Source organism: Scardinius erythrophthalmus (assembly GCF_964197995.2).
Source record: "Scardinius erythrophthalmus genome assembly, chromosome: 15".
Taxonomy (NCBI): Eukaryota; Metazoa; Chordata; class Actinopteri; order Cypriniformes; family Leuciscidae; genus Scardinius; species Scardinius erythrophthalmus.
The window spans coordinates 3762596-3832653 of NC_138235.1; the positions used below are offsets into that span (position 1 = coordinate 3762596).

At 46.6% G+C, this 70058-nt stretch overlaps 1 protein-coding gene across 1 annotated transcript; it reads left to right on the forward strand.

Moving 5' to 3' along the window:
• The first annotated feature begins 19273 nt into the window (after window positions 1-19273).
• Window positions 19274-50036, forward strand: col9a3 (collagen, type IX, alpha 3). Its single transcript, XM_081386351.1, has 32 exons — window positions 19274-19437; window positions 20174-20242; window positions 20847-20882; window positions 21215-21286; window positions 21423-21476; window positions 25358-25393; window positions 25668-25691; window positions 25864-25917; window positions 26045-26098; window positions 26188-26229; window positions 26487-26543; window positions 26655-26708; window positions 26850-26903; window positions 30962-31015; window positions 31134-31187; window positions 31302-31355; window positions 31459-31512; window positions 31590-31643; window positions 31717-31770; window positions 32003-32047; window positions 32953-33006; window positions 33203-33256; window positions 34255-34308; window positions 39336-39407; window positions 40547-40582; window positions 40678-40722; window positions 40814-40846; window positions 42275-42421; window positions 42506-42560; window positions 42652-42834; window positions 48761-48838; window positions 49210-50036. The coding sequence occupies exons 1-32, from the start codon at window positions 19372-19374 to the stop codon at window positions 49392-49394; spliced, it is 2037 nt and encodes a 678-aa protein (XP_081242477.1). The 5' UTR covers window positions 19274-19371; the 3' UTR covers window positions 49395-50036.
• The last annotated feature ends 20022 nt before the right edge of the window (window positions 50037-70058 follow it).

Genomic DNA, 70058 nt, shown 5'->3' on the forward strand with positions numbered 1-70058 from the left:
TCTGCACACATGATTATATGCTTTTTAAAGTCATAATTAAAGTGTACTTTCATTTGGCTTATACTTTCATTTCTGCATTTCATTAATAAGGGAAAGGTGTATGTTTTGTACATTTTCTGTTCTGTAAAACTGAGCACTAATCCTTTTCCAATTTAATAAGGTTTCAAATCTATCGGATCTCCTGAGGTCAAGCGAATCATGAGGAAAAGGAGACACAACTGTAGTTAGGAGTGTAGAAGTGTTTTGTAGCTCATGCAGAAAATGTGAACATCATGCTAGTGATTGTGAAGGATCACTGCCGTTTGGCTAATTTCCCAGCGCTCACCGTCTCTCTCTGAAACTAGATGTACCGCATTGCGGTACAAAATATGACCGCCGCTCAGGCCTGCACTGGCTTTCCACAAAAATAAATGACGTGGAGTAATTTGGCTGTATTGCGTGTTTATGTATATACCTAAAAAAAGTAATAGTATGTGCATGTGTGTGTGTGTGTGTGTGTGTGTGTGTGTGTGTGTATGTGTGTGTGTGTTTGTGTATGTGTGTGTCTGTGTGTGTGTGTGTGTGTGTGTGTGTGTCTGTGCGTGTATGTATGTGTGCGTACATGTGTGCACGTGTGTGTGTGTTTGTGTGTGTGTGTCTGTGCATGTGGATTTGTATGTGTGTGTATGGGTGTGTGTCTGTGCGTGTGGATGTCAGTGTGTGTGCATGCTTGCGTTTCTTTGTATTCCTGCATGTGTGTGTGTGACAGTATCATCCTAAACCAGCAACCCTTCGCTCAACAGCACCATCTACAGGCCGATGAGTGTACAGTCACTAAATGTGCACATAAATGAATTTATTTTATACCCCCCCATGGATGAAATTCTACAAAACTTAGCAGAGGATACCCCCAGAGGATGTCAAGTTAATCATACACATGAAATATGGTGCAGTTCTGAACATCTCCACTGAAGATAGGGGCGATTAAAGCAGAATAATATTGCATTTTCATTTTTTATGGGAGGGGCGCAAATCACAAATGAGTGATTATGGGCTAGGTTGATGTGGGCCCTTAAGAGCAACATACCATAAAAATTTCTTCATCCTCGTTGCCACGGTTCAGGTAGTTATTTAGGAAAAACTGCATTTTTCTGGGTTTGGGGGGCCCAGCCCGGGGGGGGAGTGGCCCCCGGGGACCAAACGAAATTTTTCCTTAGAAGTCTAGTGGGGCTAAATGCCCACCAAATTTCATGTTCCCCGGTGCTTCGGTGTCCCTGGTATCGTTGACGAAAAATTTACGGGGGCCCCAGCGCGGGGGGGGGAAGTGGCCCCCGGGGACCAAACGAAATTTTTCCGTAAAAGTCTAGTAGACCAACATACCATAAAAATTTCTTCATCCTCGGTGCCACGGTTCAGGTAGTTATTTAGGAAAAACTGCATTTTTTGGGGTTTGGGGGGGCCCAGCGCGGGGGGGGGAGTGGCCCCCGGGGACCAAACGAAATTTTTCCTTAGAAGTCTAGTGGGGCTACATGCCCACCAAATTTCATGTTCCCCGGTGCTTCGGTGTCCCTGGTATCGTTGACGAAAAATTTACGGGGGCCCCAGCGCGGGGGGGGGGGGAAGTGGCCCCCGGGGACCAAACGAAATTTTTCCCTAAAAGTCTAGTAGACCAACATACCATAAAAATTTCTTCATCCTCGGTGCCACGGTTCAGGTAGTTATTTAGGAAAAACTGCATTTTTTGGGGTTTGGGGGGGCCCAGCGCGGGGGGGGGAGTGGCCCCCGGGGACCAAACGAAATTTTTCCTTAGAAGTCTAGTGGGGCTACATGCCCACCAAATTTCATGTTCCCCGGTGCTTCGGTGTCCCTGGTATCGTTGACGAAAAATTTACGGGGGCCCCAGCGCGGGGGGGGGGGGAAGTGGCCCCCGGGGACCAAACGAAATTTTTCCCTAAAAGTCTAGTAGACCAACATACCATAAAAATTTCTTCATCCTCGGTGCCACGGTTCAGGTAGTTATTTAGGAAAAACTGCATTTTTTTGGGGTTTGGGGGGGCCCAGCGCGGGGGGGGAAGTGGCCCCCGGGGACCAAATGAAATTTTTCCCTAAAAGTCTAGTAGACCAACATACCATAAAAATTTCTTCATCCTCGGTGCCACGGTTCAGGTAGTTATTTAGGAAAAACTGCATTTTTTGGGGTTTGGGGGGGCCCAGCGCGGGGGGGGAGTGGCCCCCGGGGACCAAACGAAATTTTTCCTTAGAAGTCTAGTGGGGCTACATGCCCACCAAATTTCATGTTCCCCGGTGCTTCGGTGTCCCTGGTATCGTTGACGAAAAATTCAGTAAGGTGACGAAAAAAAAAAAAAAAAAAACTTTGACAATCCCTATATGACCGCTTTCGCTAGCTACGCTAGCGGCGGTCATAATAATAAGGTTTTGTTTTTCTTTGCCTATCAGCCTTTGGAAGTATAAGGTAATCTACATACAAAAGTATGATGTATGCAGTTTCTATGTATGTAGAAACTGACAATATGGTTTGATGACTGAAATTATTATTATCTTCGTTTATGGAACATGCATGATGGTAATGCCATCTTTGTATTAGTACATTACAATTATGGTAATAAATAGTGTGGTATATTAATATATTTAGTGCCATGGTATAATATAGGGCTGGACTGAGCCTTACCTACAGAATCCAGCTTTGCTCTGCAGAAGTGGCACAGAAGCTGCATCTAAAGTGGGATTTACATTTATTTTCACAAGTGCCATAAATGCATTTACACTGCAAGTATAATAATAAAATATTATTATTGTGTACATAAAGATTTACATTTTACATTTATTCATTTTTTTAGCTGACGCTTTTATCCAAAGCGACTTACAATTGCTATGTCAGAGGTCGCACGCCTCTGGAGCAACTAGGGGTTAAGTGTCTTGCTCAGGGACACATTGGTGTCTCACAGTGGATTCGAACCCAGGTCTCTCACACCAAAGGCATGTGTCTTATCCACTGCGCCACACCACCCCTAAAGATAAAGAGTTTAAGGGCATGTTTGATGGTAAGATCACCTTGCTCTCTAGAATACCCCCAGTTCATTGAGGTTTGCAGGCATCTGTTTATGCACAGCTCTCTTAAGGTCCCGCTGCAACATGTCAGTAGGGTTGAGGTCTGGACTTTGACTGGGCCGGGTGTAGATTTGCTGGTGTGCTTGGGATCATTGTCCTGTTGAATGGCCCAGTTTCAGCAAGCTTTAGCTGTCGAACAGACGGCCTCACGTTTGACTCTAGAATACATTGGTATGCAGAAGAGTTCATGGTCGACTCAATGACTGAAGGTGCCCGGGTCCTGTGGCTGCAGAACAAGCCCAAATCATCACCCCTCCATTAGCGTGATGGACACTGGTATGAGGTGTTTTTGCTGATATGCTGTGTTTAGTTTTCGCCTAACTTGACGCTATGCATTATGGCTAAACATCTCCACTTGGGTCTCATCTGTCCAAAGGACATTAATCCCAGAAGTGTTGTAGTTTGTTCAGATGCAACTTTGCAATTCTAAGCCGTGCTGCCATGTTCTTTCTAGAGAGAAGAGGCTTTCTTCTGGCAACCCTTCCAAACATGCCATACTTGTTCAGTCCTTTTCTAATTGTACTGTCGTGAACTTTAACTTTTAACATGTTAACTGAGGCCTGTAGAGTCTGAGATGTAGCTCTTGGCAGCGTACGGTCTGACCTTGGGGGGAAATTGCTGGGACGAAATGATTGACAGCTGTCTTTAATGTTTTCCACTTGTGACTTACAAATAAGTCAGATAGAATAAATGGTATGTGTATTTGTGTATTCTCTGTCTGAGAGGAGGGCTCCGAGCTATTTGAGGTATTTGGCCCGAACCCAGAGCATCCGCCCGTATTCCTGGCTTTTGTAGGAACAAGTCGAGAGTGAGGAGTCGGGGTGGTGGAGGGATGCTGAAAACTGTGTGTATATATATATAGGCTTCCTCTCATGCTGATAGGATAGACGTGGTAATTACTGATGATGAGTCGATTGGAAAGATCATTTAAACATAAAACATAATTTCACTGGATCAGGAGGGCTTCTTGTGTCATCGGATGAGAGTTTGATGGTCGTGGCACTGGTAGTCGGCTGTGGGAGGTTGCACATAGGTGAGCTCTTCCCGGAGCAGGAGAGGTGATGTCAGGGTTATACGGAGAAGCGAAGCTCTTGCGGGAGCGGAGATGACACTACTGCAGCAATCTTGCTTTCCGGCTTGCGTTTCCCAACTATCCAAAAGATAAGTTGGACGGAGAGCTGAGCTCCTGCTAGAGTGTTGGAGATAACACGGCTGCGGCAGTGGAGTAAGTTTGGATGGAGCAGTGCGGCTCGTCAGGGGAGGCACAGCCTACTCAAAATTATATGTCTCAGAATGTGTATTTCTTGTTTCTAATTTCACCTCTGTGAATGTAAACAGCGTGCGCTTCTTCACAGAATGTGCCGAATCTGCGAAACGCGAATCTGAGGGTATAGAGAAAGGGAGGGGGAGACAAATCCATAGCCGGAGACTTGTGCCTCCGTTGGAAAAAACATTAGCCAATCACCATCGAGTGACCTTCACTTTCACCACCACCTTCACTTTCATTGATTAGGAGTGTTGAGAAAAGTAACATGGCAGAGGAGGCTTGCTTCCTTTGGTGTATCAACCAATCATCGACAAGACGTAGATTACATGATATTAGTTTGAACTGCTTCCGCTGATGTAACTATGGAGAGTAATGATATTGAATATTTAATCGCAAACAAATTTACTAAACTATTATTCAAACAACAGCTACAAAGACCCCCTGCCTAAGTTGGATATAGGCTACAGCAATCAGCTTCACTAAACGTCTGAATGTGCTCTTTTAACACTCTTTTGACATTTAAAAGGACAGAAGGATGGCTATTTTGCTTCAAGTGATAGGGTAGGACTAGGTGAGGTAACTTATATTTGTTTTGTCTTGATTTCTGTGTTGTTTTCTGTAAATATTCAGGTATATAAGTGACCAAAAAAGCCATTTTAAAGTAGTAAAAATTCGACCGCTAAAATTTTGTGCCTCCTCTATTTTAAAACCCACGAGCTGCCACTGGGATGGAGTAACTGAGCTCCTGCGGGAGCGTGAGAGAACATCACTGCGGGAGCATGAGAGAACATCACTGCTGCGGAAGTGGAGAGATGTAGCCAGAGAAATTGAGCTCCTGCGGGAGAAGAGGTAGTACTGCTGTTTCCGCAGTCAATAGTGAAGTTGGTTCCTGCATGTGCGAGTGGGTGGATGAGCTGCGGCAGTGAGAATGGAAATATTTCTATTTAGTGGATTGATGAAGTAAAAGTGGGTCAGGTGCGCCTGTAGGTTTGGGTGTATGGGAACAAGCTGGTGTTAAAGAATTTAGCTGAGGAGTGTTGGCTGAGCTTCTTTGATGTGGGAGCAATTTGATCGAATCCTGAAAGCCTCCGATGACCAGGGTCCAACTACTTGGATCTGCGGCTGGGAAAGGCCTTTTTGGGCAGCTGGCTCTTTGAGGATTGTTCTCAGCTGAGATCTCTTCAAGCAAGATAGCAGGCAATCTATCCATGACATTGCAACATGCTACATGTCTGCAAGTTGCTGGAGCTCCCTTGATACACCATCATACATGTTTCGCTGCACTTCAAGCCATTTCTGATGGATCCAGACAAAAAGACACAAAGTCTTTCCAACAAAGAAAAGAGATTGCCAGCATCAGGCACACTTTTGATGGCATCTACTATGACCAGGTTAAGACGGTGTGCACTGCAGTGCACATAAAATGCATGCTTGGCCACTGCTTTTACTCTTGCTTGGACACCTGAACTGGCCCCACTCATTACAGCTGACCCAACACACCCCTGACCTACCAGATTTGTCTTGTACTCCAAACCATACTTTTCCAAACAGCCAATTATTTTCTCAGTTAACCATGCAGCATCCAGCTTTTCTGCCTCTTGACATTTTAGAAAGCTCTCACAAATCAGACCATTGAATTAGTATCTCAGGACAATTGACATTTGCTCTTTTAACAATGGGATCATGGTTGCCCAACAAATCTAACATGGCTAAAAAAACACCTCGCCTGTCTGAGTCTGGAGACTCGCAGTGACTCTGCTGAGCTCAATTTTCAGAAGCAGTTAGGACAGGATTTTCAGCCAGAGTTTTGATGTATTTCTGATGTATTCTCTGTTACCCTTTTCTGGTAATGTTCATCCATGACACCCAACAGTGAGGTATTTTTGTCTCGCATCTTTTTGTTCTCTGCTCATGCTACCATTGCTCAGATTTCTCAGATTTGGCATGAGAAGAAACCCCACTATTACTGTAACCCTCAAAGGAGGTAAAAACACACTTTGGAGCATCAGGGAGAGAAAAGTGTCTACAAGCACAACAGTAGCAGGCATCTCTTGTCTGTGAGTATTCAAGCCATGGATGATTTTTGTACCAGTCAGCACAGAAGCTCCGCTGGACTCCGCCTGGGAAGCTCTTTGGGAACTGTAGTTTTGGCTGGGTTGGGCCATCTGACCTAACTTTTGATATATCTAAAATACAAAATAAAAATGTTTCAAAGTCAAATAAAAATCACTAATTTTCAAATGCTACAATATGAAGCAAACATTAGACACTTAAAAGTTTATTAACAGCTACCTGAAATCTCTATTATTTTTAACATATAGTTTCTTTTAACATAGATCTCACCAGTATCTAATAACATAAGCACTGAATGTAACCATAAGCAAGGTAAACATATATTGAGCCTTTACATGATAAATTATAGGTTATTTAAATAAAATAGGTTTTGCCTATTTTATGACAATTTAAAAATATTTGAAAGGCACCATGAACACCACATACCATGGGCACCTGACACACTGATGTTTCAAGCTCTCTCTCTCTCTCTCTCTTCTCTTTCAGTGTCTGAGCTCTCTTCCTCTCTTAGCCCTCTCCCTTCCACTTCTTCTGTTCCTTCACTTCTTTCTAGCTTCGTCATCCATTCTATATTTCTTTTGTCCACCAGTCCATCTTCTCCTCTACCTAAGTTCCACAACTTCATGTGTCTTATCTGCACCTTCCACTCCCACAGCATCTGACTCTGATTTTCCTGTTCTTTTTGGTTTAAAAAAATGCCTTTAATAAATACAAATTAAAACATTAGGCTACACCATAACTGAGGGATGTCATATGCATGTGGAATATTTTGATTGCTGCGCTAACTAACTAGACATGATTGGTTCACATTGTGCGCTAACGTTAGCTCTAACTGCAGCTTCCACGAATCTGCTGTTTAGTTGACTACCTCAGGCAATACTAAGAAAATGCTATGTAATTAATAGTCGATTTTTATAGTATTTTTTTTAACCTAATTAATTTATCTGTAAAAATATGACAGTGATTCAGTACCTGGATTTGATGATGTGATCTTCGATTGTCTTCAGCATACTTGACGGAGAGTGCCAAATGAGTCGTTTGTCAAAAGAAAAAGATAGTCTACTGAACAACGTACTTTTGGAAATAGTTTAGCGTCAAACTGTTTGTCATTAATACACGCGAAGATAAAACTATTATAATATATAATATACTTACATGTATATTTATGAACCGGATAGAGTCCTCTCTTAGTGATCACGCTGGTTGCGTTGCGGACTTTGTTTGGACTGCACTATAATAGAAGGACGTGTTTTCTTGCCATTATTTCCGGGCACAATGTGGTCTTTTCATCTCATTACATTGAAGCATCGGTAGAGGAAACCATTTATATTTTACAAATTGGGATACCAGTGCTCAATGCTCTTTTGCCAACCTCTTGGTGTCGTGTTTCCTCAGTGGTGCTTTAAGGTTGAGGCTTGCAACTCACACGAGGGTACCGGCCTGGGGTTTTACCATTGTCCTGGAAGGCCTGTCAGTGGCTCCCTGTCTACAGCTCCCAAATTTCTAATTTTTTCTGGCTTTAACGTCTCTTTAGAGAATAGGAGAATTTCAGGCCTTGATGGTTGCCCCTTTGTTTAGAGTTTGCACTAGGTATTGTGAAAGCTTTTCTACACCCTAGACTGGATTATGTTTCTAAGTTCCCCTCTAATGTGGCACAATCAATAGTGTTGCAGGCCTTTAGTCCTTCCCCCTTTCAGATATCAGACCAAGAAAGACTGAATCTGCTATGTCCAGTCAGAGCTAGGTGCAACGACATTGCAAGAAGTCAAATTGCTGCATGCGAAAGGAGGAGAGAAGGAGAAGAAAGTTGGTAAATGTCAGTTCAATTGTAAGGTCATTCTTTTTATGCGTAGGTGTGTCTAAAATGTATTGTCTGTGTTGATATTGTAATTGTTTTAACGATGTACGAGGCACTTGAGCTGAAATCGCATTAGTCTCTCGTGCTTTCACTGCGTGATGTGTGCAGTTATACACTGTTAAAAAAAACTGTGAAATTTACGGTAAAAAACCGGCAGCTGTGGTTGCCAGTATTTAACCGTAAAAAATAAGGTAGCAACCTTTTATGTTTTACGGGATTTAAATTTACGGGCAAAAAAACACAATGAAAAAAAAAACTGTGAAATTTACGGTAAAAAACATCAGCTGTGGTTCCCAGTACTTTACCATAAAAAATACAGTAGGAACCTTTTAGTTTTCACAGGACAACTGTTATATTACCTAAACCGATAAATGTTATCATTAAATTTCACTGAAGTATTAAAGTCTGCTTTATATCTTTGTAATATACTGATAACCATCATAATAACACAAGTGGTAAAAAAGAAAAAAACACAATGATTTAAGTATACTATTAGTTTTCCACAAACTGTGGCACATGTTAATATTTAGAAGGTGCACAGTGTCATACACACAAACACAAAACACCATCATGGTGACACACACATGACTCCAAATAATGCCATAAACATTCATTAAACAATATATGATGTAATATAAACCCCAAATGTATAAAACTGATAACAAAAACCAAGAAGAAACATAATTATTTAAATGAAATAGCATCAAATGTGAAGTGTCACACAGGGAATTCTGGGAATGTCTATTTAGAGAAACAACAGGAACAGAAAAAAGAGACAAGCAGAAACACAAGAACTACAACTGACTTCAGCCACAGCCTTAGATGAAATCAACTGAAGATAAAAAACATTAATATATATATAACCACACAGTTAAGGCAGTCAGAGTAAATCTAAAGTTAAAAAGTCAAGGGTCAAGAGCCCAACTAAAGCAAACACTCATCTCCATAATGGTAACTTCAAACTTTATTATTTTCAATAAAACATCAACGTCTAAACCTCTGGTAATTCTCAATAATTAGATTACAGGAAACCACAGCTGGCAGGTTCTCTTACGAGAGGTTCTCTCGTATTGCGTAAGAAGCTTACGCATCGGGAAAGTCTTCTTTCTTCGAGATCTGAAGCAAAAAATGTATCCTTAATTTTGTATTCATTGTCAATGCAGTGCAGCAGCCGGCAGACCTGCTTCGCGCCCCCCACACCCTTCTAACCGTTAGAATGGGTGTGGCCAGCGTGTATATATTCAGCACTCACAGGCTAAAATTCTGATTTTCTTGTCTTCAGCGAAGCACTTCGCATCGCTGGATCTGGAGAAGCCGCCGCCGTTGAAACCAGCGACCAGCAAGCCTAGGACAGCGCCTGAAGAAGCCGGCCGCCTTCGCCACCTTCAGCCTTCCATGCCTGCTACGCTATCCGGCGTCATATCCTTTTTCACTGCTGTGTGTTCGCCTACTGCAACACACCCTCTCCTTCTAAAAGAGCACGGGCGTTTTTCTAAAAATGCCCCGTTTTTCGTGCGGCTCGTGCCACGCCCCGCTCAGCAACGGAGACCGCCATCCCATCTGCGCTCTCTGCCTGGGCCGCGATCACGCCACCACCGCACTCTCCACGGGCGGCTGCCCCGAGTGCGAGGAACTTTCAGTGTCGACCCTGCGGGCTCGGCTTGAAGTTTTCGACCAACATGTCTCCCCGCTCGTCCCTGCTGGGCCGCGCAAGAAGAAGCGCCGCTCACAGCGACCGCCGGAGACCAACGAGGCGCACAGAAGCTCGCCGGAGCCTTTCCCTCGAGCTTCTCCCTCGCCTTCCCCGCCCCCCCTCACGGCCGCGCAGCCGCCGGCTCTCGCCCGCGCCTCCGCCACTTCAGGGGATGAGGCGGATGAGTTTGGTGAACGCGCCGCGGACAGCTGTTCTCTCCTGGCCTCTGACAGCGAGGAATGGTCCACTGCCTCCTCTTCAGTCCAGGATTCAGGCCATTCTGCCCCTGGCTGCACACGCGAGAGCGTGGGAAGCTATTCCAGGCGCGTCAGAATGGGTGCTGAGCACAGTAAAACGAGGCTAAACTCTGCAGTTCGCTCGCCGCCCTCCGCGCTTTCAAGCGCGTATCGAGACCAGAGTGAATGGGGAAGTAGCACATCTACTTCGAGCAGAAATAGCCACACTTCTGTGCAAAAGGGCAATAGAACCGGTTTCCCCTTCCATGAGCGAGTCGGGCTTTTACAGCCGTTATTTCCTCGTTCCCAAGAAGGACGGAGCTCTCAGACCGATTCTGGATCTGAGACGTTTGAACAAGGCTCTTATGAAAAGACCGTTCAAAATGCTCACAACCAGACAAATCCTCGCGCAAATTTGCCCGAGGGACTGGTTTATATCTCTCGATCTAAAAGACGCGTACTTTCAGATCCAGATAATATAGTCACAGGCCATTCTTGAGATTCGCCTTCGACGGTCAGGTATATCAGTACACCGTCCTGCCGTTCGGCCTGTCTTTGGCACCCCGCACATTCACGAAGTGCATGGACACGGCTCTCGCTCCCCTGAGGGGTCGGGGAATGCGAATTTTGAACTACTTGGACGATTGGCTGATCCTAGCACAGTCAGAGGCCGAACTCATCGCCCACAGAACAGTGCTTTTAAGCCATTTGGACAGCCTGGGGCTTACGGTCAACTGGACCAAGAGCTCGCTCGTGCCCAGTCAATCAACCTCTTTTCTGGGTTTGGATCTGGACACTGTAGCGATGACGGCCTGCCTGTCGACACAGCGCGCGCGCTGCATTCGACGCCTGGCCGCATCCCTCCGGCCGGGCAGCACCGTACCTCTCAAAACATTTCAGAGGTTACTGGGTTGTATGGCCTCAGCTGCAGCAGTGCTTCGGCTGGGTATTTTACGAATGCGCCCGCTACAACGCTGGCTGAATGCCCGAGTGCCTCACAGAGCATGGGCTTCCGGCGGTATTCGCATCAGAGTGACTCAGAGCTGCGTTTCAGCTCTGAAGCCCTGGTTAGCGGCCGATTGGTACCAGCGGGGAGTGACAATGGGAGCTATCTCACACCGCAAAATTATCTCGACGGACGCTTCCACCTCAGGCTGGGGCGCTCTGTTCGAGGGCAAACCGGCTTTTGGCCTATGGTCAGACCGGGAAAAATGCCTCCACATAAACTGTTTGGAGATGATAGCGGTCGAGAACGCGCTCAGGCGCTTCCTCCCATTCATACGGGATCACCATGTGCTAGTCCGCTCGGACAACATGTCCGTGGTATCCTATGTGAACCGACAGGGCGGTGTCAGATCCAGGAATCTGTGCAGGCTGACAGAACGCCTTCTCGTGTGGGCTTACCGCTCGCTTGCCACAGGTCATTTCGAGGATCAGAGAAACGCACCACTCAGTGCTGCTTATAGCCCCGCGATGGGAAAACCAAACTTGGTACCCAGAGCTAGTGAGGCTGTCGCACTCACCCCCATGGCCGATCCAGGTGAGAAAGGATCTCCTCTCCCAAGCCGCTGGATCGATCTGGCTTCCCCATCCAGAGCGCTGGTCGCTGCATGCATGGGTGATCAACGGATACCCGTTGACCTGTCAGAAGGGGTCGTGAACACGATCACACAGTCGAGAGCCCCCTCCACGAGGCGGCTCTACGCGTCTAAATGGTTGGTGTTTTCTAAATGGTGTGCTACTAAAAACTTGGATCCGCGCGCATGCGGGGTCCCGCGGGTGCTCTCCTTCTTACAAGAGCTGTTGGAAAAGGGCAGATCCCCTTCCACGCTCAAAGTATATGTGGCCGCTATTGCAGCGTTCGCTGAGACGACGCGCGGCCGGGCAATGGGAAGGAATGAGCTCATTATCCGCTTCCTCAGAGGAGCTAGACGGATGAATCCCCCGCGGCCCCCCTCGGTTCCCTCGTGGGATCTGTCCTTGGTCCTGGAGGCCCTAAAGGCTTTTCCCTTTGAACCGCTTGAATCCGCGGATCTAAAGTATCTGTCGCTTAAAACCGTTTTTCTGATAGCTCTGTCTTCAGTCAAACAAGTGGGTGATTTGCAGGCGCTATCTGTTAGCCCTGCATGTCTTGAGTTCGGGCCGAATGACTCGAAAGTCATTCTCAGACCGAGACACGGTTACATCCCCAAAGCGATTGGAACCCCGTTTAGGGCACAAGTTATTTCCCTCTCGGCTCTGCCAGCATCCGATAGTGGGGACAGTGATAACCTCCTATGCCCTGTCTTTGATGATTTGTATGGCGGCGGGCTGGGCCTCCCCGTCAACATTCGTGAGGTTTTATAACCTGGAAGTTCCTGCCCTACAGGCAAAAATATTGTCAGTATAAGTGACATGTATGCTGATCCGGCTGATCCGCTCTGTTTCCTATTTCCCGTTACGCGCTGTTATCGGTGCTGGCCCGCGCTGCTGGCCGCCCGTATTATTCTCTGTCGCGCGGGAATTTTTCTCTTCATGTGAGACAGACTATGTCGTTTTTCTCCTACCCTTATGAGTGCTTATGTACTGTATGGGCTCGCTCTGCCGGCCCTACTGTTTGTACTGTTTTATGTTTATAGACCGGCCGCGCCGCTCTATTTCATATGCTGCATGAGGTGCACGTACTGCGCTGGCCCGTCTCTCCGACCGGCCACATTTCCCAGCAGAGTGTTTTCCCCGGTTCCCTGGGATTCATGGGCTGGATGCTCGGCGCACACGGCGTTGACAAAGGGTTTCCGATGCGTAAGCTTCTTACGCAATACGAGAGAACCTCTCGTAAGAGAACGTACTCGGTTACTAATGTAACCTCGGTTCTCTCTAGAAGAGGGAACGAGTATTGCGTAACCTGCCGTGTCGCGCCACGAGCTTTTGCGCTTCAGACTGCGAAAACCAGAATTTTAGCCTGTGAGCGCTGAATATATACACGCTGGCCACACCCATTCTTACGGTTAGAAGGGTGTGGAGGGCGCGAAGCGCCCTCATTGGTTGCCGCGTTCAGAGCGCTCACCGATAGGCTTAAGCAGTTGCCGCCGAGCAGCCAATGAACACGCTTATACAGCCTGCCTAGGTCTGTCGGCTGCTGCACTGCGTTGACAATGAATACAAAATTAAGGATAATTTTTTGGCTTCAGATCTCGAAGAAAGAAGACTTTCCCGATGCGTAAGCTTCTTACGCAATACTCGTTCCCTCTTCTAGAGAGAACCGAGGTTACATTAGTAACCGAGTACGTTTTTATTTTTTATTTTTTATATAAAAGTTCAGTTCAATGTTTAATGCCATAAAACCTAAAATATTACTACCGTATTTTTAACGGTAAAGCACTTGCAAGCTGCTAGTTTTTTACCGTAAACTTTAGTTCAGTGCCGTAAAAGCAAAAAAAATTATACCGTATTTTTTACGGTAAAGTACTGGCAACCACAGCTGCCAGTTTTTTTCCGTAATATTTAGATCACTGCCGTAAAACCTAAAATATTACTACCGTATTTTTTACGGTAAATCGCTTTCAACCAGCTGCCAGTTTTTTACCGTAAACTTTAGTTCAATGCCGTAAAACATAAATATTTATACCGTATTTTTTACGGTAAAGTACTGGCAACCAGCTGGCAGTTTTTCACCGTAATTTTTAGTTTGATGATGTAAAACTTTGTAAAATTAGTAAACATTTGCTACCGTATTTTTTACGGTAAGGTACGGTAAATGCAACAGTAAGTTTTTTTTTTACAGTGTACTTCCAAAATCCGTACATTTAACAGTATATTAATGTAAAATTACATGAAATGTGCCGTGAGAGCTATTACAACTATTATTAGTTTTTCACTGTAGAGAGTAAGGGTACATGCCGTTAAGGAATTAACATTTTTTTTCCGTTGCTTTTTTACAGTTTTTTACTGTTAAAATTACGAACATTTTTAACAGTGTAGGTATGTCCCCAAATGAGTTTTTGTCTTATATTTATATCATATTATGTTGTTATATTACAATATCACATGAGCAAGAGTGCCGTTTTCCCGTGCACAATTGCAAATGTGATATTTATTTTATACAACAGTTAAAGGTATAGCGGAGGATCTTTCCGAATTTTAGATAAGAACCGCCCTCTCCACTTTTTGAAAAAATGCACATGCGCACAACACTCTACCTGCTCCCGAGAGGGAACGCCTATTAACGTGTGCGAGGTTCTCCTCGTGCACGCTCTGTTTACAAATTGCTGTCGGCATCGCTCATACAAGATTACTTTCCAAAAGAAGATTTGCACTTTTTCTCCAAATAGCATGCCAAACTTTACCTGTCGAGTAGAAACTTCGCGACTGAGGCATCAGTAGGAAGCCCAACATGTGTTATCAGCGCACGCCATCGTGTGAAACAATCTCCCAAAAACACTCTGATCTTGTTTCTCTCTTCTGAGGCCTTTCTCTTCTTCTCATACAGTTCGTACAAACTTTTTCTCTTGCGACCCTCAGACATTTTCAAAGGACCCGGTGAAACGGCGAGCTTCAATGAATGGCTTAGCTCTAGCTCACCACACATAAACACCTGAAAGTGCGCATGCGCAGAAAGCGAAAACTAAGGGACGAGCCAGGGACGAGCACGTACGACGGCCTTACGTAAACATATCACCAGAATGATTGACACTTAGGTGGACCAATAGTTTACACTACCCACCCGGAAAAAGAAAATCCTCCGCTATACCTTTAAATGAACAATAAGTGAATATTGTGAGTTACATTTTATACACAATATTGTCAATAATGCTTATTTTCTCTTTATTTCGCCGACGAGAATTTCAAAATGAAACCGTAGCAGAGTCTCTATACAACAGACATCAATGATTTTTTTCTGACTGAAATCCACGTTTTGAACAAATTCAATGGCCTATCATTGGCTTCTTTCCCGAATGAATCAGCCGTTTGAACTAATCAGTTGAAAGAATGACTCCCTCAACTCACTTATTAAGACAGTGACTTGCCGCCACCTACTGGCGGATTTAGTTTCATTTTTAAGGTACTCTATAATTAAAATGTTAAAATCAGAAATCATTTCAAAATTTAAATATTGAATAAAAAAACAATCTCATAGCTTTGTTTATGCAATTGTAAATGCAGTGTAAATATATTACAATCTGTTTAATCTTGTAATCGGAATGGAAGAGCGGTGCGTCTACCGCGACTACAGCGTCTCACCATCACCCAGTTGCCCTGCTGCACGGGCTCTACAGCCAGAACCGAAATATGTACACTACAGAGTTCACTAAGCTACACTGTTAACCCTTGCTGTAAAAAAAGGCCAAATTCTGACAATGTCATACCATTTTCCATTAAAACAGTAATATACTGTAGAAAACAAAAATAGCCTACAGGAATATACTGTAAATGAACAGTGCTCAAAATCGACACTCAGAGGCTGTTTTCACAATCACACCCTATACTCTCATTCACTATTCCCTACATTAGTTCACTAATATAGTCCCCTTGACAGTGAATGAAAAGAAGTGAGTGAATTGAGACACTGATGAACACCTGATAAGCAGAATCACTGAAGGACAGAGAAACAAGAACAGAAAAAAGAGAAATACAAAAACTACAACTAACTTCCAGCAACACTGAGTGTGAAACCAGTTTACGATTATTTCTTTCATACATGTATAAAAGTTCTTGTTGAAAATTAACAGAGATATAGTTAATAATAAAGTTTGTTGTCACCATGATGGAGATCAGTATTTGCTTTAGTTGGTCTCTCGACCCGTGACATCTTACCATTTGTTTCTCTCTGACTGCTGTAACAGTGAGTTTATAAAACACATTTGTTTTTGGCAAGAAAGAGCCAAAAGGAAAATGATCAGGTGTTTTTGGCTTTTGTGATGATGTCACAATCATCCTGGACATGTCTGATTCTCTGATCTTTCCTGTATATATTCTGTGAATTTATGGGTATTTCATATTTAGCATGTATCTGTGAATCTACAACATAAAATCAATATTTCTGTAATAAGGTCTTCTGAAGAATATTGTAAGCATATAGTGCATTAAAACATTTTGAACTCCTGCTTGTCTTAGGCACACACAGACATCAACAATCAGCACATGAATCTCAAAAGTGTCATGTCGCAATGCATGCTGGGTTCCAGGATAATATAAAACTCCCAGCATGCACTGCAGCATGAATAAAAAATATATATTGCCACCATTGTTGAGATTCATGTGCTAAATTGCTAAAGTGATATCTCTGTGTTTCTAAACGATAGTGTAGCTCTGTTTCTATGGTTATGCATGATGTGTTAAAAAAAATGAGTCATTGTAATTTATTGCTGTGGTTTCACAGTAGTGTTAATGTAACACTTTTGATTGAGGATTAAACTCTGAACGAGTGAGAATGAATTCCTTAGTGAATGAATAGGCAATATGATGATTTTGTCTTCATAATCATTATAACCGCAATCATTCATAAACTGTGTGTGCACAAGTGTGACTTGCAAAAACACAGCTCAAGCAGGAAAAGAAAAACTAATGTTTAGCATCAGCATCCCAACTAAAGCAAGCACTAATCTCTATAATGGTAACTTCAACTCAAACATTTTCAATTAAACATCTCAATAACAACTTCTGTAGATGTATGACAGAAATAAAGTCATACTGGTTAATAATAAGTGTAATAATGTGTAATGGCTGGAAGTCAGTTGTAGTTCTTGTGTTTCTCTATTTTCTGTTCTAACAGCAGGTGTTCATCACTAATGCTCAACAATCACTTACATATTCCCTTAATTATCTCACTGCAACACTGCGTCAGTGTTACTTTTACTCTTTGTAGTGTGGATTTCCCAGTGGGGTTGAAAGGGTTAACAGTGTAAGATAAAAAGACACTCCCACTGAATGTATTTTAACAGTAATAAACTGTAAGTTATAAAACAGGTATATACTGTAACACTGTTGCCAGTATTTTACTGTAAAATCTTGTTTTTTGGGTCACCATTGTGCAGAAGAGTAGAGCCTGTGCTTCCAGGAGAAGATCTAGAGACATTGATGATACGCTGCATGTTGCTTTATTTAAAAAGCAGTGACTGTGTAGTTGCTGGTCCAGTGATTTGTTTATTTGCAAAAGTTTTGTTGTGGTTTCAAATGAAATAAGTTCACAATAATACTTTACTCACGTTATTTATGCATTATACATTTTAGTTAATACATTTAAATCAGTGGTTCTCAACCTCTCCTGCAGGGACCCCCTGACAGGCCATGTTTCTGTTTTAACCCTGAAATGGCACACCTGATTCAGTTAATTAAAAGCTTAATGAGTAGTTGACTAATTGATTAATTGACTAAGTCCTACTCTTCCTACTCTAATAACTACTCATTAATTGAATCAGGTGTGCCATTTCAGGGTTAAAACAGAAACATGGCCTGTCAGGGGGTCCCTGCAGGAGAGGTTGAGAAACACTGATTTAAATGAAAGTTGGTCAATTTAAGGCAGTCGGTTTCTGCAAGTGAAGTTAGTTAACTCGAGTTTTAGTGCACTTTTACAGTAACATACTGTAGATTACAGTAAAGAACTGCACAATTAACAGTAAATAACTGGCAACAGTGTTGCCAGTATTTTACTGTAAAAAAACCTGGTAAGGTCTAACAGTGTAGTCGCAACCAAAGCAGTATCTAAAGCCCTTGCATTCTTACTATCCTCGATTTAAGTTTGGATGCGTGTCTCTAGTTCTGAAATCTTCTCTGTCAGCCTGATTATCTCCCTGCATTTATCACATGTAAAGCCCTCGGCGCTGACAGAGAAGGCTATACTATACATGTGACACAAAGTGCAAGTGACAATAACAGGAGAAGACACTGCATTTGACGTTTGTTGACTGATCCCACTAACCACAGTAGCCTAACGTTAGTTTGATGTGACTTAATCACGCCACATAAAACGTAAACATCAGACGTTGTTATATGCAACATGCTGAAAGTCGCTGCCGAAATAATGCTGTGTTTTTGCAAAGTGCCGGACGAGCAGGAAATAACAATATAACAGAGACATATTTGTAAACCGGTGGAGACGACGGCACGGAATAAAGCCTCTGGTTCTGCCGCTGCCTCAGAAGAGACCAGCGAGGCGGCTACACGTTATCATGTTGCAAAATTTTAATTAGACACCATCTCTATTGCAAACCCTTCCATGTTGTGGTTGTTGATGTATTTGGTGTATTCCTACCAACAACGTCATTGCCATTGAAACCAATGCAGATATTCCAGAAAACGAAAGAGCTGCATGTACACACATCAGATCTGAACAGATACACAGTGTGGACGTCAATCATTTTAGATCAGATTCGAATAGAAAACACAAATTGTCGGATTTGGACTGACAGTGTGAATGTAGCCTTATTTGGAGAGCGAGATGATGCACCTCCATTTTCCTGCATCCGTTTTGAAATCCTTGTCACATATGTGGGTATTTACAGCGTTACCAAAGCAACCTATGCAGATAGGTGGGTTATTTCTGGACACACAAATCTTATTTGATCACTTGCAATTAATAGTGCAGACAGTCTGCCTGTAAAAATCTCATTTGAGGGAGGGAAAAATCTAATTTGCCTGCAGTGTGAACATTGCCTTTGTGAATTGACCCCACTGGTGTAATTGCAAGATATTTACAACATTTTAGCTCATAAGTTGTCATATTGTGAATATATATTTAATGTACATTTACATGAAATCGTTTTTTTTTTTTTATACACGTTTTATATGTTAAGAAATGGTGTTTTACCAACTTTATGTCTGTGGTGGGTGTGGAAAAGAGGGGATTCTACTACTATTCTAACTAATTTCTGTGTGCAAAGGTCACGCAGGTGATTGTTGATCTGGCATTATTATACAATACTATTATTATTGATGAAGATGTTGCTGATGCTGATAATGATTAGGGGGATGGGTTGCATCTGATGATCATGAGCTCTACAGTAAACAGTGTAACTCTGAGCATGTCCCGCAGAGCTCATGGCATGTCCACCCCCTCCGCGGACTCCGCGCTGCCCCTTTATCTGCAATCATACTGAGTGTGAGAGTCACCCAGCACAGGCTGAGCACAGGACTGAGGAGGACAGGAGAGGCAGGAGCCATGGCCGTGTTCTCTGCGCTTCACTTACTCTTTCTGTTACAGCTGGTAACATCGGCACTCGCCCAGGTAAGAGATGCGGGACCGATCGACTATTAACCGGCCGCTTCTGCTCATTGCTTGGGATCTTCATATCCACATTTGACGGGTCGATTGATTGCTGCCTAATAATATCCAGGCTGAGAACTTTAGCGCATTGTGGAAACAAGATTAGTTACCATCAGTGGATAGCTAACGAGTTTGTAGCCTATGTATGAAAGTATTCACCTTTTATTCACTCGTTTATGAACGCTTTTCAATGCATTGTTGACTGACTGTAAGTGCAGCGATTTCTACCTGACCCTTCATTATGATGTGTAACTTCAAGTTAACGTCAGATATCTTACTTGAATAAATCTCATCATTTAGATGTTACAACGTGAGGAAAAAAACAGGTTACCTTAAGAAACATTTTTTTTTCACAGTGTAACGTGATCGCCACACAATGGCATCTTTGTGAGAAGTTTGCAGTGTTTGCCCACTTAACTCATCTCACTTCATTTGTGCTCATCATGTTGGTCATTTTCTGCCTGAATATTTAAAACTGCCATTTGAATCCCTTTGTGACCAGTTAGTTCACACTGATAAACAGATTTATTTTGAGTTTTTAATTTTAGTCGTGTTTGGACAGGAGGGCAGTTCCTGGGAAACATACACTAGCCTATATGAGCTGAGAACAAAACACCTCTGGGATTCCTTTCTGAGCTTTTTACATTTCCTCTTCTGATTATTCTCATTCTTGATTTTGTGTTTGCATCTGCTGCAGAGGCCGGGTCCTCGAGGCACACTGGGAACGCCGGGGCCACCAGGACCCCCAGGGAAAGATGGCATCGATGTGAGTTTAGACACAGACACATTATATCTATATTCCATTCCCTTTATTAGTGTTTATCTACTTCACATTTTAGCCGAAAAAGCGAAAGAACTTCGAAACATTTGTTTTTGTTCTCGGTGTCCCGAGATTTTTATAAATGCCATCATGTGAATTAAATAACTCTCATCATTAATCTTCACGATTGGCAAGGTCGGGGAATTTTTTTTTTCATTTTCTAAACACCATTGTATTGCAATGTAATGGTTTAACTGTTTAGACAAGCCATGAATCCTTACAGCCGTTTACTTGTTAAAGGAAAAACTCTCAGGAATTTACGCATGCAAACGATGAAAGCTGTGAATGTTTCCTCAGTAAACGAAAATCTGCTTAGCGCAGGCTGTGGCAGTGCAGTGACAGAGAGCCCATTCATTCAGCCTCAACTCAAACACACGCGTCTAGAGTTTCCCCGACCCCCTCCAGCTCTCTCTCCTTCTCTCCTCTCAGTGTTATTCAGCTCAGAACAGCTTTCCAACACAACCTGTGTTCATACAGACACACTTTATGACTGTAGATGAGTGTCTAAAGTAGTTATGATTGAGAAACTCAGATTCTGTAATCTCTGCAGGGAAAGCCTGGCCCTTCTGGACTTCCCGGAAAGCCTGTGAGTATCTCCTGATCTTCTGTCAGATCTTCTCGTAACTTGTGAATCCTAGCACTGATTTACTTTGCTGGTGCAGTGCTAAAGATGCCTCACATCTCTGACGATTCAATGCTTCTCTATGTAGATTTTGTATCAGTAATGAGGTAGACTAGAGTGTCATTTTTTAAGCCAGTCCAGTGTCGACAGCAGCCAAAGCATATTGCATTACGGCCAAAGACTAAACATGAATCTTTTTTTGTGAAGATGCAATAAATAACATGTCAACATAAAATCGAGACACTGCTCATATAGTGTAAGATGCTGTTTTACATCAGTTTGTGTTTGGATGGCAGGGGCCGAAAGGAAAAGCAGGTGTCCCTGGGGCCGCAGGGAAGCCGGGACTGCCTGGTCTTCCTGGTGTGGATGTAAGTCAAGAAGTAACAGCAGCATTTTCAGTGGCACACACTAACTCTGGGGGATTTTTAACCTCATTTATATAAAGGAAATCACTTAAGCACTGTAAATGTTGGCGTCTGATCATGAAAACGTCATGTCCTGTAGGGTTTGACCGGTCCGGACGGTCCAGCTGGCAAAGATGGACCCCCAGGAGCAGCAGTAAGTAACTCTTCTGTTTTTTATAAGTTGAGTAAAATGAGTCCCTCCACACCTGAACATAACCCGTTCACCCACATTTCAGTTTGGAAGTGTCGTTATGGCTAAAGCTCTTCTACTGTAGTATTTGTCTCTGAATCTCTTTTTATTTAAGGGAGCCTATAATGAACCTTTTTACTAGATGTAATATAGGTCTCTGGTGTCCCGAGAATGTGTCTGTGAAGTTTCAGCTCAAAATACCCCACAGATCATTTTTTATAGTATGTCTGGGGAATTGGATTTTGGTTTGTGAGTAAAAACGCGCCGTGATCGTGTGTGTACCTTTAAATGCAAATGAGCTGCTGCTCCCTGCCTATTTTCCAGAAGAGGCTTCAGATACTTCACAACAACAAATCTGGAGAATCTTACGCAGCTAAAATGTTAGAAATGATGTTAAATAAATAATAAGCACATTCAGATAATCTACCCAATCAGTGCGAAAGGAGGCTTATATAGAGCCAGTTTTTCCAGCATCCCTCCTCCATCCCAACTCCTCACTCTCAATTATTCCTATCCTAGCCAGGGATGGGAATGGGGGTGGGTGCTCTGGGTCCGGCCAAATTCCCCGCTCGGAGCCCTCCTCTTTGACAAATACACATATTTTATACTATATCTGATTATATGTAAGTGTGAGCTCCAGTTTTGTTCTTGTGAAGTATCCGAAGCATGAGCTGTAAAGGCTCCGCCCTCTTCTGGAAAGGGGGCGGGGAGCAGCAGCTCATTTGCATTTAATTGTACAAACACGATAACGGCGTGTTTTTGCGCACACCAAAATAAGGGAAAGTGGACATGCTATAATAAATGAATCGCCAGTAGTGGTGTTCTGCCTGTTCAAACCAGAGTCGGACACTGATGGAGAGACTTCCAAGGAAGAAGTTGCAATGTTTTTGAATGTTGTTAGTTGATGAATTTATGTAGTTGTTGTGGAGTTAACTTTATTCAGCTTATCGATTAGCACGTTCCGTCATGATCATCTATGAATTGTTGTACAGGTGCTCATGTGGGAACTGTAGTTGGATGTTGGTATCGATCCATCTTTCAAAATCAACTTTTGTGCAAATCCAGCGTTGAACTGACCCTCGTTTGCCACCAAACTCCTTTGTAGTTTTGATTTTCAAACAACCTTTTGTGGTCATAAATCATGTCTTCAGCACAGTGTGCAGCCACCAGCAGATCCTTAGGCAGTTTTAATGAGGATCAGGTGACTTCAGATGAATTCCTCCTAATCCAGCTTGGAATGTGAAGTCCTCTTCCCACCACAGGTTTTCTTTTAATTAGTTTCTCGGAATCAGCTGAAATCACCATCATTCTGTGTGGCTGATAGCAGTGAGCTGTGAATTGGGAAGTTAATGTGATATTTAATAACAGAGAAAATGTGTTGCATAATATATGACATTATCTGACACATACAGAAGGACGGGATTTACATTACTGTGGTCCTCATTATGAGGCTATTTTACTCCAAACGAAATTGAAATTACAAACTCTGGTGCCTATGGAACATTTTAAATCTATTATTCGGTCACTCGAAGAAGACTCACTGATTTGCAATTGTTTTTAAGTGTTTAAATTGTATATTTGTTGTTTCAATCTGTAAGTTTTGACTGTAACTGCTGTCCATTCTGGGCCAGGACTCTCCTGTGAAAGAGATTTTTAATCTCAGAGAGATTTTCCTGGTTAAATAAAGGTAAAAAAAAAAATGGCGAGAGGCGAACTGTTGAGAAATACTATTATTTCTATTATCAACCCAATTTTGTGTAAAAACAACTCCATCTAATCAAATAGTGAGAACAAAAATGAATTGTCACATATGGAATGTTACATAGAGAAATGTTTTGTTTACGACTAAAAAGAAAATAGATAATACGATCAAAAGCGTAAAGGCTGCAGTGTTTGGTCCCGTTCAGTAACCACAGCACTTCACAGAACACCCGACCCGACCCGAACCACACCTGAAGTCAATCTACCACATCAGGTAGACAAGAAATATTCATTTCCTCATGTAACTCAGGCAATCAAACCAAAATTAGGTAGTCTGAGTTGATGCATTTCAGAAAAATAGACACGCAATAATCTGTTGTGTAAAAGATAACAAACTTCTACCGACATCATGTGAACAATCATCCAGGCTATTATGAACAAATGTGCATAAATCACACCATAGGCTATACAGCCCCCTTAAGGTCTACTCTCCATAAATTAAAAGAATAAATATGAAAACGATTTCCGATTTCAATTCTGCTTATCGATTCTGATTCTTATCAATTCCTAATTTCGATTAAATTAGGTTAAAAAAAAAAAAACTTAGATATCATTCACATTTAGTCTTATTGCAAAACATTTATTTGTAGCTGAATATCATGAACAAACATCAACCGGCTAAAGAACGCTTAAGTTTGCCTGTGGTTTGCAAACACCATAGAAAAACAACTAGTCTAACTAATATACATTTCAAGCATTATTAAAGCATTATTAAAGACAAGTAAACACTTAGTAATTAAAAAAGAACAAATAAAAGAATAGCAATAGCAACAAAAGATACAACTGAACAAAGATATGATTGAAAAGAACTGTTTTAAGATTTCCAGGTGTTCGGGTACAGAAACTGTAATCACATGTAAAATAACACTGCACTTTATAAATAAAATATACATTACAAATATAGTTCCAAAAGATATTCAGCCAAGAACGAGTGAATTTTCTCTTTGTCTTTTATTGTTTGATTAGTGTTATTGTAGAGACGGCAGCAGGAATATTAGGCTCACGGATCCAATACACTGTTACACACGCCTGCAGCTCTGAGAACACGTGCGGGTCGTCTCGCGCTTCAGTGGTTTAAAATCATATCGAAATGCTCACAAGGGAATCGATAAGAGGAATCCAAATGTTTATTTTATAACAAGTATCTGATCCTGACCTCAATATTCGATTCCAGATTCAGAATCGATTTTCGATTCCCAACCCTAGTGGCTACAATGCTCAACGCTGCAAACCGCGTAGTAATTAGAAACCTTTGGCGGTCTTCACACTACAGTGCGTGAACACAAGTCAAGTCATCTTCATTTATATAGCGCTTTTAACAGTGTAGATTGTTTCAAAGCAGCTTTACAGAGATAAGCGTATAATTTAAGGTAACAGAGATTGTTTTGGCTTTATAGCAGTTCTTTAATAAAGTTATTTTCCAGCTAAAGTTAGTTTTGATTGATTCGCTTCCGTCGCAGCGATCATTAGTTTTTAAATTTGGGGCCGCTAAGACGACACTATTCTCTCTACACAGACTTTAAACTTTAAATGTGCGTGTGGATATATGTGCGCAGGTTTGTAATTCCCTACAAACCAAGCCTAAACAAAGTACTGGTCTTTCCCTATAAATTTTGATACAGAATTTTATTTTATTTTGTCACTTCGGGGTAGATACGCGAAACGAATTTTCCCGAGAAATAAGCACGGGACACAAATAAGCACAGGACCGTTTGAGAGCAGCTGCCTATCGGTGGGTATCGAACTGAGTCAAATTAGTCTTGGCTATTGGACTCACAGTCCACCCGTGTCTATTGATTCCTGACCATCATCCATACCACAAATGACAACGTAAATATTATTCCACCCGTTACATCAACTATTAGCGGTTCACCCGTCGGGCTGGTTAACCCCCTGCATGCCCTTACGTTACGCCGCTGCCTGGAGCTGTAGTGTTGACAGCTGACTGTGGGATGCATGAGATCGAGTAGTATGTCACTCACAGCACAGGAGTTTGACTGGTTCCTTCATTGGGAAACTGTTTCTGTCGTCTCTTTCTCAGCTGCCAACTGAGACTTACTATTATTATTGTGATGTTTTTGTAGGGAGACCCAGGACCCCCCGGACCAGATGGACCCTCTGTATGTGCCAAGCATGAGTAAATCCACTGTAAACACAGTCATATGACACTTCAATCATAGGGTTAAAAGAGAAGTTCTTCAGTCACACCTGAAAAGTGTAGCTCCTTTATCATACGAAAGTCTCATAAACAATTCAAACCGACACCATTTTCTCATGCAAGCAGACCACCATCACTACTGACACTCTCAAAACATCAGGAAAAATGCAGTATGATGTCATGATAACAAACATTCCCAGGGCTATTCATGAGATGTCCTCTCTTGTCGTCCCCAGGGAAGAGGCAGACCAGGAGCTCTGGTGAGTACAGCCTGTCAGAAACAAGGAGAAGAGGAAGAATTAGCCCAGTAATGGCCCTGCGGTCTCAGTTCATGTGCAGCCACCATGAACCCGGGGCCTAATATTGATTCAGTATATTATCCAGCACGGATACTCCACAGATGTAAATGCGTTTGCTCTTCTCTGATCTCAGGGTCTTGCTGGAGAGAACGGGCTTCCAGGTGGAGCAGGACCTCAGGGGCCGCCGGTGAGTGCGCAAAAATATGTTGTCGTTCATTTGTAATGGATCTCCTAGAACGCTGTCTACACTACACACATGAAAAGCACACGTTCAGCTACAGTGATCAGTAATGCTGGTCTGTGATTGGTTGTAGGGGCCTGAGGGTCTTCCAGGACTTCCTGGTCCTGCAGGCTTAGATGGACCTCCTGTAAGTACTTGCATCTCAAACTAAAAGTGCAGAAACACATTTATTTTATTTTAATAATCCAGTTTTATGTATCATCCTCCTCCTTTTAGGGACTTCCAGGAACTCTTCCTGAAGGCAATGGCGATCTGCTGGTGAGTTAAAACCCCTGTACTGTCCTCCAACACTGTGTGTCCAGCACACACACATCTATCTTCACATGTACGGTCTTACACAGTGTTGAGAGCTCTATTGTAAGTGTAATCCCGTTATCAACACACATCTCTATTTGATCTTCCTTCAAAATGACTACTGCGTCTGAAGGAAGAGTTTCCTTAATAGGAAGGATACATCTTCAGCGGTCTTGTTTTTCTTTGCATGCAGATTGATTGCATCATTGTCTTGTTTGTAGTGTCCGGCCATCTGTCCTCCGGGTCCTCCTGGACCGCCCGGGATGCCTGGATTCAAGGTACTCATGATGATAAAGCATGTGTCTCTCATTACAGAAGATATCACAGATTGCTGAGCTGCTTCTAATAATAATAATAATAATAATAAGTCTGCTTCTGTTTTCATTTAGGGTCATACAGGTCATAAAGGAAGCAAGGGAGAGCTGGGGAAAGACGGTGAGAAGGTGAGATTTTACCACCCTTGGAATACATTGAAACACCATTCTAAAGCTTTCCAGAAATTGCACTGAAACATTTTCAGAAATGTAACAGAAGCAGAAAACAGCTTGTTGTAATGTGTTTCTATCTGTGTCTCTTCCCATCAGGGTGATCAGGGGCCGCCTGGTCCTCCGGGAATCCCAGGGACAGTGGGATTACAGGTGGGAATAATTCACATGCTGTTTTACTCTACCTCAGCTGGACATGCTACACTTACCAAGGCCTTAACTATGTCTTGAACATTTGGGGGAGGGGGAGAATTAAAGGGAATAAAGAAAAATATAGTAGGAAAAGAGTTTATTGTAATCAATTTGAATTATTTTCAAATAAATTTACACACATTCACTCTTAACCCTCTTTGGTATGCATTATGTTCTAACCATGAAATATTTTTTTCAAATATTACATGAAATACATGAAATTACATGAAAATAGCATACATTTCAATCAATGAATCATCATACAAATCCAAAAAGATTTTTGAAAAAAAGATTTTGGGGGAATACTTAGGGAAATATGGCAACGCTGTACCACAATGGAAAATGTAGTTTTTCTATAAAATTATTATTGTCTTTTCTGTTTAATTGCACATTTCTTTTAGAAATTGATAGATTTATATACTTGTAACTCATGCAAACCAAAAATAAGTAGATCCATACCCTAAGATTTAATCCCAATCATTCCCAATCTCATCCTCACTCTCAGCACATGGAAGAGCTAACTCTGCACTCAATATTGCCCTTTCCTTAAAATATTGCTGAATTCATTTTCTGAAAAGAAGAATCATTTTGTTATTTATACATAAATACAACTATACTACAATAAACACTTCAAATAAATAAATAACTGCAATCATATTATTGAGGCTACTATAAAAAATCCCAATGGGAAATACATTACTGCAATTCCACTGTGGTAAAGCGTTGCCATATGTTAACATTGATATTTTCTTAATTTATAGTAAAACTGTGTTAGACAAAGTTGATTTGTGAATAAAAATATTTCATTTATTTATTTATAAAAATATCTAATTTACTTATCAAAGATGCTGCAAAACAATCCCCTTTTAGAAGAGATGTTTAGAAATGAGGTTAAAAGAGCATTTTGTGGTGCTCTTCGACAGCAGATAATGAGCAGCAGGTGCGAATGCACTTCAGTCTTTTGCTGAGAAGCCGAGCCGATGAGCTGGCTGCCCCGGCGGGTCGCAGCAGATGTGGCGACGGGACGTACGTCTCCATTCCCTCCTTCAGGGAACAGGGTTACCATACGTAACCGAGATGTTCCCTATCAGTCGGTCACTCTTGTTGTACGTCGTGAGCAAAGCCAGGGCTGGGTCTGCCTCCTCCAGGGGCAGCACTTGCAGGTTCACCACCTGGTCCCTGAAGGGAGTGGTAGGAACCTTGGGCACATAACCAGGCCGGGGTCTCAGTACAACATGGTTGTCTAGGCACGATTCATCAACTGAAAAGCAGGTCCTTCAGTGCCTTGGCCTGTATGGTAGATGCCCACAGGCCTTGTAAGCCTTGCCGGTTAAGTCCGACGAGCACTTACAGGCCCGGGAAGGGAGACACGGTTCTCCGCACCAAGTGGTGTTAGGGCACAGTTGCATAGCAACGGCCCGCTCCACTGGTGGGATACGCGTGTAACCCATAGCCGCCCCGCCATCAAGGGCGGTGAGGGAGGAGGAGCCAGCGGGACGGTTTCTGGCAGTAAAAGGTGCCGTCCACGCCCCCGTGAGCTCCTCATGCTCCTCCAGCCTCGAGGGCTCGGGACACGGTGGAGGGTTCCACACGAGCCCGATCCTGTTGGCGGTCCGGGAAAGCATGGCCATCATCTCTGGGTCTGACTCGGGCACGAATCGTCATCTGCAGAGAAGTCTGATCCATCCTCCGATGCAGCGACCGACATCTGTTCATCATGGGGAGCGCCGAAGGAAACGACTGGTACACACCTCGTGGATTGTCCAGCATGTTCCGACGGCGGCTGCCTGGCTGCGGAACGTGGGAGGCATGAGGGTTCCCAGGGGGTTGGTTCCCTGAAGGAAGCGTGCTCACCGTAAACCTCAGGTCACCTGCACTACTGCCTGAAGCAACCCTCGGAGGAGGGTTAGATCGCGGCAGAGGCGCGGGGACTCCGCCCCTTTGCAGGAACGAGAGTCTCGACCGAAGCTCCGAGATGGTCATCTTCCCACAATGGGTAGATGACTCATCCACGAACACAGCCTCAGCACGCTTAATACCCAGACACGCAATGCAGCGCTCGTGACTATCCCGTGATCCCAGGTAACGACCACATCCAGAAACATCCAGGTGGAGTGGCACCTTTAAAAAGACGCACACTGCCCGTGTAAGCTCTTTTAGAGACGGCTCTACTTGGTGCTGAAGCACGCAGGGGAACGGTCACAGTGAACACAGACAGGAATGTGCACCTGTCGTGCGCTGTCTCTCTTGCTGGCGATCTTACCAGCCGTGAAAACAGCCTTTCAGCACTCTCCTGGCGCACCTTACCAGCTGTAAGAACAGCTTTTTTGTTTTTGCTCAATCAGAAAACAAAAAAGACAGAGAGAGAGAGATCGATCACGCTGCCGCGCTGTGTCGCCCGCACCAGTTGCTGGAGAGGTCCCGCTGAGAGCTCGCTCGTCTTGAAACACTCTGTTTGTAGAGAACACAGCATCGAAGTGCTCGGCTCCGAAGCAAAAAGCTGAATTGCAATCGCACCTGCTGCTCATTATATACCCGCGCTGCGTGGCTGAACAGCTGATGCAAATGATTGCACGCCAATGTGCATTGGCTCGTTTAGTTTCACTCGAAATAGATCGGCCTCTCTGGCGAGATTCCTATTCGTCGGTCACGATGTACGTCGAGAGTGACTGACTGATAGGGAACAGTAATGGAGCGCTCCAGATAAGTGTTTTCCAACCTTTTTTTTTTTTGTTGCCACGGCACAGTTTTGATGAGTAAAAAATCCCATGGCACTCCACTAACTACTAAAATAAACGAAATTGCACAAACATGCATTGCTGCAAATAGCATATTAAAACTGGATATTATTTTAAAAATAGTAATCACATGTAATGTGAAACGAGCTTAAGTCAGGTAGGGTCACAATAAGGTCACATAGCCTAGGTAGTTATATGATTTTGTTGGAGAAGATGATAAAACAACAAATTTAGCTACATATCATTGCTGTTGGGCAGAAAGCTCATATTTTTTAAATAATTAAAGTCATCAAATTTGGTATTGTGGTTGTATATATGGTCAGACACATGCATGTGTCTTTATAATACTAAGATTTTATGAAAATCAAGCTCAAATGGAGTTACGAGGTTTTTGACCGGCGAACGACAGTGATATATGTTTTGTCCATCGCTGGAACAGTGTCTTCTGAGGCAGTCAGTGAACTGCATTACGTTTTCATCAACTTACAGGTTAAGTTTATTGTAGCTATATGGGTGCCTGGTTTTTCTTGCCGTTGAATGCATTTAGACAAAATCATATGATATAAGAGATGAAGCGCTATGCATAGTATATTTAAAACAGTATATTGGCTGAAACTTGACGGCACCAGACTAAGACTCTTCTCTGCTCTTCAAATACAAAAAAGCAAACAAAAAACATTAGCCTTTAAAGACATAGTGTTTCTTGAGTAAAAATAATGCTGTACTTATTCAAACATCAGTTCATTTACCCTTGCGTTGCAAACACACAGAGATGCTCCAAACTGTATGTGGCACTAATAGAGACAGGGTGGAGTAATGAGGTTTGACTGACAGCTTGAGGAGCCAATAGAGTCACAAGCTCTTTTAAATGCTTTTTATTGGTTAAATATTTGTATTTTTTTTTTTTTTGACACCTGGTAATCTGATCATATTAGTGGTCAGCACTCAAAAGTCAAAAGTCTCATTGTTTATTGCTTTTATAAAAGCAATATGATAAAGCCCTGTGTTAAATAGTTCTGTGTAGAAGAACACAACGGAACAGAAAAGAGTAGGATCACATATTGACAATTGCCAATCAATGGAATCTTTTAAAATGGCAACTTCCCAACTGTCCTATATTGGCTACTGTATTTTACAACTGCTTCAAAAGTGTCTGTGACGTGAAATGTGGTGCATTACTTTATTCAAACATAAACCCTATTGTGTGTTGTGGGAAATGGCGTAATTTTAGGAGCTGTTTTTTTCCTTTCATTCATTCTTTTGTTTGCACTGTCCCTGAAGGGCTCTCGAGGGCTGAGGGGTCTGCAGGGTCCCGGAGGACCAGTGGGAGACAGAGTAAGACCTCAGTAACGTCACACTACACGTGTCCTCAGCGCACAGCTCATTCAAATACATTCAGTCAGAATATGCAGACTGATCTCCAAACATCACGTGCATCTACTTCTGTTTGTAGGGATTGCCTGGTTTCAGAGGAAAACCTGGAATTGCTGGCGTCATTGGAAAATCCGTGAGTGTTTCACCCCTCTTTACTTAAAGTTTGCACATTATTCTCATGAATGTGTATGTAAGTGCCGCAGTGAATCTCATCAGTAAAGGTTTGCTGTGTGTATCTTCTGAATAGGGTGATGCTGGTGAAAGAGGACCTCAAGGTTTCAGAGGGCCCAAAGGAGAGATAGTAAGAAAACTCTGTCATCATATTACTTATTAGATGTAGTCACTTCTAGTTTATATTCTAGGCTTGTTCTTCTGTAATATTTTCAATGTCATCCTCTCAATAGGGAAAAATCGGCCCTAAGGGAGTACCTGGAGGTGCAGGACCTAAAGGCGAACCTGTAAGGAAATGTATAATTTGCAGGCTGTTATGATGACTGTCAGATTTCCCCATAATAATGCTCTCTGTGGATCTTAGGGCATCCCTGGCAGGGATGGGAAGGATGGGACTCAAGGACTAGACGGTGAAAAGGTAAATGTTTCCTAGGCTTCCTTTCGCTGTGTCAGAAGGCAGTGACGCTCATGGTGTGTGTTTGTGTCCATAGGGGGACGCTGGTAGACCTGGAGTACCTGGTGAGAAAGGACCTAATGGTCTGCCTGTACGTATTCTCATCCATCACACTGTTGAAAAGCTAAGCACAGATTAAATATTAATATGAGAAAGGAAATATGAATAAGATATGATGTAGTTGATGTGATTCTTTTGTCATTCATGCTTGTTTAAAAAACGGTTTAATTCACCTTTTGGTTGATCTGTTTGATCATTTGAGTGGCTACCTCAGCTTTTTGTAGCATTGTACAACTCACAACATGTGTTTGTGTATAATTCAGGGTTTGCCAGGAAAAGCTGGAGCAAAAGGTGCCAAAGGAGGAGTGGTGAGTATATCAGTCTATTTGCAACTTACCTGATAGCAAGGCATTACTTTATAATAGCTGTAATTAAAGTAAAATGTAATCAGTTTCTGATTATTTAGAGGCAGCTTGTGATAGGCTGAACAGCTGTAAATGTTGTATATTTACACACCTGATTCAGATCCTCAGCTTGTTCATCAGAGATCTGTGTGAACTGAAGCTGGTCTCTTAGATGAGAGAGATGTGCAGCGCTGCTGTTGAAGAGTTGAGAAACACTGCTTTCAATCATATTTTTACATGCAAATTGTGGAGTCCTTGTCATCACAGTTTCAGCACAGAAACAACATTTTTTTATAGGCAGAAATATGTAAAGATTCTTGTTTTATCAGCCAAAGAGCAACATTTAGTTTCTGAGAGACAACAAGGCATCCTCAGCAATTTGTGATAATTGTTTCTAAACGTCCATTCAATGTAAAATAATGATAAACCTTATTTAAAAAAAAACACACACAATAATGACTTAATCATGAAAATGTTTGAAACTATTGAATAGAATAAATGAAATAATAAAAAGACACAACGAGTATTTGGAATTGGAATATCCCTGATCACTCAAGCATCACTTAGCGTGAAACAGTTATGTGCTTGTTTAGTTGAAGTATGGTTAATTAAGAAATGTATAATGCATATAATAAAGCAAGAATGAGGACCAGATGTGTTATGTAACCGCAAGGGTTGAAGGGAACATGACTTGATGCTTCAGTGTTCCCCAGCTCAGACTGGTTCCTCGAGGTGCTTTGTTCCCGGTATCACGTCTTCTTTGCTCTTTGGTCTAGTGCCTCTGAGTCTAACTGAATCAGACTGGAAGACCATCTGAGGTAGATTTTAACTTCAAATGGAATATAATTCAACAATCCTTCTCCATTCAGGGCAATACAGGAAAGATGGGAGAAGCAGGACCCTCTGGAGAGCCAGGTATACCTGTATGTATCTGACTTTTGACCTGATATGAACAGTTTCTGAGAGCCGTAGTGTGGCAATGCATGCTGATATTCAGCTAATGTTACTGTACTTCTGAATTCTGTATATATAATTAGGTCATTTAGTGAGAGGGTATAAGGTTATTGATACGCTGTGTGCTGCTCAGTTGATGGTTACTGAAGACGACTCCTCCCGCAGGGCGAGATCGGCATCCCTGGAGAGCGAGGAGAAGCCGGACCCAGAGGAGTGGCTGTGAGTAACAGCATGACCGTCACACTCATCAGACACAGGCTTAATTACGGTCGGGAATCGAAAATCGACTCCAATTCTAGAATCGAATTCTTGAGGTCAGGAATTGGGATACTTATTATAAAATAAAAATTTCGATTCCTTTATCGATTCCTTTGTGAGCATTTCACTATGACTTTAAACCATTCAAACGTAAGACGACTCTGTACACACAGCAAAATCCCCAGTGTAAGATTAACACTGCTCAGCGTTTATATGATCCACACTCAGATTGTTATAAGTAACACTGAAGCAGTGTTAAAGTTAATGAGATAATTAAGTGATTTAGTGATGAATGAGCATTACTGAAGACACCTGATGTTAACAAGCAGAATCACTGAAGGAGAACATGTAAATGTGTGAGTCGCCATTATGGTGATCAGTGTTTGATTTAGTTGGGCTCAATTGAATTACCAATTGTTTACTTGTCTTTAATAATGCTTTAAAAATGCTTGAAATTTATATTAGTTAGACTAGTTGTTTTTAAGTTTGCAATAAGACTAAATGTGAATGATATCTGCGTTTTTTTTTTGTTTTTTTTTACATTATTGTAATCGAAATTAGGAATCGATAAGCAGAATCGGAATCGTAATTGTTAAAACTCAAACGATACCCAACATGTCGTGTAGAGCTGTATAGAGGTGAACTGAGTTTCAGCTTCACCCATCACACATACGAGTGGGTCTGCTTTTGAAACAGTCGAGTCCTGTCCATTTAGCTGATTCTGACACCACAAAACCACAAGTGAAAATCATTAGTGTTTTTTATCTCCATTTTCCCTTTCATGGTTGAATTGTCTCGAATTGCAGGACCTAAGATTGGCTCACAGTGTGACACAGACTCATTTAGAGGTGTATATGCTCCACAATGCTCTGTTGCTACAGTCATGTCATGTGCTGCGATTAGCAGAGGCTTTGTGGATGCTCAAGGCATGTATAATGCTTTATCTTTATCTTTATTAGGGTGGCATTGGACTACCTGGAAACACTGGACCCCAAGGTGTTAAAGGATTCCAGGTAAGCTGCACATGGGAATATTTCATGGGATAATGTCAGGTGCAACAACGGGGAAACTAATCATTGGTGTCTATGATATCAGTCAAATCTCACTGTTCTCACTTATTACTGTTTTTCTGGAAAATAAGTTGCTCCTGAATATGTCACACCGAGTCAGAATTGCATTGTTGAAAGAAATCCAACACAGATAAGCTGTATTATATTATTACATTCAGAAATCATGTAAAATACAGTATATAAAATGAAACATTTGCAAATGTTTTAAACACTATAAACATGTATTTTATTTCCCTCCCTCCACAACAAATCCTTCCAATTTAACAGTACACAGAACATGAGTGAAAAATATAAGTATAAAATAAACATAAATTATAGCGTCATTCATCATAAACACCAAGCCCAGACAAATTAAAGGAAAACCAATTACCAGCGTGTGGAAAATGCATTATATAAATAATGTAGCGTTTACGACTCTGAGTAAATATGAATTAGCTCAAGAATATGGGGAATTTTGAGATATTAATATTTATGACTCATGGTCATAATTCATAAGTCGCATGTACATTTATTTTATCAATTTTCGAGATTACCTTGTTCTGTAACTGATCTGACCAACATTTAATTCGTCCAGCGAAATAAATATAAAATCATTACAGGTAAGAAGAGGTATTCACAAACTTCAAGAAAGTTTTATGTTCTGGCCAAGGACATCGAACTTTCTGAGTTTATTAATTAAAACTACTCAAGTAGTCTACAATATCGAGCTTTGTAGCTTATAAAAGGATCTTTGAAAGTTTCATTGACCTATAAAGTGGATTTCCAAACACAGAGGCAGTGAAAAGTCTTTATGAATTTTAATAAATGCAAAACTAGAGATTATATGAGCTACGAATATAAACGTACGTAAAAATGCAAACAATAAACAAACAACATATAACCAAACAATAACATAAGTGATCAGAATGAAATGAAAGAAAGAAAAAAAGGGAAAAGAGAAGAGGAAGAAGGGTAACTTAATTCACAGACCTAAGAGAGAGAGACCAGGAAATCAACTTTTAGGTTGATAGATAGTACTTGCGAGCTGTTGTACTCTTTCAGTGCGATGCTGGAAAAGGGGACGTGCGCGTGTCCGGCTGGTTTGCGTCTGGCTTCGTCTTCTGGGTCGTTTCGCAAGACGATGTAAAGGCTCACTTGAATTTAAGTTACCGAGAAAGTTAGATCATTTCCCTTTTTGAGGGGAAAGGCACGGATGAGCTTAGTTGCAAAGGCAAGGCAGCTACTCGAACATGTGTTGGTCCGAGGAGAAGGCCCAAAGCCTTCCCAGAGGTTCCTGGAGAAGCGTTGCCAGGGAGGAGAGGAGGAGATCAGAGCGATCGAAGAGAGAAGAGCGTGAAGCGAGGGAAGAGCGTGAAGAGTGGGGGTCTCTTCCTTTTAACAGACAATCTGTTTACGCCTTGTTTTGTGACAGAGCGAATCAAAACTTCTGATCTGTAGCGGGAAGACGTCTTCTTTGTGTGAAGAAAAACACGCCCCCTTTTACCATATGTTTCATGAGGGAAAGGATTCATACTTAGAAATATGATATTTCCTGGAACAAATGCATATTAGTGTACTTTGCAGTCAAGATTCGTCTCCGTGAGATGGAGAGGATTGCATAGATATCCATTATGACAGGTAAAGATTGGGGAAACATAACGTTACATTTAAATGCATAATTACACACAAATAAAGTTTGATTAAACACACAATGAAATTGTCAGTATTTCCGTTATGGCATGTGAAGACACTTGAGAAACATAGGAATACATATCAACATTTTGGTAATGTCCTATGTGGGTAAGTCAATGGAAAATCTGGACGTGTGTGTGTGGTGCGTTTGGGACGTGACTCGCTGGAATGTTAGTTTTCCTGGGTTGTAAGGTTTTATGGTCTGAGGTAGGGTTACCACAAGACACTATTGAGGAACTTCTTTCATGAACCTTCAGAATTAAAGATTTTACTCTAGCAAGTCACACCTCTATTATAAATTTGTAATGAATGGTAAAATGAAATTTTACTATGTGGAAGTCCATATATTTTGGAGCACTGAAGATAGCAATGTGCTGAAACGTTTGCTGGTGTCTAGTCTGTTTTTAATCCACATGCACTTTGCCCTTTATTTGCACAATGCAATTTGAAAAATAAAATATGCTTTTGTAGACTTCAAGTCTTGAGTTGATCAGTGTGCGGCCAGCTACTCCTCTTGTTCATTCCTGAAGTCCATATATGGAAATGTGCTTCAGTTGCATCTCGTGGTGGGTTTCTGGTTGAAAGTCCACGAGTGTGTGTGTGTGTGTGTGTGTGTGTGGAATGTCACGAAGCTGTAAAAGTCATAGGAAGTCCATGCTGAAATGGGGGTTTTAGAGGAGATTGTCCAGAACAGGTTTCCTTTTGTGACTAAAAATGTCCCTCTGGGGAGCCCCAAATTGCCATTTTGACATGTCCAAGCAGACTTAGTGACGCCGTGGACAGACCCGTTGTCTAAAAAGACAACGAAGGATGTGTTTGGAAACAAGGAATTACTAATTGGAACAGCATGTGACCGCATGTCAGGCATTGTCGCTACAATAATCTTAATTTGTCTTACCTTGACTAACAAGCTGAAACTGTACAATGTGAATGAAGAGAGGTGAGATAAAAACTGAAACCCGTGGGATTAAACATTTCTGTACGTGCCATAATTCGCCAGCATTTAGAACTGATATTCACCATCATTTACAGAATTAGAAAATTCATCATTTCTGTTAGTTTGACAAGGACAAATCTATGATCTTCAGCGTTCTTCTGTAGAGAAACAAGAGATTCCTTGTGAAGTCCTCATGAAATATTGTTCAAATATATCTGGAAACTCAGCTGATATAACTCATTCGGCACTAATACATGTTTCCCTATGGGTGCTGAACTGTAGTTTATTACCTACACCTGTTTATCAGCGTCCACATAACAGTGCAGTCTCGACATGCCCAATCATACATCCAGAAATGTGCACACAGTTATTATCATAATGATTGTTGTCATTTGAGAAGTTTATTTTTACATTTACACTTTGACCTATAAGAGCTCTCCTACGTACGGTTTGTTTTACCACATCTATTCTACTGATGTATTATAGGCTAATTTAACACTCTCTGGCTGCATTATGAAAACTAGTTAAACAAGAAACTTCCCCCAAAAATGAAAACAATGAAATTCCTAATAGTATTTCTAATCATTTCAAATGACATTAATGTTTTTATTAAAACAACAGCAAAAGACTTTGTATCAGTGCATTTATTCAACAATACGGTCAAGGATTGTATTTTTACAGTTTATCACTGAGAAGGTTTGATGTCAGATTTAGTCCTCGTGAAGGAACAGAGACTGAATGAAGGCGCTTTCAGTTAAGCAGAATATCTCAGTGAGAGATCGCTGAACTTCAACGAGCATGAACACTACATCAATCTAATATTTTGGTAAAGTTTTTATTTTTTAAACTATGATTTAGTCTCGTCTTTGTTCGTCAACGATACTACATGTTCATTTAGTCATTAATGATGTTGGTGTCATCTTGTCATCGTCACGCCTAGTCATGAAAGAAAGCATTTTTCGTCACTGAAATGAACACTAGTGCCTCGTACGGGACGGGGAAAGCATTCTCGTCTGCACAATGACATGACAGATAGACTGACCTCTACATGTGTTGCAGAACGGGGATGGGAGCTTCTCGCATCTGAACAAAGACTGCTAAAGGACATTTACATTACAGGGTTCGTCGCCCAGGTCTGATTCCCTCTCGTGGCTCAGATCGGATATGACCAACATGTAACACGAGGCCGATATTCTCAGAACGGTTCAGGCCTCGTTCATCTGGAAATAAATCTGATATGAGCCGGATCCGTGTATCTGTGTCTGACATGTATGCGGACAGATCGGATATTCCCGTCAATGCGATTCGTACGTCATTGAAGAAGCGATGGTGGTGATGACATCAACTCAGGTGGACCCCAGCCGTGATCACATGACTCTTTTCAGTGCTCAGAAACGCCTCTCCTCTCTTTTTCTCCGCCTTAAAAGAACCTTTGAAGATGGTGCAGAAAGCAAAAGCTTCTGTAAAGCGCTCCGTTTTTTCTTCCTCTTCAGCCTAAGCTTTTCTGGGCCAGTACGTGTACCTTGGGTTTTTTCGCCAAATGTACAGTGTAGATGCAGATATCAAATATGGAAATGCGTCCTTCAAGCAAACCAATGTCAAACAACTGCCTGAATATATATATATATAGCACTCATAAGTCTAATTAACATGCAACGAGATAATAAAATCGCTTACATTTCGACCATTAGCACCAAATAATTTTTACAGCAGAACTATTTTTGGTGTCTAGGAAAAATGCAGGAGGAGGTTTATTTTGGTTTATTATCAAATATATTTTTAATGAAATGCAAAATGTCGAGTGACAAGTATGGGATCATTGAACTGGCGCTGCAACCCAAGGTGTCACAGTTGAGCAGAAGACAGAGGAACCTGGAGCATCCCCACACTTTCAGCTGTCTTCAGGCCATGGCAGTTACTTCAGATTCATTATAACCAACATATATGACCCAAGCAATAAAAAGGAACCATTTCTATGATTTTAGTTCATCCAAAATGACAATTCAGTCAATTAATTGACGAGCATGGTGTTGTGGAAAGCTGTGAACTGCATAACAGAGAATTGTTTTTTAAGATTGCTGCTTGCGCTTGTTCACGTATGGCAAATGTTCATTCTTTTCCTTTTCTAATAATGATGCAAAGGTGTGACAGGGTCCGTAGATTCTCAGTGTTCTGGAGGATTATGATTATGGCCAAAGTAAAGGGAAATGATTATTTAGCCGATATCTTGAGATCTCACACACGAGAACAGCTGACCGACACACACCCAGGGTCATCTCATCCACTGTAGGAGTTTGAATGACAGTTATTACAATTCAGAAATGTTATTAAAACGCATGCAACTTTTTGCCTTCCCTTGCAGGGTGTTAAAGGAGCGCTGGGCGATCCAGGTCTGCCGGGTCCGACTGGAATCAGAGGCGGGTTTGGGGAGCGGGTGAGTTTTAATGAGGAAACATCAAGGCTTTTAAACTAGAGGAAATGTCTCTGTCAAGCCAACATCACATTTCTTTTCTAGTTGTTTGTTGTTTTGTGAAGCCTGTGTGTTAGAGTGGCGTCCCCTGAGGCTTCTGTCCGCAGTCACAGCTTTCCCAGTAAGGGACCATATTTGCCCCCTTAAATACCTTTATAAAATAAATAATGCTTTAATCTTTTCAATAGAGAAATATGCAATGGTGGTAAAAACGAAGTGATGCTTTTAAATATGAATTTAACCGCCATTAGGTTGCATTAAGTCACTGTCTTTATGACATCGAGTCAATCATTCATTCAGTAACGAAGCAAGTAGCTGTAATCATGAATGAATCATTGAATCACTGAATCACGATTCGTTCACAAACACTGCTGTGTGTTTCAGTTCTGCGGTGGCTTTCGGTGGAGCTAAAATAGTGACGATGCTGAGTTTAAAATGACCATCACTTAATATTACCCTTTCATTTGCTGAACTGTTGTATAAAATCAATGTCGCATTTGCAATCGTGTGGATATTAAGGAAACATTGGATTCCTGCTCGTATAATACATGACCAACATTAAAAACAAGAAATCACACAAGACAGTTTGTGTATCGAAGAGAGTTTGAATCTTATATCGATCTCTGCACAGTCTGTGTTTATATTTCTTCCTCATGCTAGTTAGCGCTAAATCCCTACTTTGCACTTTTACAAAGTGACGTTGTGGAGAACGGCTGTAATGTGATTCGCTGCTTGAGTGAATGCAGGCAGTTTTGACCGTGAAAGATGAGGTCATTTGATTGGATATCATGTATTTGTGGCATTGTACCTGCTGGAAACACATGCAGCTTTAATGTTACTTTAAGGTGGAGTAGAATTAAACGAACGGCTCAGCATTTTGCACCCTTTGTCACCTCGCGTACCCCAGTGTGGGAACCGCTGCTCTACACACACACACACACACACACACACAGACGGGTTAGTTGGTGATCTGACCACACAGCGTCCGGCGTCCTGAGCTCTGGACAGAGAAAAGCCTGTTTGTGTTCCCCTGCTTTCCTCAACACACACACCTGCACACACACACACACGCTCACTCGAGTCTCTCTCTCTCTCTCTCTCAGGGTCCCGTTGGAGCCGGAGGGCCTAAAGGAGATATGGTAAGAACGCAGACTCTATGAAGGAAAGATCTATATGATGGAAAGCTGTGAACCGTGTGCATGTTTGCCTACTGGTGTGTGCTGGTGTGTTTTAGGGAGTCGCTGGGAGTGATGGTTTACCAGGGGAGAACGGAGAGCCTGTACGTAACTCACTCACACGACTGTCTCAATAGTCTTCTGTTCATTTCCACTCAGCGTCAGCATTTCTGAGACTCTCTCCTCTTGTTTCAGGGTCCATACGGTCCCGTCGGCCAGAAAGGAGAGGTGAGCGCTCATTTACCTATAGGAAAATCCTTCTTTTCCTCTTTTCATAAATTTGCCTTTTTAAGTTATAATTATTTACATATTTGCCTGTTTATTTTTTACTTTAAATCCAGAATATAATGATTTCCAATCTTTTTATTTCATTTATATATATTGCTGTATTTTCATTGACAATACATTTATTAACATTGTCTCCATGTTATCACACTCATCATCTGTGGTAAACACTCATCAGTCACTCATCATCTGTGGTAAATGCTGCTGTGAATAACAGAAGAGACAGAGTTCAACACAATGCATTGTGGGAAATGCGGTAGATTGTCCAGGGATTCAAGTAGGCGTGTAACTATACATCGTTACATCCAGATATCGCAATATATAATGCGACGATATGTATTGGTGATGTAAACGACATGATTTGCGATATAATAGAGTTAGTTGAATACAAAACTCAGCTTACTGTATTCATAATGTATAATTCACACACAAATGTAAATTGACATGAGGGTGAGTTAATGAAGAGATCCTTTTCATTTTTGGATGAGGAAATAAAGTTTGGGAATAGTCATGTTTAACTGTGATCATCTGAAGCGTTAGCGGAGCGGTTCTCCTTAAAGTGAAAGCATAATTTAACTCACCAGACTAAGTTTTTAGTTTTGGTTGTATGATGATGCAAAGCGTTTTAGATTGTTTTATTCTTATCATGTAAGAGATACAGTGAATGCCTGCAGTGAAAGAGTTTTAGTGTCAGTACTACATTAAACTACTGTATATAATGTTGAATATAATGTATAATAATGCAATGGGGGAATATCTGTGTGTCCTGATAAAGCCAGATGTCTGTTAGCAGTAAAATTGTCCTACATTATTATAAATATATCTAGTCAGTGACAGAGATCAAGCATATTCATCAACAATAATCCTGTATTTTCAGCTTCAGAATCATGAATATTGTTATTCTATTGTCCTGTGCTTTGGGTTTCAGCACAAAGTCCAAGCCTATTCATATATATATATATATCCAACAAGACCCGTGCAGGACTGGCAGCTGCTATTAACCTACTATGCTAAACGAATAAACCTTAAGCATGTAATGGATATGGCAAGTTCATGTATTTGTTCTTGATGGACTAGTATCTAATCCCACCGACTGTAGAATGCAAGAGGATTGTATAGTGACAGGGACACTATACTGTAATGAGTCCTTCAGATGAGATGTGAAAGCGAGGTCCTGACCCTCTGTGGTCATTAAATATCCCATGGCACTTCTGGTAAAGAGTCGGGGTGTAACCCGGAGTCCAGGACACTTTCCCTCCAATGCACAATGACTGAATGCGGGATCAATCTAGACAGCATCTAGGACCAAATGCAAAACGTGTTATGCTACTGCCTGAGGACAGTCATTGCTCCATGTCCCCCGTGTTACAGGCTGGTAAGCGAGGTGAACTGGGAGCCAAAGGAGTTGTGGGACCCCAGGGAGAGATTGGAGGCAGAGGGGCTCCTGGGAAACCTGGACCAATGGGATTCCAGGGAGAACAGGGTTTTCCAGGAGTCTCTGGAAAGACTGGTGTTCCTGTACGTAACTGCCTCACCATACATGTTGGCACTGTGCTGTAGACCTGAAGCATGTGTTGTGATACTGTTGTGGTTCTGTTGCAGGGCAAGCTGACCAGTGAGCAGCACATCAGGGAACTGTGTGGCTCCATGATCGACGGTACAACCTGGGTTTGCCCTCAAATTTACCAGACTGCATTTATGAAACTTCACGATGCAACCGGTCTTAAATCTGCTTGTGTTCCCCTCAGACCAGATCGCTCAGCTCGCTGCTAACCTGAGGAGACCCCTGGCCCCCGGCGCCGTGGGCCGGCCTGGACCCGCCGGGCCTCCGGGACAGCAGGGAGAAGTGGGCTCCATCGGCCACCCTGGAGCCCTGGGCCCGCCGGGCTATAGAGGACTGCCGGGAGACCTGGGGGACCCTGGCCCTCGAGGTGAGACACTGAGGCGTGAGCTCAAGAACATGCTAGCTGCCTTCCTCTCCCCGAGTTTAGGCTATCTGAAGTCCTCTTCCCGAGTTTAGGCTATCTAAAGTCCTCTCCCCGAGTTTAGGCAATATGGAGTGATGATGGAAGCAAGGAGAAGGCAAGGTTTATTGCAACAACAGTAGTAGTTTATTTATTTTTGCGCTTTCTCCTGGCACTCTGATGTATACTGTGTGTGTCTTCATCAGTTAACCACACAAACCATGCATCTCAACCAAAGACAACCGTAACAATAAATAAACTACTACTGGTGTTGCAATAAACCTTGCCTTCTCCTTGCTTCCATCATCACTCCATATCATCTGACATCTTCTGACCGAGACTCTGTTTGCTCACCAAACCCTCAATTCACCTGAACCATTCCCATTACACTACAGTTCCTTCACCCCGTGTTTCAGCCGTCTAAAGTCCTCTCCCCGAGTTTCAGCCGTCTAAAGTCCAGCTATCTAAAGTCCTCTCCCCGAGTTTCAGCCGTCTAAAGTCCAGCTATCTAAAGTCCTCTCCCCGAGTTTCAGCCGTCTAAAGTCCAGCTATCTAAAGTCATCTTCCCGAGTTTCAGCCGTCTAAAGTCCTCTCCCCGAGTTTCAGCCGTCTAAAGTCCTCTCCCCGAGTTTCAGCCGTCTAAAGTCCAGCTATCTAAAGTCATCTTCCCGAGTTTCAGCCGTCTAAAGTCCTCTCCCCGTGTTTCAGCCGTCTAAAGTCCTCTCCCCGAGTTTCAGCCGTCTAAAGTCCAGCTATCTAAAGTCCTCTCCCCGAGTTTCAGCCGTCTAAAGTCCAGCTATCTAAAGTCATCTTCCCGAGTTTCAGCCGTCTAAAGTCCTCTCCCCGAGTTTCAGCCGTCTAAAGTCCTCTTCCCGAGTTTCAGCCGTCTAAAGTCCCTTTCCCGTGTTTCAGCCGTCTAAAGTCCTCTTCCCGAGTTTCAGCCGTCTAAAGTCCTCTTCCCGAGTTTCAACCGCCTAAAGTCCTCTTCCCGAGTTTCAGCCGTCTAAAGTCCTCTTCCCGAGTTTCAGCCATCTAAAGTCCTCTTCCCGAGTTTCAGCTGTCTAAAGTCCAGCTATCTAAAGTCCTCTCCCCGAGTTTCAGCTATCTAAAGTCCTCTTCCAGAATTTCAGCCGTCTAAAGTCCTCTTCCTGAGTTTCAGCTGTCTAAAGTCCAGCTATCTAAAGTCCTCTCCCCGAGTTTCAGCTATCTAATGTCCTCTTCCCGAGTTTCAGCTGTCTAAAGTCCAGCTATCTAAAGTCCTCTCCCCGAGTTTCAGCTATCTAAAGTCCTCTTCCCGAGTTTCAGCCGTCTAAAGTCCTCTTCCCGAGTTTCAGCTGTCTAAAGTCCAGCTATCTAAAGTCCTCTCCCCGAGTTTCAGCTATCTAAAGTCCTCTTCCCGAGTTTCAGCCGTCTAAAGTCCTCTTCCCGAGTTTCAGCTATCTAAAGTCCTCTTCCCGAGTTTCAGCCGTCTAAAGTCCTCTTCGCGAGTTTCAGCTGTCTAAAGTCCAGCTATCTAAAGTCCTCTTCCAGAGTTTCAGCTGTCTAAAGTCCAGCTATCTAAAGTCCTCTTCCCGAGTTTCAGCCGTCTAAAGTCCTCTTCCCGAGTTTCAGCTATCTAAAGTCCTCTTCCCGAGTTTCAGCCGTCTAAAGTCCTCTTCTCGAGTTTCAGCTATCTAAAGTCCTCTTCCCGAGTTTCAGCTGTCTAAAGTCCTCTTCCCGAGTTTCAGCTGTCTAAAGTCCAGCTATCTAAAGTCCTCTTCCCGAGTTTCAGCTGTCTAAAGTCCTCTTCCCGAGTTTCAGCCATCTAAAGTCCAGCTATCTAAAGTCCTCTTACCGAGTTTCAGCCGTCTAAAGTCCTCTTCCCGAGTTTCAGCCGCCTAAATTCCTCTTCCCGATTTTCAGCCATCTAAAGTCCTCTTCCCAAGTTTCAGCTGTCTAAAGTCCAGCTATCTAAAGTCCTCTCCCCGAGTTTCAGCTGTCTAAAGTCCAGCTATAAAGTCCTCTCCCCGAGTTTCAGCCGTCTAAAGTCCTCTTCCAGAATTTCAGCCGTCTAAAGTCCTCTTCCTGAGTTTCAGCTGTCTAAAGTCCAGCTATCTAAAGTCCTCTCCCCGAGTTTCAGCTATCTAATGTCCTCTTCCCGAGTTTCAGCTGTCTAAAGTCCAGCTATCTAAAGTCCTCTCCCCGAGTTTCAGCTATCTAAAGTCCTCTTCCCGAGTTTCAGCCGCCTAAATTCCTCTTCCCGATTTTCAGCCATCTAAAGTCCTCTTCCCGAGTTTCAGCTGTCTAAAGTCCAGCTATCTAAAGTCCTCTCCCCGAGTTTCAGCTGTCTAAAGTCCAGCTATAAAGTCCTCTCCCCGAGTTTCAGCCGTCTAAAGTCCTCTTCCAGAATTTCAGCCGTCTAAAGTCCTCTTCCTGAGTTTCAGCTGTCTAAAGTCCAGCTATCTAAAGTCCTCTCCCCGAGTTTCAGCTATCTAATGTCCTCTTCCCGAGTTTCAGCTGTCTAAAGTCCAGCTATCTAAAGTCCTCTCCCCGAGTTTCAGCTATCTAAAGTCCTCTTCCCGAGTTTCAGCCGTCTAAAGTCCTCTTCCCGAGTTTCAGCTGTCTAAAGTCTAGCTATCTAAAGTCCTCTCCCCGAGTTTCAGCTATCTAAAGTCCTCTTCCCGAGTTTCAGCCGTCTAAAGTCCTCTTCCCGAGTTTCAGCTATCTAAAGTCCTCTTCCCGAGTTTCAGCCGTCTAAAGTCCTCTTCGCGAGTTTCAGCTGTCTAAAGTCCAGCTATCTAAAGTCCTCTTCCCGAGTTTCAGCTGTCTAAAGTCCAGCTATCTAAAGTCCTCTTCCCGAGTTTCAGCCGTCTAAAGTCCTCTTCCCCGAGTTTCAGCTATCTAAAGTCCTCTTCCCTAGTTTCAGCCGTCTAAAGTCCTCTTCTCGAGTTTCAGCTATCTAAAGTCCTCTTCCCGAGTTTCAGCTGTCTAAAGTCCTCTTCCCGAGTTTCAGCTGTCTAAAGTCCAGCTATCTAAAGTCCTCTTCCCGAGTTTCAGCTGTCTAAAGTCCTCTTCCCGAGTTTCAGCCATCTAAAGTCCAGCTATCTAAAGTCCTCTTACCGAGTTTCAGCCGTCTAAAGTCCTCTTCCCGAGTTTCAGCTATCTAAAGTCCTCTTCCCGAGTTTCAGCTATCTAAAGTCCAGCTATCTAAAGTCATCTTCCCGAGTTTCAGCCGTCTAAAGTCCTCTTCCCGAGTTTCAGCTATCTAAAGTCCTCTCCCAGAGTTTAGGCTATCTTAAGTCCTCTCCCCAAGTTTAGGCTATCTAAAGTCCTCTCCCCAAGTTTAGGCTATCTAAAGTCCTCTCCCCAAGTTTAGGCTATCTAAAGTCCTCTCCCCGGGTTTCAGCTATCTAAAGTCCTCTCCCCAAGTTTAGGCTATCTAAAGTCCTCTCCCCGGGTTTCAGCTATCTAAAGTCCTCTCCCCAAGTTTAGGCTATCTAAAGTCCTCTCCCCAAGTTTCAGCCGTCTAAAGTCCTCTCCCCGAGTTTCAGCCGTCTAAAGTCCTCTTCCCGAGTTTCAGCTATCTAAAGTCCTCTTCCCGAGTTTCAGCTATCTAAAGTCCAGCTATCTAAAGTCATCTTCCCGAGTTTCAGCCGTCTAAAGTCCTCTTCCCGAGTTTCAGCCGTCTAAAGTCCTCTTCCGGAGTTTCAGCCGTCTAAAGTCCTCTTCCGGAGTTTCAGCCGTCTAAAGTCCTCTTCCCGAGTTTCAGCTATCTAAAGTCATCTTCCCGAGTTTCAGCTATCTAAAGTCCAGCTATCTAAAGTCATCTTCCCGAGTTTCAGCCGTCTAAAGTCCTCTTCCCGAGTTTCAGCCGTCTAAAGTCCTCTTCCGGAGTTTCAGCCGTCTAAAGTCCTCTCCCGAGTTTCAGCTGTCTAAAGTCCTCTTCCCAAGTTTCAGCTATCTAAAGTCCTCTTCCCGAGTTTCAGCTATCTAAAGTCCTCTTCCCGAGTTTCAGCTGTCTAAAGTTCTCTCCCCGAGTTTAGGCTATCTTAAGTCCTCTCCCCAAGTTTAGGCTATCTAAAGTCCTCTCCCCAAGTTTAGGCTATCTAAAGTCCTCTCCCCAAGTTTAGGCTCTCTAAAGTCCTCTCCCCGGGTTTCAGCTGTCTAAAGTCCTCTCCCCAAGTTTAGGCTATCTAAAGTCCTCTCCCCAAGTTTCAGCCGTCTAAAGTCCTCTCCCCGAGTTTCAGCCGTCTAAAGTCCTCTCCCAGAGTTTAGGCTATCTAAAGTCCCCTCCCCAAGTTTCAGCCGTCTAAAGTCCTCTCCCCGAGTTTCAGCCGTCTAAAGTCCTCTCCCCGAGTTTAGGCTATCTAAAGTCCTCTCCCCGAGTTTCAGCTATCTAAAGTCCTCTCCCCGAGTTTAGGCTATCTTAAGTCCTCTCCCCAAGTTTAGGCTATCTAAAGTCCTCTCCCCAAGTTTAGGCTATCTAAAGTCCTCTCCCCAAGTTTAGGCTATCTAAAGTCCTCTCCCCAAGTTTTAGCTATCTAAAGTCCTCTCCCAGAGTTTCAGCTATCTAAAGTGTGCCTAGGGCAACAACTAAATCTAGATTTTGGCATTTAATAGACACTGACGCTACAGCAGTGGTTTTCAGTTGTGGTCCTGTGGACCCAGAGCTCTTCAGTTTGGTCTGAATCACTGTGCTATAAGGGGGTTATGGGTGTTTTCCAGCAGGGCACCACTACATAACGCGCAATGACAAAACAGACACGGCTTACTTTTAAAGCCATTTTTCAAGATATTTTAAAGCGTTTGCAGCATGGTAAGTATGCTATGTAAAATCGTATATTTGAGAGAGAAAAAAAAACAGATGGGCCTTTGTCACGTATGTCTCTTTTTATCATTACATCCAGAAATAGGCTAAATAAAGCGAAATGTTTACAAAAAACAGAGATAAACATAGCTAGGCTATTGTAGTTACCCTCAATCCACAACAAATCTTTTAATTTTAAAGGGGTGGTAAAACACCTTTTTTCGAAGGCTTGATTGTGTTTGTGGGGTGCATTGTAATGTGTTCATGCTTCGTTTTTAAAAATTCACATTATTTTTCACATATTTAACCATTATTCTACACTGCTCTGTCCCTCCTTGTAAAAACGGTCGGATGATTTCCTGGTTCTATGAAGCCCCGCCCTCAAAAATACGCAATGGGCTCAGATTGGTTAGCTGGCCCAGTGTGTTGTGATTCGCTACTACCACAACAGCTCTTCTCCAAAGCAACATAAAATGGCCTCGCCCCCTTTATGTATTGTGTTCCCAGAGGAGGGGTTTATGTAAATGTTGGGCTTAGTGATGTCAGCAAGCCCACAGGAATGTCGTGTAGTCCCTATCGGCCGTTTCTGTAGTTCTTAGAAATTGATTTCTTTAAAAGCAAATATCTCCCTTTGCTTTAAACTTTGAACGTTGTAACTTTGCAGATGTTGTTTATGCTCAAACAGCAACATTACACACTAACTAAAGTTAGAAAAGTGAAGTCGTGTTTTACCACCCCTTTAACAGTATTCAGAACAAGAATGAAAAATATAGGTTATATAATCGTCAAGCCAAAACGAATTCATTTCAGGCTAAACTGAAACAGAAACCAGCGTTGGGCTCACAGACTCTCTCATTTGGCACAAATCCAAATGTTGCCATTTACATTTTTTTTTTTAACTAGAATTACTTTTCATTATTTCCATGTTAACTAATGCTAATAATTTGAATCTTATTGTAAAGTGTTAGCAATATTTCCTTAGGACAGGTTTTATCAGCGATTTCAAGCAGAGTATACTTTAAAAACAATGTATTACTGTATGTGTCTGAACCCAGGAACAGTGTGATTTCTGAACATGAATTCATATTCCAACATGGATTTCTGCAGGGGATGTTGGAGAGCCAGGTGATAAGGGGCCCGTGGGGAAAGCCATCGAAGGGCCCACTGGAGACCAGGGTGAACCGGGTGAGTACATGAAGACTCCAGCCGAACATCTGCTCTTCTCAAAGTGGACCAGGGGTTAAAAACACACATGTAGAGGCAAACAATTAGTTTGTTGTAGCTTGTCGTGGTAGTACAACCCGGGATCGATTCCCATGGCTTGTGATTCATTGTATGACTGATTTCTCATATAATTATTTATGTTTAGAACATGTGTTGAACATTGTCTTTAAGTTCAGTTAATAGACTTTGATGGTCCACTTTAGTCATTCTATTAACTATAAGTAGCTTTGCAACTCCATGTCAGCTACCTCTCATTAGAGTATTGTATATTGTCTTCTTACTAGGGTCCTTGTGTGGTGTTATTCTCACCATTGCTTCTCTGTGTTCATCAGGTCTGCCAGGCGTGCGTGGCTTTGTGAAAGACGGCCGAGATGGAGCGCCTGGAGACCCAGGAGAGCCAGGAGAAGCCGGGAGAGCCGGAAGACCAGGACACCAGGGCTCGCCTGGGATCTGTGACACTTCAGCGTGCCAGGGAGCGGCGCCTCACGGGAAGACCTCCAACCCCAAGAGCCATTAACACCCGGAGGAGGAGCAGAACTGAGGAGTCAGCGTCTCAGAGCAAACGTTGAGCTCGAGAGAGGAGTGTAACGCAAGAACGTCCACAGGCTTGAAGAACCAACATGTGTAGATACAACAGAAGAACAAATACATCACACCATCAAAATAGTTGATGGAAAAGAAAAAAAAAATTCATTCCTTGTAACGACGCGGTTGAAAGTGTCTTTGTCCAGCTCCATTAACAGTGTGAGTGCACCGGAGAGCTCCGTGAGGGCTTTACAGTAGCGAAACATCTGACCTGAGGCAACAGGCAGGACTGGAGGCTTGCTCAAGGCATCCAGAAATGAACACGGATATATTGGATGTATTACTGCAAACTGATTCTCTTTGCCATTTTATTCTTACATTTAGTTCTTAAACGTTTTCCAATTCCATTTGATGAATGAGATGCTTCAGACACACTTCCTGTAAAACACGCCCTTGGCCGTCTGCGGGCTTTATCAACCATATCCACTAGATACTGGTGCTGTAACTATTAAATATGATTTTAAATACTATTTATTATTTCTGAGTTACTGATGTGTGTGTACAGCGAGTTTCTACAGCATGATATTGTAAGAAAAACTGAATAAAGCCACTTTTCAGTGAATCATTTCATAGAGCTCATGTCTCTGAACCTTTCAATAATACACAGACAATACGTGCATTAAATATATAATAATATTTTAATTAAAAGACTAAAAAAATGCATTAAAATAACAATGGCCATGCCTTTCAAACAAACAAGGCATAAAAATACAACCCATTAATAAACACACATCACAGGTCTTCTCAGTCCAGTTTCTTACGTCTCCTTCAAAGGCACTGAATGTCCTCTGTGTGGAGACCAGAAACAGGACAGGACAGGGATCAGCGATGTGTGCTCGCTCTCCCCTCGACCTGGCCAATCAGAACAAACGCTCACGGTCTTGACATGGACACCTGGAAACTGGCATCATACAGTAAAGCCACGAGAAAAACAGTAATCCACTGACAGTACCCTGCGCCTCCACGCTGAGAGCCCAGCAGTGCAGCAGAGGTCAGGTGTGTGTGAACGGGTTCTCCAGCTGTGGCTTCAGCCGCAGTCCAGTCTTACCACAGAACGTCCTCTGGAAATCCTGAAACACACAGTGCACTTATGCATGTTAATACAGCAGATGACATGCACAGAACGGCTTTAACCTCCACAGTTTTAAGAATGCTGATTGAAAACAAACAATTCTGTTAATCAGGATTACAGCGATTATAGCAGAAACAGAACAGAAACAATAGTGTGTGTAGTCGAGATCTGCGTCAGTAGAGCGGCCAGTGTCGAGATGAGGACTTCTTTTACAAAGGTTTTTTTTTTATTGATTATCTCCAAATTGATTGTGTAATTGCAAAATACATGCTTTACCTGACTGATAAATTGTGTATTTGGATAATGCTGGTATGACATCATTGTGTGTGGCATCACTGCAAGCGTCTAGGGTTGACACCATAAGCATGTCTTGCGCTACTGTACCAGCTGGAGTATCACCATACCGCTCAGTGCTGCGCCCAGTGATCATTCAGATCTACAGTGAACCAAATGCTCATAAATACACAGATGTACATGAGAGCAGAGTTTCCTCTGAGTACTTCATGAACGAGTGACTATGGCTGTAGTGGGCGTTGGCACTTGTGAGGCGGCACACAGGAGCTGCATCTGAAGTGACCGTTAGATGTTTTACAGTTTAATGCTGTTAGTGCAATTACAACTGCATAAATAATGTTTTCAGATTAATGTTTTAAATATAAAATTCTGAATATAGAAATATGATCTGTTGGGGATGAAAGAAATAATAGGCCTACTTAAAAATGTTAAATGTTAAAGCCACCAGTAGGTGGCAGCAAGTCTTAACGATCATTCATTCATAATGAACTCATTCAGGAACGAAGCATGTGACAGTTTTTATGAACGGCTCACCGAATCAAACCCCAAACAGATTCAGTCAGAAACTAAACACAACAATTCTGGCTTTGTTTAAAACTATTTTCATTGACGAAATAAAGCAAAAACATCAGTACTGACAATGCTGGGTCTAAACTGTCATTTAATAATAGCTTATTGTTTATTGACCTGTTGTACAAAATCAATCATCTGAAGGCAGGAAGGTCCCGGTTCGAGCAAAGAAATGAATGAATAAAGCAGCATCGCCAGTATTGAGCACTGGAGCACCGCTCAGCCCTACTCCAGATGACACTTTATAATCAACAACTTCATTAATGAACAACTACACAGGAACACATGAGTAACGCAATATTAACACTCCAGTCACGACTATTAACTAACAAGAAACTCTGAATTAGCTAATCAGTAACTACTATTTCTTCACACCTCACTGAAGACTACTATATACAGGTTCATAATTAATATTAATGATGCATAATGTATAATATAAGGTAATGGTAACCCATTAATATGAATCAAGTGTTACTTCATCTTTGTAAAGGAACTACTAGTTATTTGGATCAGTAAGGTGAAGATCATGGGAACACACTAGTAATGACGAAAGTGTTGCCAAATCCATCGGGAGGAATTACTCTTCCCAATCTTACAGTGACCTCAGTCAGCATTAGGGAGTTATCAAGTTTTCACTCTAGATACTGATCTAAGTAATGAGTAGTTCCTTTAGAAGGATGTAGTAACACGAGTCAGTACTAGTGGGTAACCATAAATACATGTTATGTATAAAATGAATATATAAATGATGCATTATTCATGTAATTATGAACCTGTATATAGTAGTCTTCAGTGAGGTGTGAAGAAATAGTAGTTATTGATTAGCTGATAGTGAATACCACATTCAACTGAGCACTGTTACTCACTAATGTGTTAATCAGAGTTTCTTGTTAGTTAATAGTCGTTACTGGAGTGTTAATATTGTGTTACTCATGTGTTCCTCTGTAGTTATTCATTAATGAAGGAACAGTGATAAAGTGCTACCGACTTTTGTACTAAAGGCAATGCATCACACATGCATTTCACACGATGAGGCACTGACACACTCAGACACACACAGAGCAGGGGTGTGTGTGAGAGGGCAGTGGTGTGTGTGTGAGCGCAGTGGTGTGTGTGTGAGGGCAGTGGTGTGTGTGTGAGCGCAGTGGTGTGTGTGTGAGGGCAGTGGTGTGTGTGAGAGGGCAGTGGTGTGTGTGTGAGGGCAGTGGTGTGTGTGTGAGGGCAGTGGTGTGTGTGTGAGGGCAGTGGTGTGTGTGTGAGCGCAGTGGTGTGTGTGTGAGCGCAGTGGTGTGTGTGAGAGGGCAGTGGTGTGTGTGTGAGCGCAGTGGTGTGTGTGTGAGGGCAGTGGTGTGTGTGTGAGGGCAGTGGTGTGTGTGTGAGGGCAGTGGTGTGTGTGAGAGGGCAGTGGTGTGTGTGTGAGGGCAGTGGTGTGTGTGTGAGGGCAGTGGTGTGTGTGTGAGGGCAGTGGTGTGTGTGTGAGGGCAGTGGTGTGTGTGTGAGGGCAGTGGTGTGTGTGTGAGGGCAGTGGTGTGTGTGAGAGGGCAGTGGTGTGTGTGTGAGGGCAGTGGTGTGTGTGTGAGGGCAGTGGTGTGTGTGTGAGGGCAGTGGTGTGTGTGTGAGCGCAGTGGTGTGTGTGTGAGGGCAGTGGTGTGTGTGTGAGGGCAGTGGTGTGTGTGTGAGGGCAGTGGTGTGTGTGTGAGGGCAGTGGTGTGTGTGTGAGGGCAGTGGTGTGTGTGTGAGGGCAGTGGTGTGTGTGAGAGGGCAGTGGTGTGTGTGTGAGGGCAGTGGTGTGTGTGTGAGGGCAGTGGTGTGTGTGTGAGGGCAGTGGTGTGTGTGTGAGCGCAGTGGTGTGTGTGTGAGCGCAGTGGTGTGTGTGAGGGCAGTGGTGTGTGTGTGAGGGCAGTGGTGTGTGTGTGAGGGCAGTGGTGTGTGTGTGAGAGGGCAGTGGTGTGTGTGTGAGCGCAGTGGTGTGTGTGAGAGGGCAGTGGTGTGTGTGAGAGCGCAGTGGTGTGTGTGAGAGCGCAGTGGTGTGTGTGAGCGCAGTGGTGTGTATGTGAGGGCAGTGGTGTGTGTGTGAGAGCGCAGTGGTGTGTGTGTGAGCGCAGTGGTGTGTGTGTGAGCGCAGTGGTGTGTGTGAGCGCAGTGGTGTGTGTGTGAGAGCGCAGTGGTGTGTGTGTGAGAGCGCAGTGGTGTGTGTGTGAGCGCAGTGGTGTGTGTGAGCGCAGTGGTGTGTATGTGAGGGCAGTGGTGTGTGTGAGCGCAGTGGTGTGTGTGAGCGCAGTGGTGTGTGTGTGAGAGGGCAGTGGTGTGTGTGTGAGGGCAGTGGTGTGTTTGTGAGGGCAGTGGTGTGTGTGAGAGGGCAGTGGTGTGTGTGTGAGGGCAGTGGTGTGTGTGAGGGCAGTGGTGTGTGTGTGAGCGCAGTGGTGTGTGTGAGAGGGCAGTGGTGTGTGTGTGAGGGCAGTGGTGTGTGTGTGGGCAGTGGTGTGTGTGTGAGGGCAGTGGTGTGTGTGTGTGAGGGCAGTGGTGTGTGTGTGAGCGCAGTGGTGTGTGTGAGAGGGCAGTGGTGTGTGTGAGCGCCGTGGTGTGTGTGTGAGAGGGCAGTGGTGTGTGTGAGCGCAGTAGTGTGTGTGAGCGCAGTGGTGTGTGTGTGTGAGAGGGCAGTGGTGTGTGTGAGCGCAGTGGTGTGTGTGAGCGCAGTGGTGTGTGTGTGAGAGGGCAGTGGTGTGTGTGAGCGCAGTGGTGTGTGTGAGCGCAGTGGTGTGTGTGAGCGCAGTGGTGTGTGTGAGAGGGCAGTGGTGTGTGTGAGCGCAGTGGTGTGTGTGTGAGGGCAGTGGTGTGTGTGTGAGGGCAGTGGTGTGTGTGTGAGGGCAGTGGTGTGTGTGTGAGCGCAGTGGTGTGTGTGTGAGCGCAGTGGTGTGTGTGAGGGCAGTGGTGTGTGTGTGAGCGCAGTGGTGTGTGAGAGGGCAGTGGTGTGTGTGTGAGCGCAGTGGTGTGTGTGAGGGCAGTGGTGTGTGTGTGAGCGCAGTGGTGTGTGTGAGGGCAGTGGTGTGTGTGTGAGCGCAGTGGTGTGTGTGAGGGCAGTGGTGTGTGTGTGAGGGCAGTGGTGTGTGAGAGGGCAGTGGTGTGTGTGTGAGAGGGCAGTGGTGTGTGTGTGAGAGGGCAGTGGTGTGTGTGTGAGAGGGCAGTGGTGTGTGTGTGAGAGGGCAGTGGTGTGTGTGTGAGAGGGCAGTGGTGTGTGTGAGCGCAGTGGTGTGTGTGTGAGGGCAGTGGTGTGTGTGAGCGCAGTGGTGTGTGTGTGAGTGCAGTGGTGTGTGTGTGAGCGCAGTGGTGTGTGTGTGAGCGCAGTGGTGTGTGTGAGCGCAGTGGTGTGTGTGAGGGCAGTGGTGTGTGTGAGCGCAGTGGTGTGTGTGTGAGGGCAGTGGTGTGTGTGAGCGCAGTGGTGTGTGTGAGCGCAGTGGTGTGTGTGTGAGGGCAGTGGTGTGTGTGTGAGGGCAGTGGTGTGTGTGTGAGCGCAGTGGTGTGTGTGAGAGGGCAGTGGTGTGTGTGTGCGCAGTGGTGTGTGTGTGAGCGCAGTGGTGTGTGTGTGTGTGAGCAGTGGTGTGTGTGTGAGCAGTGGTGTGTGTGTGAGCGCAGTGGTGTGTGTGAGGGCAGTGGTGTGTGTGAGGGCAGTGGTGTGTGTGTGAGCGCAGTGGTGTGTGTGTGAGCGCAGTGGTGTGTGTGTGTGTGAGCAGTGGTGTGTGTGTGAGCAGTGGTGTGTGTGAGGGCAGGGATGTGTGTGTGAGGGCAGTGGTGTGTGTGAGAGGGCAGTGGTGTGTGTGAGCGCAGTGGTGTGTGTGTGAGCGCAGTGGTGTGTGTGAGAGGGCAGTGGTGTGTGTGAGCACCTGTTTGAGGCAGTCTCCGTGTATCTCCTGTATGTATTTGAGGAAGGCGGTGGTGTGTGTGTGAGCGCAGTGGTGTGTGTGAGCGCAGTGGTGTGTGTGTGCGCAGTGGTGTGTGTGTGAGCGCAGTGGTGTGTGTGTGAGCGCAGTGGTGTGTGTGTGAGCGCAGTGGTGTGTGTGAGCGCAGTGGTGTGTGTGTGAGCGCAGTGGTGTGTGTGTGAGCGCAGTGGTGTGTGTGTGAGCGCAGTGGTGTGTGTGTGCGCAGTGGTATGTGTGTGAGCGCAGTGGTGTGTGTGAGAGGGCAGTGGTGTGTGTGTGAGCACCTGTTTGAGGCAGTCTCCGTGTATCTCCTGTATGTATTTGAGGAAGGCGGTGGTGTGTGTGTGAGCGCAGTGGTGTGTGTGTGAGCGCAGTGGTGTGTGTGTGAGCGCAGTGGTGTGTGTGTGAGCGCAGTGGTGTGTGTGTGAGCGCAGTGGTGTGTGTGTGAGGGCAGTGGTGTGTGTGAGAGGGCAGTGGTGTGTGTGAGTGCAGTGGTGTGTGTGTGAGGGCAGTGGTGTGTGTGAGCGCAGTGGTGTGTGTGTGAGGGCAGTGGTGTGTGTGTGAGCGCAGTGGTGTGTGTGAGGGCAGTGGTGTGTGTGTGAGCGCAGTGGTGTGTGTGTGAGGGCAGTGGTGTGTGTGTGAGCGCAGTGGTGTGTGTGAGGGCAGTGGTGTGTGTGTGAGCACCTGTTTGAGGCAGTCTCCGTGTATCTCCTGTATGTATTTGAGGAAGGCGGTGGTGTGTGTGTGTGCGCAGTGGTGTGTGTGTGAGCGCAGTGGTGTGTGTGTGCGCAGTGGTGTGTGTGTGAGCGCAGTGGTGTGTGTGAGAGGGCAGTGGTGTGTGTGTGAGCACCTGTTTGAGGCAGTCTCCGTGTATCTCCTGTATGTATTTGAGGAAGGCGGTGGTGTGTGTGTGAGCGCAGTGGTGTGTGTGTGAGCGCAGTGGTGTGTGTGTGAGCGCAGTGGTGTGTGTGTGAGCGCAGTGGTGTGTGTGTGAGCGCAGTGGTGTGTGTGTGAGGGCAGTGGTGTGTGTGAGAGGGCAGTGGTGTGTGTGAGTGCAGTGGTGTGTGTGTGAGGGCAGTGGTGTGTGTGAGCGCAGTGGTGTGTGTGTGAGCGCAGTGGTGTGTGTGTGAGCGCAGTGGTGTGTGTGTGAGCGCAGTGGTGTGTGTGTGAGGGCAGTGGTGTGTGTGAGAGGGCAGTGGTGTGTGTGAGTGCAGTGGTGTGTGTGTGAGGGCAGTGGTGTGTGTGAGCGCAGTGGTGTGTGTGTGAGGGCAGTGGTGTGTGTGTGAGCGCAGTGGTGTGTGTGAGGGCAGTGGTGTGTGTGTGAGCGCAGTGGTGTGTGTGTGAGGGCAGTGGTGTGTGTGTGAGCGCAGTGGTGTGTGTGAGGGCAGTGGTGTGTGTGTGAGCACCTGTTTGAGGCAGTCTCCGTGTATCTCCTGTATGTATTTGAGGAAGGCGGTGGTGTGTGTGTGTGCGCAGTGGTGTGTGTGTGAGCGCAGTGGTGTGTGTGTGCGCAGTGGTGTGTGTGTGAGCGCAGTGGTGTGTGTGAGAGGGCAGTGGTGTGTGTGTGAGCACCTGTTTGAGGCAGTCTCCGTGTATCTCCTGTATGTATTTGAGGAAGGCGGTGGTGTGTGTGTGAGCGCAGTGGTGTGTGTGTGAGCGCAGTGGTGTGTGTGTGAGCGCAGTGGTGTGTGTGTGAGCGCAGTGGTGTGTGTGTGAGCGCAGTGGTGTGTGTGTGAGGGCAGTGGTGTGTGTGAGAGGGCAGTGGTGTGTGTGAGTGCAGTGGTGTGTGTGTGAGGGCAGTGGTGTGTGTGAGCGCAGTGGTGTGTGTGTGAGCGCAGTGGTGTGTGTGTGAGCGCAGTGGTGTGTGTGTGAGCGCAGTGGTGTGTGTGTGAGCGCAGTGGTGTGTGTGTGAGGGCAGTGGTGTGTGTGTGAGGGCAGTGGTGTGTGTGTGAGCGCAGTGGTGTGTGTGTGAGGGCAGTGGTGTGTGTGTGAGCGCAGTGGTGTGTGTGAGCGCAGTGGTGTGTGTGTGAGCGCAGTGGTGTGTGTGTGAGGGCAGTGGTGTGTGTGTGAGCGCAGTGGTGTGTGTGAGAGGGCAGTGGTGTGTGTGTGAGCGCAGTGGTGTGTGTGTGAGTGCAGTGGTGTGTGTGTGAGCGCAGTGGTGTGTGTGTGAGCGCAGTGGTGTGTGTGTGAGGGCAGTGGTGTGTGTGAGAGGGCAGTGGTGTGTGTGAGTGCAGTGGTGTGTGTGTGAGGGCAGTGGTGTGTGTGAGCGCAGTGGTGTGTGTGTGAGCGCAGTGGTGTGTGTGTGAGCGCAGTGGTGTGTGTGTGAGCGCAGTGGTGTGTGTGTGAGCGCAGTGGTGTGTGTGTGAGGGCAGTGGTGTGTGTGTGAGCGCAGTGGTGTGTGTGTGAGCGCAGTGGTGTGTGTGAGAGGGCAGTGGTGTGTGTGAGGGCAGTGGTGTGTGTGTGAGGGCAGTGGTGTGTGTGAGGGCAGTGGTGTGTGTGTGAGCGCAGTGGTGTGTGTGTGAGCGCAGTGGTGTGTGTGTGAGCGCAGTGGTGTGTGTGAGGGCAGTGGTGTGTGTGAGAGGGCAGTGGTGTGTGTGAGGGCAGTGGTGTGTGTGAGCGCAGTGGTGTGTGTGTGAGGGCAGTGGTGTGTGTGAGGGCAGTGGTGTGTGTGTGAGCGCAGTGGTGTGTGTGTGAGCGCAGTGGTGTGTGTGTGAGCGCAGTGGTGTGTGTGTGAGCGCAGTGGTGTGTGTGTGAGCGCAGTGGTGTGTGTGTGAGGGCAGTGGTGTGTGTGTGAGCGCAGTGGTGTGTGTGTGAGCGCAGTGGTGTGTGTGAGAGGGCAGTGGTGTGTGTGAGCGCAGTGGTGTGTGTGTGAGGGCAGTGGTGTGTGTGTGAGGGCAGTGGTGTGTGTGTGAGCGCAGTGGTGTGTGTGTGAGCGCAGTGGTGTGTGTGAGCGCAGTGGTGTGTGTGAGGGCAGTGGTGTGTGTGAGCGCAGTGGTGTGTGTGAGGGCAGGGATGTGTGTGTGAGCGCAGTGGTGTGTGTGAGCGCAGTGGTGTGTGTGTGAGCGCAGTGGTGTGTGTGTGGTGTGTGTGAGCGCAGTGGTGTGTGTGTGAGCGCAGTGGTGTGTGTGAGCGCAGTGGTGTGTGTGTGAGCGCAGTGGTGTGTGTGTGAGGGCAGTGGTGTGTGTGTGAGGGCAGTGGTGTGTGTGTGAGCGCAGTGGTGTGTGTGAGGGCAGTGGTGTGTGTGTGAGCGCAGTGGTGTGTGTGTGAGGGCAGTGGTGTGTGTGTGAGGGCAGTGGTGTGTGTGTGAGCGCAGTGGTGTGTGTGTGAGGGCAGTGGTGTGTGTGTGAGCGCAGTGGTGTGTGTGTGAGCGCAGTGGTGTGTGTGTGAGGGCAGTGGTGTGTGTGAGAGGGCAGTGGTGTGTGTGTGAGGGCAGTGGTGTGTGTGTGAGAGGGCAGTGGTGTGTGTATGAGGGCAGTGGTGTGTGTGTGAGGGCAGTGGTGTGTGTGTGAGGGCAGTGGTGTGTGTGTGTGCGCAGTGGTGTGTGTGAGTGCAGTGGTGTGTGTGTGAGGGCAGTGGTGTGTGTGTGAGCGCAGTGGTGTGTGTGTGAGCGCAGTGGTGTGTGTGAGCGCAGTGGTGTGTGTGTGAGCGCAGTGGTGTGTGTGTGAGCGCAGTGGTGTGTGTGAGAGGGCAGTGGTGTGTGTGTGAGCGCAGTGGTGTGTGTGAGGGCAGTGGTGTGTGTGTGAGCGCAGTGGTGTGTGTGTGAGCGCAGTGGTGTGTGTGTGAGCGCAGTGGTGTGTGTGAGGGCAGTGGTGTGTGTGTGAGTGCAGTGGTGTGTGTGTGAGGGCAGTGGTGTGTGTGTGAGCGCAGTGGTGTGTGTGTGAGCGCAGTGGTGTGTGTGTGAGCGCAGTGGTGTGTGTGTGAGCGCAGTGGTGTGTGTGTGAGCGCAGTGGTGTGTGAGAGGGCAGTGGTGTGTGTGTGAGTGCAGTGGTGTGTGTGTGAGGGCAGTGGTGTGTGTGTGAGCGCAGTGGTGTGTGTGTGAGCGCAGTGGTGTGTGTGTGAGCGCAGTGGTGTGTGTGAGGGCAGTGGTGTGTGTGTGAGCGCAGTGGTGTGTGTGTGAGCGCAGTGGTGTGTGTGAGAGGGCAGTGGTGTGTGTGAGCGCAGTGGTGTGTGTGAGAGGGCAGTGGTGTGTGTGAGAGGGCAGTGGTGTGTGTGAGCGCAGTGGTGTGTGTGTGAGCGCAGTGGTGTGTGTGTGAGCGCAGTGGTGTGTGTGAGAGGGCAGTGGTGTGTGTGTGAGCGCAGTGGTGTGTGTGTGAGCGCAGTGGTGTGTGTGTGAGCGCAGTGGTGTGTGTGAGGGCAGTGGTGTGTGTGTGAGGGCAGTGGTGTGTGTGTGAGCGCAGTGGTGTGTGTGAGAGGGCAGTGGTGTGTGTGAGCGCAGTGGTGTGTGTGAGAGGGCAGTGGTGTGTGTGAGAGGGCAGTGGTGTGTGTGTGAGCGCAGTGGTGTGTGTGAGGGCAGTGGTGTGTGTGTGAGCGCAGTGGTGTGTGTGTGAGCGCAGTGGTGTGTGTGAGAGGGCAGTGGTGTGTGTGTGAGGGCAGTGGTGTGTGTGTGAGGGCAGTGGTGTGTGTGTGAGCGCAGTGGTGTGTGTGTGAGCGCAGTGGTGTGTGTGTGAGGGCAGTGGTGTGTGTGTGAGGGCAGTGGTGTGTGTGTGAGCGCAGTGGTGTGTGTGTGAGCGCAGTGGTGTGTGTGTGAGGGCAGTGGTGTGTGTGTGAGCACCTGTTTGAGGCAGTCTCCGTGTATCTCCTGTATGTATTTGAGGAAGGCGGTGGTGTGTGTGAGCGCAGTGGTGTGTGTGTGAGCGCAGTGGTGTGTGTGAGAGGGCAGTGGTGTGTGTGAGAGGGCAGTGGTGTGTGTGTGTGAGGGCAGTGGTGTGTGTGTGAGCGCAGTGGTGTGTGTGTGAGGGCAGTGGTGTGTGTGTGAGCGCAGTGGTGTGTGTGTGAGCGCAGTGGTGTGTGTGAGAGGGCAGTGGTGTGTGTGTGAGCGCAGTGGTGTGTGTGTGAGGGCAGTGGTGTGTGTGAGAGGGCAGTGGTGTGTGTGAGGGCAGTGGTGTGTGTGTGAGGGCAGTGGTGTGTGTGTGAGCGCAGTGGTGTGTGTGTGAGGGCAGTGGTGTGTGTGTGAGCACCTGTTTGAGGCAGTCTCCGTGTATCTCCTGTATGTATTTAAGGAAGGCGGTGGTGTGTGTGTGTGCGCAGTGGTGTGTGTGTGAGCGCAGTGGTGTGTGTGTGCGCAGTGGTGTGTGTGTGAGCGCAGTGGTGTGTGTGAGAGGGCAGTGGTGTGTGTGTGAGGGCAGTGGTGTGTGTGAGGGCAGTGGTGTGTGTGTGAGCACCTGTTTGAGGCAGTCTCCGTGTATCTCCTGTATGTATTTAAGGAAGGCGGTGGTGTGTGTGTGTGCGCAGTGGTGTGTGTGTGAGCGCAGTGGTGTGTGTGTGCGCAGTGGTGTGTGTGTGTGCGCAGTGGTGTGTGTGTGAGCGCAGTGGTGTGTGTGAGCGCAGTGGTGTGTGTGTGCGCGCAGTGGTGTGTGTGAGCGCAGTGGTGTGTGTGAGAGGGCAGTGGTGTGTGTGTGAGCGCAGTGGTGTGTGTGAGGGCAGTGGTGTGTGTGTGAGCGCAGTGGTGTGTGTGAGGGCAGTGGTGTGTGTGAGCGCAGTGGTGTGTGTGTGAGCGCAGTGGTGTGTGTGAGGGCAGTGGTGTGTGTGTGAGCGCAGTGGTGTGTGTGAGGGCAGTGGTGTGTGTGTGAGCGCAGTGGTGTGTGTGAGAGGGCAGTGGTGTGTGTGTGTGAGCGCAGTGGTGTGTGTGAGAGGGCAGTGGTGTGTGTGTGAGCGCAGTGGTGTGTGTGTGAGCGCAGTGGTGTGTGTGTGAGCGCAGTGGTGTGTGTGTGAGGGCAGTGGTGTGTGTGAGAGGGCAGTGGTGTGTGTGAGTGCAGTGGTGTGTGTGTGAGGGCAGTGGTGTGTGTGAGCGCAGTGGTGTGTGTGTGAGCGCAGTGGTGTGTGTGTGAGCGCAGTGGTGTGTGTGTGAGCGCAGTGGTGTGTGTGTGAGGGCAGTGGTGTGTGTGTGAGCGCAGTGGTGTGTGTGTGAGCGCAGTGGTGTGTGTGAGAGGGCAGTGGTGTGTGTGAGGGCAGTGGTGTGTGTGTGAGCGCAGTGGTGTGTGTGTGAGGGCAGTGGTGTGTGTGTGAGGGCAGTGGTGTGTGTGTGAGCGCAGTGGTGTGTGTGTGAGCGCAGTGGTGTGTGTGTGAGCGCAGTGGTGTGTGTGTGAGCGCAGTGGTGTGTGTGTGAGCGCAGTGGTGTGTGTGTGAGCGCAGTGGTGTGTGTGTGAGGGCAGTGGTGTGTGTGTGAGCGCAGTGGTGTGTGTGTGAGCGCAGTGGTGTGTGTGAGAGGGCAGTGGTGTGTGTGAGGGCAGTGGTGTGTGTGTGAGCGCAGTGGTGTGTGTGTGAGGGCAGTGGTGTGTGTGTGAGGGCAGTGGTGTGTGTGTGAGCGCAGTGGTGTGTGTGTGAGCGCAGTGGTGTGTGTGAGCGCAGTGGTGTGTGTGAGGGCAGTGGTGTGTGTGAGCGCAGTGGTGTGTGTGAGGGCAGGGATGTGTGTGTGAGCGCAGTGGTGTGTGTGAGCGCAGTGGTGTGTGTGTGAGCGCAGTGGTGTGTGTGTGGTGTGTGTGAGCGCAGTGGTGTGTGTGTGAGCGCAGTGGTGTGTGTGAGCGCAGTGGTGTGTGTGTGAGCGCAGTGGTGTGTGTGTGAGGGCAGTGGTGTGTGTGAGGGCAGTGGTGTGTGTGTGAGCGCAGTGGTGTGTGTGAGGGCAGTGGTGTGTGTGTGAGCGCAGTGGTGTGTGTGTGAGGGCAGTGGTGTGTGTGTGAGGGCAGTGGTGTGTGTGTGAGCGCAGTGGTGTGTGTGTGAGGGCAGTGGTGTGTGTGTGTGAGCGCAGTGGTGTGTGTGTGAGCGCAGTGGTGTGTGTGTGAGGGCAGTGGTGTGTGTGAGAGGGCAGTGGTGTGTGTGTGAGGGCAGTGGTGTGTGTGTGAGAGGGCAGTGGTGTGTGTATGAGGGCAGTGGTGTGTGTGTGAGGGCAGTGGTGTGTGTGTGAGGGCAGTGGTGTGTGTGTGTGCGCAGTGGTGTGTGTGAGTGCAGTGGTGTGTGTGTGAGGGCAGTGGTGTGTGTGTGAGCGCAGTGGTGTGTGTGTGAGCGCAGTGGTGTGTGTGAGCGCAGTGGTGTGTGTGTGAGCGCAGTGGTGTGTGTGTGAGCGCAGTGGTGTGTGTGAGAGGGCAGTGGTGTGTGTGTGAGCGCAGTGGTGTGTGTGTGAGCGCAGTGGTGTGTGTGTGAGCGCAGTGGTGTGTGTGAGGGCAGTGGTGTGTGTGTGAGCGCAGTGGTGTGTGTGTGAGCGCAGTGGTGTGTGTGAGAGGGCAGTGGTGTGTGTGTGAGGGCAGTGGTGTGTGTGTGAGCGCAGTGGTGTGTGTATGAGGGCAGTGGTGTGTGTGTGAGGGCAGTGGTGTGTGTGTGAGGGCAGTGGTGTGTGTGTGTGCGCAGTGGTGTGTGTGAGTGCAGTGGTGTGTGTGTGAGGGCAGTGGTGTGTGTGTGAGCGCAGTGGTGTGTGTGTGAGCGCAGTGGTGTGTGTGAGCGCAGTGGTGTGTGTGTGAGCGCAGTGGTGTGTGTGTGAGCGCAGTGGTGTGTGTGAGAGGGCAGTGGTGTGTGTGTGAGCGCAGTGGTGTGTGTGTGAGCGCAGTGGTGTGTGTGTGAGCGCAGTGGTGTGTGTGAGGGCAGTGGTGTGTGTGTGAGCGCAGTGGTGTGTGTGTGAGCGCAGTGGTGTGTGTGAGAGGGCAGTGGTGTGTGTGAGCGCAGTGGTGTGTGTGAGAGGGCAGTGGTGTGTGTGAGAGGGCAGTGGTGTGTGTGAGCGCAGTGGTGTGTGTGAGAGGGCAGTGGTGTGTGTGAGAGGGCAGTGGTGTGTGTGAGAGGGCAGTGGTGTGTGTGTGAGCGCAGTGGTGTGTGTGAGAGGGCAGTGGTGTGTGTGAGCGCAGTGGTGTGTGTGAGAGGGCAGTGGTGTGTGTGAGAGGGCAGTGGTGTGTGTGTGAGCGCAGTGGTGTGTGTGTGAGCGCAGTGGTGTGTGTGAGAGGGCAGTGGTGTGTGTGTGAGGGCAGTGGTGTGTGTGTGAGGGCAGTGGTGTGTGTGTGAGCGCAGTGGTGTGTGTGTGAGCGCAGTGGTGTGTGTGTGAGGGCAGTGGTGTGTGTGTGAGGGCAGTGGTGTGTGTGTGAGCGCAGTGGTGTGTGTGTGAGCGCAGTGGTGTGTGTGTGAGGGCAGTGGTGTGTGTGTGAGGGCAGTGGTGTGTGTGTGAGCGCAGTGGTGTGTGTGTGAGCGCAGTGGTGTGTGTGTGAGGGCAGTGGTGTGTGTGTGAGCGCAGTGGTGTGTGTGAGGGCAGTGGTGTGTGTGTGAGCACCTGTTTGAGGCAGTCTCCGTGTATCTCCTGTATGTATTTGAGGAAGGCGGTGGTGTGTGTGAGCGCAGTGGTGTGTGTGTGAGCGCAGTGGTGTGTGTGAGAGGGCAGTGGTGTGTGTGAGAGGGCAGTGGTGTGTGTGTGTGAGGGCAGTGGTGTGTGTGTGAGCGCAGTGGTGTGTGTGTGAGGGCAGTGGTGTGTGTGTGAGCGCAGTGGTGTGTGTGTGAGCGCAGTGGTGTGTGTGTGAGGGCAGTGGTGTGTGTGTGAGGGCAGTGGTGTGTGTGTGAGGGCAGTGGTGTGTGTGTGAGCGCAGTGGTGTGTGTGTGAGCGCAGTGGTGTGTGTGTGAGGGCAGTGGTGTGTGTGTGAGCGCAGTGGTGTGTGTGTGAGCGCAGTGGTGTGTGTGTGAGCGCAGTGGTGTGTGTGTGAGCGCAGTGGTGTGTGTGTGAGCGCAGTGGTGTGTGTGTGAGCGCAGTGGTGTGTGTGTGAGGGCAGTGGTGTGTGTGTGAGCGCAGTGGTGTGTGTGTGAGCGCAGTGGTGTGTGTGAGAGGGCAGTGGTGTGTGTGAGGGCAGTGGTGTGTGTGTGAGCGCAGTGGTGTGTGTGTGAGGGCAGTGGTGTGTGTGTGAGGGCAGTGGTGTGTGTGTGAGCGCAGTGGTGTGTGTGTGAGCGCAGTGGTGTGTGTGAGCGCAGTGGTGTGTGTGAGGGCAGTGGTGTGTGTGAGCGCAGTGGTGTGTGTGAGGGCAGGGATGTGTGTGTGAGCGCAGTGGTGTGTGTGAGCGCAGTGGTGTGTGTGTGAGCGCAGTGGTGTGTGTGTGGTGTGTGTGAGCGCAGTGGTGTGTGTGTGAGCGCAGTGGTGTGTGTGAGCGCAGTGGTGTGTGTGTGAGCGCAGTGGTGTGTGTGTGAGGGCAGTGGTGTGTGTGTGAGGGCAGTGGTGTGTGTGTGAGCGCAGTGGTGTGTGTGAGGGCAGTGGTGTGTGTGTGAGCGCAGTGGTGTGTGTGTGAGGGCAGTGGTGTGTGTGTGAGGGCAGTGGTGTGTGTGTGAGCGCAGTGGTGTGTGTGTGAGGGCAGTGGTGTGTGTGTGAGCGCAGTGGTGTGTGTGTGAGCGCAGTGGTGTGTGTGTGAGGGCAGTGGTGTGTGTGAGAGGGCAGTGGTGTGTGTGTGAGGGCAGTGGTGTGTGTGTGAGAGGGCAGTGGTGTGTGTATGAGGGCAGTGGTGTGTGTGTGAGGGCAGTGGTGTGTGTGTGAGGGCAGTGGTGTGTGTGTGTGCGCAGTGGTGTGTGTGAGTGCAGTGGTGTGTGTGTGAGGGCAGTGGTGTGTGTGTGAGCGCAGTGGTGTGTGTGTGAGCGCAGTGGTGTGTGTGAGCGCAGTGGTGTGTGTGTGAGCGCAGTGGTGTGTGTGTGAGCGCAGTGGTGTGTGTGAGAGCGCAGTGGTGTGTGTGTGAGCGCAGTGGTGTGTGTGAGGGCAGTGGTGTGTGTGTGAGCGCAGTGGTGTGTGTGAGAGGGCAGTGGTGTGTGTGAGCGCAGTGGTGTGTGTGAGAGGGCAGTGGTGTGTGTGAGAGGGCAGTGGTGTGTGTGTGAGCGCAGTGGTGTGTGTGAGGGCAGTGGTGTGTGTGTGAGCGCAGTGGTGTGTGTGTGAGCGCAGTGGTGTGTGTGAGAGGGCAGTGGTGTGTGTGTGAGGGCAGTGGTGTGTGTGTGAGGGCAGTGGTGTGTGTGTGAGCGCAGTGGTGTGTGTGTGAGCGCAGTGGTGTGTGTGTGAGGGCAGTGGTGTGTGTGTGAGGGCAGTGGTGTGTGTGTGAGCGCAGTGGTGTGTGTGTGAGCGCAGTGGTGTGTGTGTGAGGGCAGTGGTGTGTGTGTGAGCGCAGTGGTGTGTGTGAGGGCAGTGGTGTGTGTGTGAGCACCTGTTTGAGGCAGTCTCCGTGTATCTCCTGTATGTATTTGAGGAAGGCGGTGGTGTGTGTGAGCGCAGTGGTGTGTGTGTGAGCGCAGTGGTGTGTGTGAGAGGGCAGTGGTGTGTGTGAGAGGGCAGTGGTGTGTGTGTGTGAGGGCAGTGGTGTGTGTGTGAGCGCAGTGGTGTGTGTGTGAGGGCAGTGGTGTGTGTGTGAGCGCAGTGGTGTGTGTGTGAGCGCAGTGGTGTGTGTGTGAGGGCAGTGGTGTGTGTGTGAGGGCAGTGGTGTGTGTGTGAGGGCAGTGGTGTGTGTGTGAGGGCAGTGGTGTGTGTGTGAGGGCAGTGGTGTGTGTGTGAGCGCAGTGGTGTGTGTGTGAGCGCAGTGGTGTGTGTGTGAGGGCAGTGGTGTGTGTGTGAGCACCTGTTTGAGGCAGTCTCCGTGTATCTCCTGTATGTATTTGAGGAAGGCGGTGGTGTGTGTGAGCGCAGTGGTGTGTGTGTGAGCGCAGTGGTGTGTGTGAGAGGGCAGTGGTGTGTGTGAGAGGGCAGTGGTGTGTGTGTGTGAGGGCAGTGGTGTGTGTGTGAGCGCAGTGGTGTGTGTGTGAGGGCAGTGGTGTGTGTGTGAGCGCAGTGGTGTGTGTGTGAGCGCAGTGGTGTGTGTGAGAGGGCAGTGGTGTGTGTGTGAGCGCAGTGGTGTGTGTGTGAGGGCAGTGGTGTGTGTGAGAGGGCAGTGGTGTGTGTGAGGGCAGTGGTGTGTGTGTGAGGGCAGTGGTGTGTGTGTGAGCGCAGTGGTGTGTGTGTGAGGGCAGTGGTGTGTGTGTGAGCACCTGTTTGAGGCAGTCTCCGTGTATCTCCTGTATGTATTTAAGGAAGGCGGTGGTGTGTGTGTGTGCGCAGTGGTGTGTGTGTGAGCGCAGTGGTGTGTGTGTGCGCAGTGGTGTGTGTGTGAGCGCAGTGGTGTGTGTGAGAGGGCAGTGGTGTGTGTGTGAGGGCAGTGGTGTGTGTGAGGGCAGTGGTGTGTGTGTGAGCACCTGTTTGAGGCAGTCTCCGTGTATCTCCTGTATGTATTTGAGGAAGGCGGTGGTGTGTGTGTGTGCGCAGTGGTGTGTGTGTGAGCGCAGTGGTGTGTGTGAGCGCAGTGGTGTGTGTGTGCGCGCAGTGGTGTGTGTGAGCGCAGTGGTGTGTGTGAGAGGGCAGTGGTGTGTGTGTGAGCGCAGTGGTGTGTGTGAGGGCAGTGGTGTGTGTGTGAGCGCAGTGGTGTGTGTGAGGGCAGTGGTGTGTGTGAGCGCAGTGGTGTGTGTGTGAGCGCAGTGGTGTGTGTGAGGGCAGTGGTGTGTGTGTGAGCGCAGTGGTGTGTGTGAGGGCAGTGGTGTGTGTGTGAGCGCAGTGGTGTGTGTGAGAGGGCAGTGGTGTGTGTGTGTGAGCGCAGTGGTGTGTGTGAGAGGGCAGTGGTGTGTGTGTGAGCGCAGTGGTGTGTGTGTGAGCGCAGTGGTGTGTGTGTGAGCGCAGTGGTGTGTGTGAGGGCAGTGGTGTGTGTGTGAGCACCTGTTTGAGGCAGTCTCCGTGTATCTCCTGTATGTATTTGAGGAAGGCGGTGGTGTGTGTGTGTGCGCAGTGGTGTGTGTGAGCGCAGTGGTGTGTGTGTGCGCAGTGGTGTGTGTGTGAGCGCAGTGGTGTGTGTGAGAGGGCAGTGGTGTGTGTGTGAGCGCAGTGGTGTGTGTGTGAGCGCAGTGGTGTGTGTGAGCGCAGTGGTGTGTGTGTGAGCGCAGTGGTGTGTGTGTGAGCGCAGTGGTGTGTGTGAGCGCAGTGGTGTGTGTGAGCGCAGTGGTGTGTGTGAGCGCAGTGGTGTGTGTGAGCGCAGTGGTGTGTGTGTGAGCGCAGTGGTGTGTGTGAGCGCAGTGGTGTGTGTGTGAGCGCAGTGGTGTGTGTGTGAGCGCAGTGGTGTGTGTGTGAGCGCAGTGGTGTGTGTGTGAGGGCAGTGGTGTGTGTGTGCGCAGTGGTGTGTGTGTGAGTGCAGTGGTGTGTGTGTGTGAGCGCAGTGGTGTGTGTGTGCGCAGTGGTGTGTGTGTGCGCAGTGGTGTGTGTGTGAGTGCAGTGGTGTGTGTGTGTGAGCGCAGTGGTGTGTGTGTGAGCGCAGTGGTGTGTGTGTGAGGGCAGTGGTGTGTGTGAGCGCAGTGGTGTGTGTGAGCGCAGTGGTGTGTGTGTGAGGGCAGTGGTGTGTGTGTGAGCGCAGTGGTGTGTGTGTGAGCGCAGTGGTGTGTGTGAGCGCAGTGGTGTGTGTGTGAGCGCAGTGGTGTGTGTGTGAGCGCAGTGGTGTGTGTGTGAGCGCAGTGGTGTGTGTGTGAGCACAGTGGTGTGTGTGTGTGAGCGCAGTGGTGTGTGTGAGAGGGCAGTGGTGTGTGTGTGAGCGCAGTGGTGTGTGTGTGAGCGCAGTGGTGTGTGTGTGAGCGCAGTGGTGTGTGTGAGAGCGCAGTGGTGTGTGTGTGAGTGCAGTGGTGTGTGTGTGAGGGCAGTGGTGTGTGTGTGAGCGCAGTGGTGTGTGTGTGAGGGCAGTGGTGTGTGTGAGCGCAGTGGTGTGTGTGTGAGCGCAGTGGTGTGTGTGTGAGGGCAGTGGTGTGTGTGTGAGCGCAGTGGTGTGTGTGTGAGGGCAGTGGTGTGTGTGTGAGGGCAGTGGTGTGTGTGTGAGCAGTGGTGTGTGTGTGAGCGCAGTGGTGTGTGTGAGCGCAGTGGTGTGTGTGTGAGCGCAGTGGTGTGTGTGAGCGCAGTGGTGTGTGTGTGAGCAGTGGTGTGTGTGTGAGCGCAGTGGTGTGTGTGAGCGCAGTGGTGTGTGTGAGCGCAGTGGTGTGTGTGTGAGTGCAGTGGTGTGTGTGTGAGCGCAGTGGTGTGTGTGAGAGGGCAGTGGTGTGTGTGTGAGCACCTGTTTGAGGCAGTCTCCGTGTATCTCCTGTATGTATTTGAGGAAGGCGGTGGTGTGTGTGAGGGCAGTGGTGTGTGTGAGCGCAGTGGTGTGTGTGAGCGCAGTGGTGTGTGTGAGGGCAGTGGTGTGTGTGTGTGCGCAGTGGTGTGTGTGTGAGTGCAGTGGTGTGTGTGTGAGCGCAGTGGTGTGTGTGAGCAGTGGTGTGTGTGAGCGCAGTGGTGTGTGTGTGAGCGCAGTGGTGTGTGTGAGCGCAGTGGTGTGTGTGAGCGCAGTGGTGTGTGTGTGAGCGCAGTGGTGTGTGTGTGAGCGCAGTGGTGTGTGTGAGTGCAGTGGTGTGTGTGTGAGCGCAGTGGTGTGTGTGAGCGCAGTGGTGTGTGTGAGCGCAGTGGTGTGTGTGTGAGTGCAGTGGTGTGTGTGTGAGCGCAGTGGTGTGTGTGAGAGGGCAGTGGTGTGTGTGTGAGCACCTGTTTGAGGCAGTCTCCGTGTATCTCCTGTATGTATTTGAGGAAGGCGGTGGTGTGTGTGAGGGCAGTGGTGTGTGTGAGCGCAGTGGTGTGTGTGAGCGCAGTGGTGTGTGTGAGGGCAGTGGTGTGTGTGTGTGCGCAGTGGTGTGTGTGTGAGTGCAGTGGTGTGTGTGTGAGCGCAGTGGTGTGTGTGAGCAGTGGTGTGTGAGCGCAGTGGTGTGTGTGTGAGCGCAGTGGTGTGTGTGAGCGCAGTGGTGTGTGTGAGCGCAGTGGTGTGTGTGTGAGCGCAGTGGTGTGTGTGTGAGCGCAGTGGTGTGTGTGAGTGCAGTGGTGTGTGTGTGAGCGCAGTGGTGTGTGTGAGAGGGCAGTGGTGTGTGTGTGAGGGCAGTGGTGTGTGTGTGAGCGCAGTGGTGTGTGTGTGAGCGCAGTGGTGTGTGTGTGAGCGCAGTGGTGTGTGTGTGAGCGCAGTGGTGTGTGTGAGCACCTGTTTGAGGCAGTCTCCGTGTATCTCCTGTATGTATTTGAGGAAGGCGGTGGTGTGTGTGAGGGCAGTGGTGTGTGTGAGCGCAGTGGTGTGTGTGAGCGCAGTGGTGTGTGTGTGAGCGCAGTGGTGTGTGTGAGAGGGCAGTGGTGTGTGTGAGCGCAGTGGTGTGTGTGAGCGCAGTGGTGTGTGTGAGAGGGCAGTGGTGTGTGTGAGCGCAGTGGTGTGTGTGTGAGCGCAGTGGTGTGTGTGTGAGCGCAGTGGTGTGTGTGTGAGGGCAGTGGTGTGTGTGTGAGCGCAGTGGTGTGTGTGTGAGCACCTGTTTGAGGCAGTCTCCGTGTATCTCCTGTATGTATTTGAGGAAGGCGGTGGTGTGTGTGAGCGCAGTGGTGTGTGTGAGAGGGCAGTGGTGTGTGTGAGCGCAGTGGTGTGTGTGTGAGCGCAGTGGTGTGTGTGTGAGCGCAGTGGTGTGTGTGAGAGGGCAGTGGTGTGTGTGTGAGCGCAGTGGTGTGTGTGAGAGGGCAGTGGTGTGTGTGTGA

What these genes read in the sequence shown, in the direction of transcription:
- col9a3 (XM_081386351.1), top strand. Translation starts at nt 19,372, where the DNA reads ATGGCCGTGTTCTCTGCGCTTCACTTACTCTTTCTGTTACAGCTGGTA. An exon ending in CTGGCGTCATTGGAAAATCC is followed by an intron (nt 31,188 to 31,301) that starts GTGAGTGTTTCA and finishes TCTTCTGAATAG; the next exon opens with GGTGATGCTGGTGAAAGAGG. An exon ending in AAGGTGCCAAAGGAGGAGTG is followed by an intron (nt 32,048 to 32,952) that starts GTGAGTATATCA and finishes TTCTCCATTCAG; the next exon opens with GGCAATACAGGAAAGATGGG.